The 69,406-nt window shown below is 51.6% G+C and overlaps 3 protein-coding genes across 4 annotated transcripts; 1 reads left to right on the top strand and 2 right to left on the bottom strand.

Annotated features, from left to right (window-relative positions):
• Positions 1-6,275: 6,275 nt before the first annotated feature.
• On the bottom strand, positions 6,276-16,221 carry Ube2q1 (ubiquitin conjugating enzyme E2 Q1). The gene is made up of 13 exons (XM_051157557.1): positions 15,877-16,221; positions 13,749-13,853; positions 13,313-13,417; positions 12,119-12,169; positions 9,672-9,812; positions 9,402-9,486; positions 8,805-8,865; positions 8,484-8,574; positions 8,330-8,388; positions 8,181-8,229; positions 7,813-7,908; positions 7,438-7,504; positions 6,276-7,004 (listed from the first exon to the last, which is right to left on the bottom strand). Exons 1-13 carry the CDS (start codon positions 16,204-16,206, stop codon positions 6,973-6,975), a joined length of 1,272 nt encoding a protein of 423 aa, XP_051013514.1. The 5' UTR covers positions 16,207-16,221; the 3' UTR covers positions 6,276-6,972.
• A 9,715-nt stretch (positions 16,222-25,936) lies between these two features.
• Chrnb2 (cholinergic receptor nicotinic beta 2 subunit) lies at positions 25,937-34,585 on the top strand. Its single transcript, XM_051157556.1, has 6 exons — positions 25,937-26,325; positions 27,279-27,424; positions 27,611-27,655; positions 28,328-28,437; positions 29,308-30,280; positions 34,207-34,585. Exons 1-6 carry the CDS (start codon positions 26,262-26,264, stop codon positions 34,375-34,377), a joined length of 1,509 nt encoding a protein of 502 aa, XP_051013513.1. The 5' UTR covers positions 25,937-26,261; the 3' UTR covers positions 34,378-34,585.
• Positions 34,586-40,158: 5,573 nt separating this feature from the next.
• Adar (adenosine deaminase RNA specific) lies at positions 40,159-61,754 on the bottom strand. Of its 2 annotated transcripts, none has more exons than XM_051157553.1 (15): positions 61,716-61,754; positions 56,424-57,852; positions 54,407-54,590; positions 53,298-53,446; positions 52,620-52,758; positions 52,145-52,329; positions 46,850-47,075; positions 46,458-46,629; positions 45,772-45,865; positions 45,008-45,130; positions 44,672-44,805; positions 42,014-42,196; positions 41,279-41,391; positions 40,860-40,987; positions 40,159-40,703 (listed from the first exon to the last, which is right to left on the bottom strand). In XM_051157553.1, the coding sequence occupies exons 1-15, from the start codon at positions 61,741-61,743 to the stop codon at positions 40,457-40,459; spliced, it is 3,534 nt and encodes a 1,177-aa protein (XP_051013510.1). In that variant the 5' UTR covers positions 61,744-61,754; the 3' UTR covers positions 40,159-40,456. The 2 variants fall into 2 exon arrangements, with proteins under 2 accessions (XP_051013510.1, XP_051013511.1); XM_051157554.1 differs by having other exon boundaries at positions 46,928-47,075.
• Between the last annotated feature and the right edge of the window lie 7,652 nt (positions 61,755-69,406).

The following is a 69,406-nucleotide window of genomic DNA, read 5'->3' as shown; positions in this document are numbered from 1 at the left end:
TGAAAGGCCTCAGGCTGTTCTCCCAGAGTTATTCCCACCCATCTGTTTCTCTTTTTCTGAGTTGCGCCAGCGGGGAGCCTCCAGGCCAGACAGCCCTGGCTAACCTTTGCTTTGCCTGTGGAGGGCTTGTGAGGACTCACACGTGAGTCAGCCTTCCTGGCTCTCCTTCTTCTCTCTTTCTGTGCATCATTTTGGCCTGTTCTGGGATCCTGAGAGGAAGGAGAGGTTGCGCTGCCTCTAAGCCACACAAGCCAGTAGCACAGACACTGCTGCCGCTAGATGGCGCTGCTTCCCCTGCCCCGCCCCCACCTCCAGGCTTTGTAGATTACCCAGACCACAAATGAGATCCTGAGCATGCCCACACAGCTTCCCACTTCTCTCAGCCCACTCGGGCCACGATCTCCTCAGCAGCCTCTTTTTTTAGCTTTGTTTCCTGTTCAAGGGTATAGAGATGTCCCTGTCCCCATTTCCTTCCCCTGGGGCATCTTCCTAATCCACATGAGGATGTGGGGGGGGGGGCAGGAAGAGGAAGGTTGTGTCTTCTCAGGCCATCCAAGGTGCCTTGGAGGGCAGGCTGAGGCCATGTGAGGGCGACTGCACAGTTCTAGAATGCACTGGCCCCCACACCCCTCAAGTAAAGAAGCAGGCGGCCTTGGAGGTTCCCATGGAATGAGAGCACAGGCAGAAGGGTTGCCAAGGCAAATGGTGAGGGCAAGCTTCATTCTACCCAGAGGGTAGGGCAGGGTAGTGTTGGGCAGGACAAAGTTTTCAGCAACTCCTGCAGCCCGCCTGTTTCCCACCTGTGTACTGTGAGAGCCCCAACAGCAGCCCCAAGTCTGGATTCCTGATCACCACGCCCAGCTGTAAAGATCACACACACACACACACACACACACACCACACACACATAGCACACACACACACACACACCACACACACACACACACACACACCACACACACACACACACACACCACACCACACACCACACACCACACACACACACACACCACACACACACACACACACACACACACACACACCACACACACACACACACACCACACACCACACACACACCACACACCACACACACACACACACACACACCACACATATAACACACACACCACACCACACACACACACACAACACACACATATAACACACACATATAACACACACCACACACACACACCACACACACACACCACACACACACACCACACACACACACACACACCACACACACACACACACACCACACACACACACACACACCACACATATAACACACACACCACACCACACACACACACCACACACCACACACACACATATAACACACACACACATACACCACACATATAACACACACACCACACCACACACACACACACAACACACACATGTAACACACACATATAACATACACACACATAGCACACACACACACACACACCACACATATAACACACACACACACAACACACACACCACACACACATATAACACACACACAACACACACACAACACACACACACACACACATATAATTTTTTAAACTATTGACACCATTCCTAGCCTCAGGGAAGGCAGAAGAGTGTCTGGCAGGCGTCTTAGGACCAGTGCTTTGTCTTTGTTTTTGAAGAAGCAGGTTTGTCTCACTAACCGTGTGCGACCTAGGCAGGCCCTGGGAACTCGAGTGGCAGAGGGCTGGAGAACCCAGGACCAGGAGTTGAGGGAGGAGTTGTTGTGAGGCCTTAAGCGTAAGCATCCCGTGTTTCTGGCAACTCGCATGTGAGTCAGTCAGAAAGTCCAGTCATCGCAGCAGGGTCAAAACTCACCTTAAGGAAGAACTTCTTCCTTAAAGAGGCATCATGACGTACCTGTTTGCTCGGTTCTTCCCCTTTCAGGGTTTCTCCTGGGCCCAGGGCCTCCTTTCCTCTATCATGTATGGTGGTTTTTTTTTTTTTTTTTTTTTTTTTTTGGGTCTTTGTCTTGGTCCAAAACCTGGAGAGGTTCGTACAGGCCAATGCCTGGGGCAGCTGCCCCCGTAGCCAACTCTCCTGGCTCCTGGCTCCATCTTGAGACTACTTCTAAGGGACCTGAAGTGGCTAGCTCAAAGCTGCGGTCTCTGTGGGATCCAAGGAAGCAAGGAAGAAAAGGATGACTCTGCTACCAGCCCCCCCGGCCCCCCCCCACACCCATATTGCCCTCGTGTTTGGGGACACACCTGTTCCAAGTGACACTGCCGTGGCCTAAGTAGAAGCCCAAGGTGTGGGGCTGAGCCACCCAGAAAGGGTTGCGGGTCCTCTGCTTCAGCCAGGGTGCTGCCTAGAACCTGGCAGAGCATCTGTAGGTAGCGGGAATGCAACGGGCCAGACCTGCACGGCACATCGTCTGTCTCTGCAGGTGCCCTGTTATAGGAGTTCTATTCAGCTTCCACAAGTGAACCCCAAGCTTCCGTGGAGAAAACAAGGCTCAAAGCAAGGACCACACGATGGTAGTTCTGGATCTCCATCATTGACTGGGCCCCATCACTATGTTCACTCCAGGAAAAAGGTACCAGAGCCCAGGAAGGCCACTAACCCCACTTGTACCTCAGTGATGTGCGTGGCTGAGGGATGATGTGTTGTGTTCCTTAGGGTTCCATCTCTTCACTGAGAGCTGTGGTGTGTAGGTGCCTCTCTCCTGCCTTCCTGTTGGCCAAGGGCTGGGTACTGCATAAAGCGGACTGCTGGGCTGTGGTCTTGTCTGCTGGGCAGTTGACGACTACCATCCCTGCACAGCCGAGACAATGGTGACTGACTTCTAGACCACCCTACCTCTGTCTCAGCCATTTATGTTGGGAGAAAGGTCAGTTCCTCCACTCTCTCCTGAGGATCAGGGACAGGAGGTGCCACCATCTGGAGCCTCCTGGCCTGGACTGGCCGGTTCCCTTCCGCCTCTGTCTCTGCCCACCCGTCACCTTAGCAGCAGCCGGGCAGGTAGAACGCTCTCTTAAACAACGCTGCTGCTGGGTTCTTGGTAGTGTAATGGGGACCTCCCATCTCTGCATCCACCCCCAAGACGACAGCTATTTCAGTTTGGTTTACAATTTCTTTGGCATCAGATTCTGCTGTAGAAGAAAATGAAAGTTTTGGAATCAATGTGGAGGGTGGGGCCCTGGATTTGGGGGATAGGGGTAGGGTTGTCAAGCTGTTCCTTTAGATCCAGATGCTGAGACATCAGTTTCCACATTCTGGAAATGCAGAACTCCCCCCGCGCCCCCCCCCACACCCCAACCTCCCACACACACCCTGCTCCTTGCCCTGTCCCTCCTCAATTGGGGGGCAGTTGAAGTAAACATAGCCCTCTCCCTGGGTGGAAAAGTGCTTCCCAAGATACCGGCCTCAGCCTACGGGGAGGCTGGCAACCTTGTGCCCAGTGGTCAGGGAGCTCCACCCAGAGGGCACCATGGGACATTACATGAGAAGAGCCCTGCTGCCTTGCCTGGGGAGGAACAGCCCAGGTCTCTTGACCTGGGTCCTTTGGATCTGGGTATTGGAAGCTGGCCCAGAAGGGAGTTTCCTGCTCCAGAGAGCGGCTGCCAGGACAGCCCGGCTGTGTGCTTGCTTCTTCAATAGACTCTGAGAACTCTACCCCAGGGGACAGCTTTCCTTCTTTTGTGGGTAAAAGTGAAAAGACCTTCCTGGTATTTCACAGCATGCAAAAAACAGCATCATGGGGGAGGGTGCCCTAATCAGAACTACTCTCACTCTTACTAATAGCCCCAGAGTTTAGAGGCCATGCTAGGAGGGCAGAGCTGAGTTCTGGAGAAAGGTGAATTTCTGTCTGGTTCCCCCCTTGTCTTTCAGCATATAAGTGCTTGCTTACCATGGTTTTAAAAAAAAAAAAAAGTCATTTTATCCCTGGCAGAATTTCTTCTCATTAGAGAACACACCCCAGGCCCCTGTAATTGTTTGAACAGTAACAACAGGGCTGCCTCTTTTCATAACACGCTCCTACCTTCCCTGCCACACCGTTTCCGACTGCTCCAGCTCTCAGCATCTTCATCCCAGAGCTGGGAGTTAGCAGGAGCTAGCAGAGACTTGTTGGGGAGCTGGTCTGCCGCCAGAGCGGGCTCCCTGTGGCATCCGCCTTCTGCTACCCTCCTCTGCCACCACCTGCCCTAAGTCTTGTGGTGTTCTGTTTTGCAGAGATTTTTGAATTCACACCAGGTGTCCATTAAATCCCCAGGGGAAATCACTCGTTCTTCTGAGCTGCCTGTCCAAATCTTCCCAGCCCCTGCCAGGATTTTGTGGGTCTCCCTGGAATCCTCTTAGATAAACCAAGCTGCACATAGCCAGGGCTGGGGTCGGGGCACCCTGCCATCTCACTGGCTTTCCTTTTCTTCTAGCTCTACATCCTCAAGTGTGAAGAGTTCGAAGGGACGCACCCAGCACATCGTGTGCCTGCCTGTGCTGTCCTGAGTGTCACTCATTCTTGGAGCCTCAGCGTTGAGTTGCTTTTCACTTTGCCTTTATTTCAGCTCATCTTTCCGAATGGCGAAGTCTTGTTTGTCAGGTGTCTTTAGTCTCCTAAACTGGTATAGACATTTGAACCCAAAATAGTAAGCTTCCATTAGGTTAGAAGCCAAGCAGTTTCCCCTCTTTTGTGTGTGCTAGCGTGGACTCACGGAGGTTGGAAGAGGCTTTTGCCTCAGGTCTTGGTTGGTATTGCATGTAGAATGAGCCATCACCCTAGCAAATCAACTTTGTCACGTCTCACACGTTTGGGGCCACTGGTACTCCCCCCCCCCCCCCCCCCCCGGCCACTGCCTACTGCCCTATGTTGCCTTCTGAACTGTGGCACAAGGCAGCTGTGAGCCTTCCCAGACGCAGCCAGCTTCTAGGCTGTGGCCTTAAGCCAGGCAGCCTGACCTGGGCCGTGGTTACACAATCCTTGCTCCCCCTACTGCAAAGAAATCTGCACTTTGTGATATGGCCTCTCCTCCCTACCCCCCCACCCCCTCGCCTTTCAAGACAGGGTTTCTCTGTGTAGCCTTGGCTGTCCTGGACTCGCTTTGTAGACCAGACTGGCCTCAAACTCACAGAGATCTGCCTGCCTCTGCCTCCCCAAGTGCTAGGATTACAGGCGTGCAGTGCTGCACCTGCCTATGGCCTCAAGTTTTAAATGCAAAGTACCTCTATGAGAAGCCTAAACTGAAAAACTTTGTCATAAAAGGTTTGAGATGAGAAATGGAGGATTGTCAAGAGTTGGGTGTTACAGGTCACAGAGCCTGGCACTTTCCTTCATGTCAAGTAGACGTGAACCCCTTATTTCTTCAAATAAGTTTATTAGAGCCAAACTATTTAAATAACTTTATTTGATTCATCCTTTGGTAGATGAGAAAAATACATTACAAAATACATTATACAGAGGACAGCTCACGGTACACATTACTAAAAACACAATCTACATGCCAGCCAGGGCTGGTGTTAAGTTCAGAAGGAAGCCACACAGGCTAGGAGACAGATTTCAGTCCTATGGGATGACACGTCCCCTTGTGTCCCCTGTCTCACCGTGTATCAGCACCCCTAGTCTGGTGGGTGGAGGCAGAATTAGAGCAGCATCAAGGACTGGTGAACTCTCCACCCACCTAAAGCAGCAAGACATTCAAGTCCCTAAAGGAAATGAGACGCAGGGAGGATGGTCAAATTAAGATGCCCATCTCAGAAGCATCACGGAGCATCGCCGGCAGCTGTCCCAGGGCTGGTCTTTCTGAGCCCCGGAACCTTGCTTAGCTGTCCTTTGCCTTGTCGCTTCGGTCTTCCTCCAGTCTGCAGGCAGGTGGCCCCACAGCGAGCTCAGACAGGGAGATGCAGGCTCCGCGTGCTGTGTGCAGGGCCACCACTGGCTCTGGCCCCTGCCGTGCAGTTCCTGGGGCTGAGCTGAGGACCCACTACACAGCACAACCACAGTGAGCTACTGTTGTTCCCAGTAGGCCCGCACCTTGGGAATGGCTAGAAAGAATCCAGAGTTCAGGTCTTTCCTTAGGTAACCCAATGAGGCAGAGGAGAGGTGACAGCAGACAGCGAGGCAGGGAGCAGAGAGTTACAGCCGCTCAGCACGCTGCTGGGACTAGAGAACCTCATGCAGGCAGGGCCAGGGCCCCCGACTCGGCTTAAAAGGAGGTTACGAGGCAGCTACTCGAGTCTCATCTTTTTCTTGGAAATTTCAAAATGGAGGTCAGTACCAACTAGCAGTAGTGATCAGGATGGCTTGGGCCTCTGCACAGTAGCTCAGCAGGCCGGCCTGTCCAAGGAGCAGGTGCCGGCCACTCTAGAGGCCTTCAGTGTGATCTAGGGTCAGATGAGGCAAGAGCTTCAGCTAGGCATTTGTCTGTGCTAGCAGCCAAGCACGGCCTCCCTGCAGCTTCTCCTCACCACCAAAGCGCGGTGGGCCTGGCACCCCTCCCCCACCGCCCAGCAGTCAGGGGATGTGGGAATAAAAATAAAGATGAGTCAAGACCAGCATCTTCAAATTAACAAACTGTAATTGTTTTCCCAAAGATACATTTTTTCCATACACATCCATCATACACTGTAACCAAAAAAAGCAGTGTACATGAAATAAGAGAGAATAAATTAAAAACCCATAGCATAGGTAAGGAGGCTCTAGTCTGGAGCAGAGCTGCGTTTCCAGCAATATAAGGAGGCTTGAGTTTCTTTGTAAGAATGCCTGCTAGCAAGGGTTCCAGCAAGGTGGTTGGTCTGTAGTCAGTCTTGAGTACTGGAGACAGTTCAGTGTGTGGTGTTTGTTGTTTTCCCTTAGCGTTTAGAATAGCCATCATTGTCCTGCAATAGGCAGAGCTATCACGTCCAGGAAAAATGAGGGAGGGAACCAGAGGCAGCGTGAGACCCAAATACAGCATTCAAAGGTAATTGGTCCAGTGGTGCCTGGGGAGGAGGGGGGACACTCCAGGGTTAGCCATCTTCCTTCGGGGGTGTGTACCAGCCTGGATGAAAACAAGAAACACAAACCAGCAGAGTGAGGGGCAGGCCCAGGCCAACTCTGCCCACACCAATCCCTGGGGACACCTGCATTGTTCCACCAGGAGAGCAGATGCCAGGAATGGCGACGAGGGCACAGGCACAGAGAGCTGAGGCTGCTTACCTGGAGTGATTCTGAGGCAGGGAGAAGGGTGAGCCCACTCACAAGTGACAGGAATTAGATGAGCTTCAAAGGGTGACAGAAAAGGACAATACCCAGCCCACCTTCAACCCCACCACTAGTTGCTTCTTGGGACGAAAGGTGACATTAGCCACTTCCATATTGTGGAGACCTGGGTGGAGGCTGATCATGGACAGTAAGGCTCAGAAACCAAAAAGGTCTCCTGTACTTGGCTGGAGTGGGGCCCGGGCCCTGAGCAGGCCGTGCTACAGTCTCACCGTTTTTTTCATGGATCTGCACCAAAGACTTGTAGGACTGCTGTGCTCTTGTCAGACTGTACTGGGACTGGGGAGAGAAAGCCAGATCAGGCCATGGCTAGATATAGCCTACTGCCCCTCACTTGCAGGCTGTCATCCAGGGACGCCAGAGTCCCAGCTTCCAGCACCAAGCACCTCTCCCTGGGAAGGCCTTGGGGACAAAACCACACATAGCTTCCCTTTCCAGACTTGTGCCATGTGAACACCAGAGGATGTCCCTGAGGCTAATGCCCTCCCTCCACTGCAAGGCCCTTAACCCTTCTGTCCCTAAAAAGCAGCTTTAGTCAGCTGGTGGCCCAAACTGTACTTGGCTTCCCATAGCCCCAGGGCCCTTACTTTGTTGGCTCCAAACTGCACCCGTGCCTTCCCCTTCACCAGCGTGGCGCTGATCTGCATGATCACGGACTCTATGGAGTAGGCACTGCTCCAGCCCTGGGGCACGGCAGGGACAAAGCAGGAAGTCAGGACACAGCTTCCTGAGACACCTTCAGCACCTTTCCGGGCAAGAGGCTGCCTTTACAGAAGGGTCCCTTTGCTCCCAGCACAGTCATCCCCTGCCCACTTAGGTCGCTGGGTACAGGCTAGGCCTAGTGCAGTGAAAGGGCCACATTATGGCTATGGTTTGTCCCCCACCTCATTAACCAACAGAGCTAACGCTCAGCCAGCCCTACCTAGGCCAATGGGCAAGAGGGAAACAGGCTCACCTGCTTGGTGAGTAGTTCCATGCAGATGGCACCTCCGCCCAGAACATACCTGCAGAAGAAGGGTTAGTCAGCTGTGCCCGGCCAGAGGTCCAGTCCCTTCCTCACATGCTGCATCAGAAATGGCCTATTCCCTTTGCCCGGCCACTCACCCTCCAGAGAGGACTGGAGACACAACCCTGACGAACGGTGGGTCAAAGGGGAAGTTATCCTGAGAGAGAGGCAGAGAACAGTCAGGGAAGCGAGGCCTTCATCCTCACAAGACTCAAGGTATTGGGAGTGCTGAGAAGAGCTGCGCCATCTTACTTTAAAGGAGAAGTTGAGTAGGATGAAGTCTGCCCCTTCCTTCTCCTTTAGGATCTGAAGATCATTGTGCAGAGCGCTGTCCTGGTCAACTCTACAGAGCAATGAATCTGGGCTCAGACTGCTGGGTCCCGACTGAGCAGCCTCCTAAGGGACCCCCTGCCCACACCTGCTCCTGGGACCCAGAACCAACACCCTGAACAGGACAGGGCTGCCCCTGAGTGCCACCCCTAAGTGCCACCCCTGAGTGCCACCCCTGAGTGCCACCAGTCACTCCACTCATTTGGCTTCCTCACCCTTTCTCCTCCCACAGTTGCCACTCACTTGAGGAGTTTGACGTTCCAGTCATAGAGACTGTCATTCACGAGTTCGACTGCATAGTTTCCTGGAAGGAGAAGATTCATCAGCACCAGGAAGATTTGTCTGGACCGAGGGGTGGTTCCCTTCCTCTCCCTAGGAAAAAAAGCTCATGCCGGGTGGTGGTGAACACCTTTAATCTCAAAGCTCAGGAGGCAGAGGCAGGTAGATTTTGGAGTTCAAGGTCAACAAAGTCAGTTCCACGCAGCCAGGGCTACCTATCTTGAAAACCAAAACCCAAAACCAAAGCAAAACAAAAAAAGCTCCAAGGGTCCAGAGGTGTGTCCCTGGCTATGCACCAGCCCATGCCTGGTAGAGTTCCAATCAAATCTGAAGAGTTTACAGGCATTTGTGTGATCTAAGAATTCTCAGGGCTCCTTGCCAGCATCATACTGTAACAGTTAAAAAAATAATTACATTAATTTGCTTACTGCATGTGCTACTCATGCAAGTAGAGGTTCTGCCATGGAGCCTGGACTCAGGTCCCGAAACTTGGCGGCAAGTGCTTTTACCCACACCATGTCCCTTTTGAGGACCTCCTGTGCAGCCTCTGTGCAAACTCACCGCCTTTGAAACTCTGTGATCGGTATATATCCCTGAGCTCCTTCATCAGCCGGTCAGTGGCCTGCACCGAGCCAGACACCGCACCCTGTAAAGGAGGGGATACAACCAATCACTCCTTGGTCTGGTGGGGGACTTTAAGGCACTCTGGACTAGGGGAGGATCAGGCAGACCCAACAAAAGGGACGGCTCTGCACACTTGACGGGCAGTGGCCTGCCACTCCCCAGCCATACCCACCAACCCTTTGCCTTGCCTCTCTATAAGGCACGTACATTTAAGTAATCTTGCCTCTGGTTCTTTTTAATTTTCTCTAGGATGGCCAGGTTTTCTTTTCCGATGCCATCATCTTCAGATTTCTTGCCCTCTGCTGGCTCCTCCTCTTTCATTTCATAGTGATCTAGGTCTTCTGTATCCTGAGGTAGGTGTGGGGGTGCAAAAGGAACAACACCACAAAGGTGGATACACTATCCCTATCTCAGTCTCATGCGTCCCGGATCCCTACCATGCCCCGCTGCCCCCTATCCCCCACCCCATGGCGTTCTGAACAATGTATTTCCCAGTTCTAGAAGATGGTTCAGCCTCATTCCCTCTGTAGTCTAAAGGCCAAGGCAAGGTTGGCTTTAGTTTTTTGAGAGTCTCATATAGCCCAGACTGTCCTTCCACTCCTTATATAGAGAGGATACCCCGACCCTCCTGCTTCTGCCTGTCAAGTGTTGGAAAGACAGGTGTGCACCTGGTTTTTATTTTGAGACAGCGTCCTGCTATGTAGCCCTTGCTGCCGTGAAACTCACTAGCTTCAAACTTGCAGGATGACCCTGCTTCAGCCTCCTGAGTACCGGCTACAGGGGTGTGTCAACAAATCTGGCCTCCCAAGGCAATTTTCTTCTTTCTCAAGTCTCAAACCGCAGCAGCAGAGCTGCAAAGAGGACTGAGAAACGGACTCTCTTCTTATCCCCAGGGAAACCTGCTCCCACTGTCTGTAAAGTTCCTTTAGCAGCAGAAAACTTCCCTATTCCTAGATGAATGGCTTTGGCCTGCAGTGGTGACTAAAAGCTTGTTTTACTGGGCTAGCCTCTCACCCAGGAGTCCTGAGGACCCTAGACCTAAAGACAAACAGGAGGCAGCGAGGTGGCTCAGAGGCACAAAGGGGCTTGTTGCAAAGCCTGGTAACTTGTGTTCAATCCCTGGAACATGGTAGGTAGAACTGACTCCTCCAAGTTGTCCTGACTTACAACACACAGCACTTTTGAAAAATGTAAAAAAAAGAGAAAGAAAGAAAAAGAAAACTAGAACATAATCTCTTATTCTCTCCCTAGAAGAGCAGGACCTGAATTAGGTCCCCCAAAATACTCATTGCCAAGATGGAAATGAGCTGTCCCAACTCAGGAGATGGTAGAACCTGACAACACAATTAGCTCCTTATTCACGCTGCTAGCAGCTCACCAAGTAGAGGCCACACTGAGGCAGTGTCAGCTCTACAGTCAGGTGCCGTGGGTGTGGCAGAGGGCTGAACACTGCCAAGAAGCACTAGGTTCCATGGACCATCCACCCACTGTGGGTCTGAAGATCAGTACAAAGTTACAGAATCTGGGTCCAATGCTAGAGACGCATGACCAGAGACACCTTACCATAAGATATCCTGTCAAGTTTTATACTAGGGGCAACACACACCAGCTTACTTTATTCCTTTATTACGTAGTCACTTATCAGAAAAGCTGAGGTCTAGTGAACTGATTTTCATGCCCAGTCAAAGGAGATCTCACAGAAATAAGATAAGTTCTACTTGGCTCTGAAGCTCAGTGTAAATATTTACATTCTACCTTAGCTAGACAAGGTGGCACCTGTCTGTAGTTCTAGCACTTTGGAGGTAGCGGCAAGAGGATCAATTTAAGCTCCCCTCGACTACACAACTGAGTGTGAGGGCAGCCTGGCTTACACAAGACTGTCTCAAAAAATATACAGGAGCTAGAGAGATGGCTCAGAGGTTAAGAACACTGGCTGCTCTTCCAGAAAACTAGTTCTCAGCACCCACATGGTGGTTTAATGAGCATCCAGTCTCAGGGGATCTGGTGCCGTGTTCCAGTCTCCACAGGCACTGCACACATACAGTGCATAGATATTCATGCAGGGAAAACGTCCACACATATCAAAATGAGAAAAATACAGCATCTATATTTTGAAAGATTCTATCAGATAATACACTTAATATTTATTATCTGAAATAACCATGTAATATGTATCATGGTATTATTTTAGAGATGAGAAAACTGTAGCTTAATGAGATTAAGTAAAATTCCCCCAATAACATAATAACCAGGGTGCAAATGAGGGTATGTTGTGGGTTTTTTTTTGTTGTTGTTGTTGTTGTTGTTTGTTTTTTTTCGAGACAGGATTTCTCTGTGTAGCCTTGGCTGTCCTGGACTCACTTTGTAGACCAGGCTGCCCTCGAACTCACAGAGATCCGCCTGCCTCTGCCTCCCGAGTGCTGGGATTAAAGGCGTGTGCCACCACTGCCCGGCACAAGGGTATGTTAAAGCCATCTGGGATTAAGTTTGTCCAGTGTTTACTTGCTTTTTAAACAGATTTGCACCTGCATGTTTTCAAGGAATGGATATCGATGGTGACCTCAGTCTTTACTCTATGAAGCTGGAGCTGTTCATCCAATGACCAAAGTGATGACAAGCACCTCCCACCATGCCATCTCAAGTAGTAAGCCTACCTCAGCCATCTCCTCATCTTCATCTTCTGAAGACACTTCCTCCTGCGTGCACTGCAATGGAGGAGGAGGCAAAGATGAAGACCAGAGCCCACTGGGCTGCTAAACACAATATCTGACCTACCCCCCGGCTCTGAAGGTCTGGAACCTGGCAGTGCCCATAAAGATGCCAGTTTCTTCACCAGCCAGATCTGAGTGAAAGCAAGAGCCCACAGGATGGGTGACTTTGCCAGCAGCCAAGCATTCTCTTCCTACCACCGATGGGGGTGGGAGACTCACTGTTCTTGTCATCTATTCCACAGATCCCAGCCTAGCTTTCCTTAGAGCCCTCTTCCATCTGACCTTCTCTAGAGCGTCAGTGCATCTCTGATCTTCTCTAGAGCATCAGTGCATCTCTGATCTTCTCTAGAGTGTCAGTGCATCTCTGACCTTCTCTAGCGCGTCAGTGCATCTCTGACCTTCTCTAGCGCGTCAGTGCATCTCTGACCTTCTCTAGAGTGTCAGTGCATCTCTGACCTTCTCTAGCGCGTCAGTGCATCTCTGACCTTCTCTAGAGTGTCAGTGCATCTCTGACCTTCTCTAGCGCGTCAGTGCATCTCTGATCTTCTCTAGAGCGTCAGTGCATCTCTGATCTTCTCTAGAGCGTCAGTGCATCTCTGATCTTCTCTAGAGTGTCAGTGCATCTCTGGCTCTAAACAAAGGAAGGGCCCAACAGCCATCAACTGCTATTGCTGAGATGATGTTAAGAATTCCACCTGCTGGGCAGTGGTGACGCACGCCCTTAATCCCAGCACTTTGGACAGCAGAGGCAGGAAGATCTCTGTGAGATTGAGGCCAGCCTGGTCTACAGAACAAGTTCTAGGACAGCTAGAGCTATTACATAGAGAAACCTTGTCTTGAAAAACCAGAACCAAAACAAGACAGAAAAACAAAAAACAAAACAAACAACCCCAAAGAAAAGGAATTCTCTCCTCCACTCAGCATGAAGGATGCTGCCCCTGAGAATGAGCAGGGAATGGTGCCCCATTTAGCTAAATTTCCATCAGGAGGCGCAAGAGGCTGAGAATCACATGTGTGTTTGAGAGCAGTGGGGGTGGGGGGAGCCACTGCAGTTCCATCTCAATTATCAAATATTTACCAAGCACTCTTTGGGATGACTGTACAACAGGACCCAAAGCCCTCCCCTCAACTGCATACCTGCTCTGCTGGCAAAGGCTGGTCCAGCATTTCCACATCGGGATGCTGCGGAAGGTTGTAGAGTCTACACAGGTCGGAGATGATCCTCTTCAGATGCTGTAAGAGCTGGGCGGGGCACAGAGACATCAGACACACCTTCCTTACTGGGATCTGGACAGCTGCACGAATGAGCTGTCAGCTTACATCTCAAAATGGTGGCTGGCTCTGTAAACTGGACGACCCTTAGTTATAGGAAGGACTTTCTCTAGTGGACGTACCCTGGAGCTGCTACAGGGACCTGCCTCTTCTGGCTTCAATAAGCAACTCTATTAAAAGTCCGCCCCAAGCAGGTCCACCTAGAGCACCACCCACTTTTCAAATCTAGCTGCCTCTCCTAGGGTACTTTAGTGGCCGAAGCCCCGCCCCCAATGCACGGCTCCTCCTTCTTCCCCCTCACCAAAGTGTTCCCTTTCTTTATGTCCACCAGCCTCTCCAAGACGGCAGCCAAGTTAGGGTCATCGGACTCCACCGACCAGATGGGGGGCACAGCAGGGTATGACTCCTGAGGGGAAAGGAGGGAGACTGGTCACAACCAGAAACTTTGACAGAAGCCAGTTTTTGCTTAGCCTTCCTTTCCTTCCAACCACCAAGCCCTACACTCACTCATGAACACCAGCTCAGCTTCCCTAGAAGCAGCCTGGAGAACCATGCCTAAAAAGCCACCTGCACTCTCTCGCCCAGAGGAAGCAGCAGGGAAAGCTAGCGATGGTGGCGGAAGCTGGCTCTACTGTCCTGATACCACTGAGTTCTCCCCACACCCAGGCCAGAGTCCTTCATGCTTCCAAACTGCAGAATCAGGAGGGAGATCACCTCCTAACACTGGGGAGAAAAACGCAGGCTTGTAGCCACCAGGGGAGTTCGAACCAAAAGAAAACCGTGTCTCCAAAGCTAACACTAAAAGGGCACTTGCAAGATCTCTGCCCCCCTCACCCCCCAAACAGAGCCTCTGGGCCACTCTCCCTCACAGCGCAGGCACGGGCTGGCAGACAGGAGCCCACGCCACTTACATTCCCACCATTCCTGAGCCACCATGCCAACAGAGCCTGGACAGACGCCCCCTCTGCCCTAGGCATGGCTGCCAGCCTAGGCCAAGTGTCCTTTAGAGGGGCCATGGGCACTGCAGCTGAGAACCCCCAAAGACACAGAGAGTAGATGGCCTCTGGCAACGAAAAGGAAGCAGCTGGAGGAAGCAAACCTACCCGTGAGTGAATCCACTTAGCAAAATCCAATCTTTGATGTCTCAACACATGCCAAGGGAGCCTTACCCACTTCTACTGGGGATCTTAGCGATGCCACATTCTAACCAGTGCTGCAGGAAAAACAGTACCAAAGATGCTAAAAGCTTTACTTGACTGAGCCACGCCTGGTGGTCATAGCTTGGTGAGGTAAGTCTCAGCTTGGACAGATGCATCCCCACCAAAACTCAAGCGTCTCCTTCCTACTCCGCTCCCAAAGTTACTTCACTAAACCATGGGTGGCAGAAAGGGGTAGAAAGCACCATGAAAAAAGAGCCACAGAATCCACAAGTCTGTCTTTCCCCAGGCTACTCCCATTTCCAGAGAGGATAAAGGTTCTGCCCAGCAGTTCTCTAGCTAGCTCCAGGAGGGACAAGACCATTACAATGGGTGTTACCAACCAATGCTTGCAATATATCTCTTGGTACCAGCTGTTACAAAATTACACCCAACAACTTCCTCAAGAGACACTAGGGGATAGATAACCTAAGTCAGGTGTCTCCTACTCTAGTCTAGGTAGGATGGAATGATGCCTACTAGGGAGCGATGGCACTGGTACTGCTACACACACACACACACACACACACACACAAACGCACATAGCTATCACCACCACAAAAGGCAACAGCCACCTAGGACAAGTGGACAGGTATGGGGTGGGAGCGGCAAAGTGGCTACCAGCTCAGGCAAAAAAGTGGGGTTAAAGGTTAGTCACACCGGAATAAGAGGAAATCCAAAGTGTTGTTAAGGAACGGCAAACCCCACTCGGTGAAATTCAGAGAGCAGAGAGGGGTTGCACCAAGGATGCCTGGGCAGGGGAACCTACAGGTGGTAACATCTAAGTGGAAAGCATCGCCCGCCGAGAAGGGTCACTGCTGAACTGGGCTGAATTCCAAGCTAGGTGCTTCCAGCAGAGGCCTGGAATCTTATTAGAGTTGGGGGTGGGGAGAAGAAATGGGCATTTCTGGGTGACACGGTAAAGTTGTGGAGGAGTAAGCCAAAGGAACCAAAATTATAATACCCGAGGTGTGGGTGGGTTCCTAGGAGGGGATAGGTCGAGGGGCCACATGTCCCGGTGTCCCTCGCTCTCAGGGGTCAACAGCAGAAGCTGTGACTGCACCACAGAACCTAAAGCTGGAGAAACAAGTGTAGCCTGGGAGAGAAGGAGCCGAGCACCAAGAGGGAGCTCCGGCCTCCGAGTCAGTCCTTCGAGAGCAGGAGGCTGTGTGGTGTGACTCCAGGCACCAGACAAGGGGCCCCCAGCGTTGGCGCAAGCGAGAAGGTCCTCACCGTGATGTTGCAGTGGATGCGGACGGGGTCCCCGGGCACCGACCCCCGTGACGGGAGATGGGGTCCGGGCGCAGCCCCGGCCCCGGCCCCTCCTGCTCCAGCCAGCAGGAACTCGCAGCTCAGCTCGTCCAGGCAGGCGCTGGCAATGCGGAAGCGCTCGTGGCCGCGGTGGAAGATGGACTCGAGCAGCTTCAGCTCCCGCCTCAGGCAGGGCCCCGGCCCCGGGCCCCCTCCCGGGCCGCCCCCGGCCCCCGGCGCCGCCCCCTGGACCCCCAGCTGCTGCCCCGGCCCCGGCTGCTGCTGCTGCCCCTGCGGCTGCGGCTGCTGCATCCTCCGCTCCGCTCCGCTCCGGGGCCGGCGGGCCGGGAGCCTCCGGCCTCCGCTCCGGGCTCCGCCGCCGCCGCCGCCGCCGCCGCGGTCCGCACTTCCTGATCCCCCCTTCGCCAAGATGGCGCCGCCGCCACCTCCGGGACAGGCCCCCTCCGCTCGCCGGCCCACCCCCCCCCCCCCACGGCCGCCGGAAGCCGCGCGCCCCTCCCCCTTCGCGGCGGCCCCGCCTCCGGCCTCACGTGACCTCCGAGCCCCGGCCCCCCGCACGTGATCCGCGCGTCCTTCCCGCCCCCCGGCCCGCGCCTGTCACCCTCCACATGTGACCCGCGGCCCTGGGGCACGCCGCTAAGAAGCGCTTCCGTGCGTGTCGACGCGCGTCGTGCGTGACTGCGCACGACGGCGCTTCCCCGTCACGTGGCCAGCGTCGCCGGTCACGTGGTCGGCGCCCCGGTTTCCCAGGGCCTCCCGGCGCTGGACTCTTGCTTCCTGCTCTGGTCCCGCGGCTCTCCCCTCACCCCCAGCCCCTTCCCTCGCCCGAGCTCCGGCCCGTGGGGCGCTGGGTGGGCGGCGGCTGGCCGAGTCTGTCCGGTGTCCCCGTTCGAGCCGTCGAGGTGCGTCGCCCGCCTCTGTTGTCTGTCCTGTATCCCCCACAGGAGCTGCGTCGCCCACTTCTGCGTCTGTCGGGAAGGCGCCCGTCACCACGGTGGGAGAAGCTGGTTTGGATCTCCCTGCGGGTCTCTACGGTTGTGTGACCTTGGGTTATCTACGCTGCTACCGAGCTTTGTTTCCTCCATCCGTACAAGACGGCGATGCCTCTCTGGCCTGGTCCAAAGGACTCGGTCCGAGGATGCCAAAGTTGATTATGGTCGCTGGACAGTTACTTCCGAGGGGAACTATGGTGCGCGGCTTCCTCCGCAGAGTTTGTCACTAGCAGCTGGGTAGGAGAAGACTCACAGGCCCACCTACTGCCTACCCTCCCCACCTTGTCACCCTGAACCTGAGCGCGGCCGGAAGTTTCCGGTAGTACCTCCAGGGTACCACTAGGTGGCACTATGACAAAGGACAACGCTGCTTGAGGGTCCTGAAACCCAGAGCTGCAAAGGGCAGATGCCAGCTTCATGGGAAGCCTCATGGCTTCCGGGCCAGTTCAGCTTGTGAGCCATTGGCCCTTCAGCCGACGCCACCTTCACCTTTGTTGGAAGCTGACTGTACCGTGGTGCTGGGCTACTCCTTCACTCAGTCATGATAGCAAGAAGGCTTTCCAAGTTCGACTCTGGATGTTTAAAGAAATTCCATGTTCCTTGACCTGCGGTGTGTGGGGGGGTGGGGGCCCGGCAGGGGCGGGCAGGGGCCTTTAGCCCTTACCCAAAAAGCTGGAACTTGAGAACTTCTCTATTGAGCACCTGGTGGGCGGGCCTGAGTTCCACAGCCCGAGGGTTGGTCCAGGCACTGCTCGCCTCCAGACAAGAACAGCCCAGACCTTGGGATTAAAGGTCCCAAGGGCCCATTTCTCGCTCAGGAGCAGCTGGAGTGCTTTAGGGTGAAGCAGGTCTCCTGGGTGCTAGGCCTCAATCCCAGCTCACAGCAGACGAAGCCCGTGGATGTCTTAAAATTGCTGGCAGGCAGGTCCCGTGAGATGCAGGGCGGCCAGTGCTTCACTGGAGGTCAGCACTGCGCCAGTGGTAGTGATGGAGCAGGCCCCAGTGGGCGCAAAAGCAGTTGTGCCATTGCTGCCTGACCACCTGTCGCCCATCAGCAGTTCCCACCCCCACCCCCTGAATAAATGGGAGGCTCAGAAAATCACAGTGGAGGAATGTCGAGAGAGCTAGCAAGAGAGCATGCACCCCCAGCAAACCAGCCAGCTTTTATTTATAAACCTTGGAGGATGAGGAGGGGTTTTGAGGGTAAATGTGCGTGATTTGTTAGGGCTAAGGGTAACAGGACACTTAATCTACATGCAGTGGTACAGTGCCTCATTTACACGCAGTAACACTGGGCTCTGTCACAAGAAGGAAAAGGGCGAACTTAATTATCCTGTGTAAGGGGATGACTTCTAGGTACAACTAAAGGTTGTTTGCTGGAGGCTAGGATCTCCTCAGCGTGGGTGAGGTACATCCGGGAATTCCCCATGCTCGTGGAAGTTCCCTATCAGGAAAGGGTTAGGCCTGTAATTTTCTTTAGGGCTATGTGACATTCCTTACAAAATCTGGGGTTACCAGATCAGGTGGCGTGAGAACCCCTGCTAAGAGAAGGAAGTCTGCCTTCATAGGTGGAGCGTGAAATGGCTATCCAGAGAAGCCAGACTTCAGCCTTACCCAGCAGGGTCCCAAACTTCTCTCAGCCTTCAGGTCCTGGGACGACGTGTGCACTCACCAGGCCTGACTCGAGCTTTATAGAAAAGCTTTATGTATGTATATTTTGCATATGTACATGTACCACATGTGTGCCTGGTGCTCACAGACCCAGAAAAGGGCATTGGGTTTCCCGGAACTGGAGTTAAAAATGATTGCTAGCTACTCTGGGTGCTTGGAACTGAAACCTGGTCCTCTTCAAGAGCAAGTGTGCTTATCCATCGAGCCAACTCCCCAACCCCATATAGTTTTTAAGTTATACATTTATTTATTGTCCTGTAGATTGAGCCCAGAGTGTCACCCATGCTGGGCTTTGCCGTTGGACTACATCCCATATGGGCTTCGTTTGGAAGAAAACCCGCTGAGACTCTTAGGTCCTGCTGCAGGGCGTGGCTGCCCTGCCCCGCCCTCTACCTAGAGGTGGGCCTTCCCCTCTGCCAGAGACTCACTGTATAAACCAGTTTTCCTTTCACAGCCTCCCTTTTGCCCTTACCCCCCCCCCGCCCCTGCCCTTTTCCTTCCTCCCTGCCCCCCCGCTGCCCCCCATCCCCAGCGCAAGCTCTCCCTTCCCCTGCCCTTCCTGTGCCGCTTCCAATTAGCTCATACTGATTAATCAATCAGAGATTGTCCCACAATATTGCATACTGGTAAGCCACACCCCGACTTCCCAGAGGAACCCGGAAGTCCTGGTCAGTGGGGCATAATGCCTTCTATTGCAAATTTGTTCAGCATCTCAGTTCTGCCTGGGAGAGTCTTTTGTTGCTGATAAGCCTCATATGAAGTCACACCTAAAATAATGGGGCATGACTGTAGTGTCCATCTGAACTGGAAACGAAGTAGATATATTTGTTTAGTGAATGCTGGGGCAAGAATAGAGTAGTTAAAAACTCCCTTCCCTAGCTGGGCATGGTGGCGCACGCTTTTAATCCCAGCACTCGGGAGGCAGAGGCAGGCAGATCTCTGTGAATTCGAGGCCAGCCTGGTCTACAAAGCGACTCTAGGGCAGCCAATGCTAACAGACCCAGTCTGGAAAAACAAAAAACAAACAAAAAAGCTCCCTTCCCTTGTGGAAATTATATTAAGGAAAATAGAAATTATAAAGCCAGAATCTACAAAGCCAACTGACTTACTAAATGTGAGTAATGAACAAATATCTACTAAGCACCTACTTACTGTGTGTGTGTGTGGAGGGCACTGAAGAGACAGCATTCAGTCCTTATATTCTCACATTTATGTTCAGCCTGGCAGGAGGTCCAACATTTGGGCCAGCCAGGTGCTGTACAAGCTTAGTGCCTTGAGTTTAATCCCAGGTACCATCTACAAAGGTAGAAGAGTATAGACTCCATAAAGCTGTCCTTTGATCATCACATACAATGAATCCTTGGCCTTTGCCCTGCCCCCAACAGTAAATACAAACTTAGAAAGCCAGACAGTTAATGTGTAGACAGACATTCAAGCACCGAATTGCAGTTGTAGTAAGTGCTTCAAAGAAGACTGTGAATCTGGAAAGGTTCTCAAGAGGTGACACTAACTTCTGAAGAGGGAGGGGAATGGGCAGAGTAAGAGCTGACGAGTCCCAAGCAGAAGAAACGATGTTACTGGGTTTGAGACCACTAGGAAAAGGACATAAACTCAATTCAAACTGCAATTAGCCAAGTTTACTAAAACTGCAAGTAGGGAAGGCCCGGCCTGCGGGGTTCGACTAAAACTCGGAAGGTCACCTGTTGAGAATGCAAGACAGAAGGAGAACAAGTCTGATTGATCAAACTCTCAAATTTTATTAGTCAGGCAGCAGCTTTTATAAGTCAGAAGGCAGGGAAGCATGTTCCTATAGCAACGCAGCTGCAGGCTTTTCTCAAAACACAAGGAATCCCAGGCAGGGTCATAATGTCCTGCCACACAGGGTGTCTTGCTTTGTCCTCATCTAGCTTTAGTCTAACTGCTGACTCACAACAGGGTCGCTTCATCCCTATCTGTCCTTAGCTGCTGACTCACAACAGGGTCACTCCCTCTCTGTCTTTAGTCTAACTCTTGACTCATAACAGGGTCAGCTAGTTTCTGGTGAAAGGCAAACTTTGGGAAAGACAGAGACTTAAAGGTGCAGACTTGGACAAGATGACTGAACATTGGCCATATGGCCTATCGTCCCCAGCAGGGGGACAGCCAAATCAAAGGCATGCTACCCAGAAGGGGCCAAGGGAAGGATTTTTAAAGGTAGAGATGACGATTACCTCGTTTCTGTGGAATCTGCAGCTGTACGAAACTGCTTCACTGCCCTCAGCTGTGTGAGGAGCTGACTCTTTCCGCCTGTTCACAGCTATAAGGGAAGGACCCTGTACACAGTGATCAGAGGGTTTTTACAGAAGCCAGAGCAAGCTGTTAACCATCTCGCAGCAGGCAGGCTGCAGGTTGCTCAGGAGCTCATCTCAGAAATCGAGGGCAGAGGCCAATGGCTGCTAAGGAGGTGCCCACACAGAACGGAATTTCCTCAGCCGTCATAACGGCACACAAAGGCCTTAAGGAAGGTTGTGGCAAACTGAAGGAACAGAATAGTAGGTCTAGAATAGAGGAGAGTAATGGAGGTAGGGCAGGCAAAGACTGGTTCCTGGAGCTGTTTAGGGGTGTGAGCTTATTGTAAGAGCTGGGGAGACCAAAAGGTCAACAGGGCTTTAGGAAGCTGTGGAAGCAAACATCGGTAGCAGCACTAACAGAGCCCAGCTTTGTGGGGAGCCAGGATCTGCTTCTGAAGTGGAAGGCGGTTGAGAAGGAAGGGGCAATTTGATGCCTAGGCTGCAACAGACCTTGTCTTAAAACTGGTGGTGGTGGGGTGGGGAGAGCTGGAGAGGTGGCTCAGCAGTTAAGAGCACTGACTGTACTTCTAGAGGACCCAGATCCAATTCCCAGCTCCCACATGGCAGTCCACACTGTCTAAAACTCCAAATTCTGACACCCTACACAGACATGCATGCAGGCAAAATACCAATGCACATAAGATAAAAATAATTATTTTTTTAAAAATAAAAAAAGAACTAGGGATTGGAGGGGTATCTCAGTGGCAAAGGGCTTGCTTAGCATGTACAATTTGTAATGTATACCATCAATAAGTAACAGAATCAAAGAACACCTACCCATATGGAGAGAGGCTTGTGAAATAGTGAATAAGGATGATGACAAAGGAACAGCACACTTTGCTCCTCTTTGCAAAATGACCAAAATGTATGTTTTACGTATATATTTGTATGTCCAATATATGACATGAGCTGAGCAGTGGTGGTGCACACCTTTAATGCCAGCATTCAGCAGGCAGAAGCAGGCAGATCTCTGAGTTGGATGTCAGCTTGATCTACAGAGTGTGTTACAGGACAGCCAGGGCTACACAGAGAAACCCTGTCTTGAAAAACAAAATAAAAAAGACATGAATGTTATTTTTAAAATAAGTGTCTTTATTATTTATTTAAAATTATAAAAAGTATTCTAAAAAGCAGTGTTGTTTTAATAGTCCAAAATAGGAAACAACTCAAATGTCTATGAAGAGTGGAATGGATAAGTGGTAATATAGTCACACAATGAATACTCCAGCTATGAAGAGTGAAAACCAAAACAATGTCCATGATTCTCACTAACATAATGTCAATAATGCAGACACAAATAATTATGATTTCATTTATATAAAGTTCAGCAGCCAAGGCTGACCAGACAAGTCAGAATGGTGGCTCTTTTTTTTTTTTTTTTTAAGTCATCTAAAAAGATTGTGGCTGGGTGTGGTGCTGCTTGCCTGGAATCCCAATATTTGGTAGATAGGATCAGCAAGATCAAGGGTTCGAGGCCAGCCTTAGCTATACTGTTTTTTTTTTTTTTTTTAAGATTAATTTATTTATTATGTGTACATCTGCCTGCATGTACATCTGCAGGGCAGAAGAGGGCATTAGATCACATTATAGATGGCTGTGATCCACCATGTGGTTGCTGGGAATTGAACTCATGAACTCTGGAAGAGCAGTCAGTGTACTTAACTGCTGAGTCATCTCTCCAGCCCTATATTGTGAGTTTGAGATTAGCCTGGGCCTCAAGAAACCCTGACTCAAAAAGGGCAAAAACAAAGTAAGATAAAATACACATACTCTAAAATTCACCATTTGCATCCGCACTATTATATAATCATTCCCAATAATTAGTTTCAGAATTTTATTATTATTTTTTCTTTATGTGTTATGAGTGGTTACTTGCATGTACACACACAGGCATGTATGTGTATGTATGTATACCAATGGGTGCAATGCAATGCCCATGGAGGCCAGAAGAAGGCATTACATCCTCTGAAATTGGAGTTACAGGTGGCTGTGAGCAGTCACGTGGGTGCTAGGAACCAAACGGAAGACCTCTGGAAAAGCAGACAGTACTCTCAACCACTCAGACACTGCTCCAGCCCCAGTTCCAGAACTTGAAGAGGTGTCAACTGGGGTCTCTTGTCCTTGAAGAGGGATAGTGTTTGGGAGAAGCACCTGGTTATTAGTAATTGTTCCTTTAAACAAAACATGGGTGTTTCTGTCGTGGTAATAGGTCCAGATACACCAACTATACTCTGTGTGGATGTTATGCCTAAATTTTTGTAGATACAGAGTTTCATACCCCTTTACAGGTGTGATTTTGAATCCCCTCTGCTAATTTGTGTGGGTTTTTTTTTTTTTTCAAGACAGGGTTTCTCTGTGTAGCCTTGGCCATCCTGGACTCACTTTGTAGACCAGGCTGGCCTCGAACTCACAGTGATACTCCTGCCTCTGCCTCCCGAGTGCTGGGATTAAAGGCGTGCGCCACCACGCCCGGCTCTAATTTGTGTTTTTAAGGTGGTCTTCATGAACACAAGTATTACTGTGGTAACAAAAAAATTTAAACGTAAAACACTTTAAAGGAATATGTATTAATTTTAATATCTTCAAGAGAAAACATTCCAGCCAGGTGGTGGCACACACCTTTAATCCCAGCACTCGGGAGGCAGAGGCAGGCGGATCACTGTGAGTTCAAGGCCAGCCTGGTCTACAAAGCGAGTCCAGGACAGTCAAGGCTACACAAAGAAACCCTGTCTCAAAAAACCGAGAGAGAGAGAGAGAGAGAGAGAGAGAGAGAGAGAGAGAGAGAGAGAGAGAACATTCCTTGTACTCAGGGGCACTAGAACCCTGCTGACTTGCCCTTTTGTGTCAGGACTGGAACTTCTGTTTTGCCCCAATAGTGTATGGTTCTGCATATCTTCTGCTACCTCTCTTCCTGGGGAACATAGAAACATAGAAGGCAGGGCGAGGGTGTCCCACTCTCCTGGCCACTAGTTGGTTATCTCGGTGGACTCATTCCTTGCCAAGCTAGAAGTAAACTTGAAGTAAACATCGAAGCCTTGAGAAGACAACATAAAGACCAAGGTGTACAGGCTACCTGGACAAGCAGGAACAGCCACGGGCTTTAGACAACTGAATGCCCCCCAACACCCATCATTGGGATGGTCAGCGTCCCACCCCCAGTTAACCATCCATAAGGCAAGTGAATGCCCCACCACACCCCCCCAAGCCTGCCATGTAGAAGGCAACGGATGGTTCCCTGAGTTTGTTATCTAAAAGGTGAATGGCCTTCAGTCACCATCAGAGAAAGTAAGCACTCCAAGAAGTTTAGCAGCAGAAGGCAATGCCAGCCTTCCTCAGCCATGCTGCATCCATGGGAGAAGCTGTCCTGGGAGTGTGGAACACCTGCAAGCTAGCCTTTCCCTGTGATTCACCTCCGCTTTCATCTGTGCCCCTCCCAGTCCCTGTCGCTGCCTTCCCTGCTCCCAGCATCCTCAGTCTCCACCGGTGTCCTTCCTAGAGTCGGCACAGCCTCTAGTACTCTGTGTCAGTGTTGTCACCTTAAAAACCAGAGCTAAGCCTTTCTAACCATTGCCTCGTCTGCTCCAAGCAATTCTGAACTCAAGGAACATCTTCCTCATGTGCCATCTAAATTGCTCAAGACAGATCTAACCCTTGAGCCTTTCCCCAAGCGGTGTGGCTGCACACACACACCTCGCCATCTTTCTGGCCTTCACTTGCGGTGTTCAGATCTCTCTCTCTGAAGAAATTATTACACATCCATAGAACCTGGACATGCCCTGCCCTGCCCCCATGGACAGACTTAAATCCACTTCCACATTCCCTGTGGTTGTCCCCTCCCTGTCACCTAGGTCCCTCTCCTGTGCTTTGCTGCCTGCCCTCAGCCTCACCCCCGTGCCCCTTTCCTCCCATGCTTTGCTGTCGTCAAGCTGCGTTGCTATCCCCTGGGTGCCCCAAATCTGGGCATTTGTTAAATAAGTTGCCTCTGCCTAAGATGTGTCTTGTCATGTGCATTGCCATTTCTCTGCCAAGCCTTCATCTGAAGCCAGGCCCTCTGCTAGTTTGTACTCCAGTTGGAAAGGCTGGATGGCTGCCATAGAAGGATTTCATTCTGGAAGAGTCTGACAAGGTACCTAACTCAACCTTTGGTCAGTCACAGCTTCCCTGAGGAAGCGAAATTCCTGAAAACACTCAAGTGTAAGTGGAAGGTAGTTAGGGATGACGGGGTGATAAAAGAGCTGGCCCGAGAACTACATGTTTAAAAGGCTGAGGGCTGGGAGGGGTTAAATGTTCAAGGATCTTAAAGGCCTTGCTGATAGCTGGAGTGTGGAGCTGGGAAGCAGGCCTTGATGAAATGAAACGAAGCTTTGCCATCTGCTAAGTCGGCTTCAGACAGGAATCGTTTTGGTTGAAAGTGACCACTGATCCACTAAGAAAAAAAGAGGCCCTTTATGGGCTTGGTAGCTTAAAGTTCAGGCTTTCAAGATCAAAAGCGTCATTGAATTTTGACACCCCTCTCATCTTTGCTCTCCTCTGTGTTAGCTTCCTTCTTTGTGAAATGGTCCCCTGATCTCCCCAGAACACAGAAGAGGACCGGGTGGAAGGGACCGCTGATATCCGTTGCTTATGCGCATGTCAGAACCTTCAAGGCTACCTTCTTTTCAGGAGGTCTAGACCTTTTTAGTTTAGATTTCCCCCTCAGAGGATGGGAAGATCTTGGCCTTGTCAGAGCTTATGGAAGCCGTGAAAAGGGCTGCTGAAGGGACTCTATTATAAAACACCAAAGCAATTTGCTTTTTAAAACCAGCCAGCTCCCTGCTTCTTTGTCCAAGGTCCTAACATATTCTCTGCCGCAGAATCATTAGTTTGGGTAAGAACTTAGACAGGGGTCCCAGAAACGCCCCACCCCACCCCACACCCAAAGAGAGCCCTGACCTTCTTGGCTCCCTCTGGCTCTCGCTCCCTTCCAGTCCTGCGCAAACCTCTTTTAGGTAATGCCCCAACTTCGGGGCTTTAGAACTCTCAGCTTTCTCGCCTCACTCACACTCCACCTAGGCAGGCCCAGTCAAAGAGCACCCTACCAAGGGACCACCTTTTTTTCCCTGGGATTCCGCGCTTCCGCCTCCGGAGCGGAGACTCCTCCCCTCGCAGTCCCAGTTGTGTTCCCTGGAAGAGCAGCCGGTACTGGCGAGAAGTCGGGTCCTTCTCGCGTTCCAGGAACTGCCGCTCAGTGAGCGCTGTAGCCCTGGAGGCCGCGATCCCAAGCCGGGCGCAGGCGGCTGCGCGGCTTCAGCACCACGGACAGCGCTCGGCCCGCAGCCTCGGTGTCCGCGAGGCCACGCGCTATGCTGGCGGCATGGCCCGGCGCTCCAGCTCTATGGCGTTGCTGCTCAGCTTCGGGCTCCTTTGCCTGTGCCCAGGTAAGAACTGGCCGGCTTGGCTCCACTGCCTCAGCTAGTAGCTCAAGATGCCAAACTCTGTCACCCGTGCCAGGACAAAGGAGAAACGAGCGATTCTCAAGAGGCCGAGGAGCCTGCTGGGGGGGATGGGGAGACTCCAGGGTCTGTAGGGAGCCTCTGGAAAACTGATCTGGAAGGGAGCCCCGGGCGCAGGCGCAGGCCAGAGGCCCAGGAGAGGTGGAAACCTGACCATTGACTGTAGGGAAGAAGCAAACGAACACAAGGAGGAAGGAAGGAGAGGACAGTGAGATGACTAGAGAGGATTGAGGTAGCCTCTGCCTTTTAATGACCCGGGTTAACACCTTTCTCTAAATCCGAGCCCTCCATTTCCCACTCCCTTCATTAGGGTTCTGATTTGGGGGACGAGGCAGGAAGGGGAGAGCAGTGACTTCCCACCTCTCTTAGGATAGGTTAGGAAACTTGCAAGAACAGAGCACCCCAGACTGAGGGTAAGGGAGGCACTCCAGTGAGGGTGCCCAAAGAGGGGGCTTGTACAGAGTCACAGAAGGGGAGGGACAAGGAGAGGAGCCGGTACAAGGCAATAGTACAATGGGATGATCTTTCCACGCCTGAATGACAGCACGAGAGGGTGCCCGCCCCGCTATTGAGTTCCAACCCGTGGGGCAGAGACCTTAAGCTTTGTCCCTCGGAGACCTTTTGAGGGGAAACAACTCCTCATCAAACCTCCTCATTAGTCCTGTTTGGACTCTGTGGTGTTGTCTCAAAGAGGGACTTATCTATGAAAGACAGCCGGGGCTCCTGTGGTTCTGTGGCATAATTGAATATTTGGCAATACCCTTAAGCACAGGGCTGTAAGAGGCTGAGCTGATTGATCAGTGGCCCCACACCCCGAGTAGGTGGGTCTTTCTGAGCCCTTCTGTTTACTTACTCACTTCCTGCCTTTCCTTACCCAGGGGTTTTGGGTACCGACACTGAGGAGCGGCTAGTGGAGCATCTCCTGGACCCTTCCCGCTACAACAAGCTGATCCGTCCAGCGACTAATGGCTCTGAACTGGTGACTGTACAGCTCATGGTGTCCCTGGCCCAGCTCATCAGTGTGGTGAGTGTGCGTCTTGAGCTCTTTGTTTAGCTGCGAAAGTCAGCCCAGCCAGAAAGGTTTAATACCCGAGTTTATTCCTTAGGTGCCTCCAGGGTGGGAGGGACTTTAATAGGGTGGTGGCGGATCTGAGGACTTGGTGGTGGTGGCGGTGGGGGCCTTTTCAGCAGCTGCTCTATTTCCCCGCAGCATGAACGGGAGCAGATCATGACCACCAACGTCTGGCTGACCCAGGTCAGTGCTCTCTCCTACCCACAACCCCTCCCCCGCCCGGCTTATCATCTCCTTCAGAGAGGAGTCCTGAATTAGTTGGGTTTAATCCTTGTTTGGGCCAAGGATTTTTAAAAATTTATTTTATTTTATTTTATTTTAGGTAAGGTTTCTCTGTGTAGCCTTGGCTGTCCTAGAGTCCCTTTGTAGACCAGGCTGGCCTCGAACTCACAGCAAGCAGCCTGCCTCTGCCCCCCGAGTCCTGTGATTAAAGGCATGTGCCACCACACCTGGCTGTAATTAATTTTAATTAGACTCTGGTCTCACTGTGCGGTCCTGCCGACCTAGATCTCACGGTGTCGAGCAGGGTGATCGTGAGCTCGCAGCGAGCTGCCTGTCTCTGCCTCATTAGCGATGGGGACTAAAGGCGTTTACTTCACCTGCTCAACTCTGTGACTTTAAACGTGTTAAACACTCTCAAGATTCATTTCCACGCCGGTAGCATGTAAAATCTAACAACCTGGCTTAGCTTTGCAAGCTAAGTGAAGAAACATCATCATCGTATGGCCTATGTCTGGGCAGAGAAGCCACTGTGTAGAGACGGCTGACTATCCAGAAGAGTTTTCCTTTGTCCCTTGACTTTGGGCCACTCTGGGGGCTAGAGGTTAGTACTGCCTTGCTCTCTCCCTTCCTCAGGAATGGGAAGATTACCGCCTCACGTGGAGACCTGAGGACTTCGACAATATGAAGAAAGTCCGGCTCCCTTCTAAGCACATCTGGCTCCCAGATGTGGTCCTGTACAACAAGTAGGTGGCCCTGGCGCCGTAGGAAGGCTAGGGAAGGCCAGAGGTGTGCTGGGAAAGGGCCTGCACGCCGTAGGAAGGCTAGGGAAGGCCAGAGGTGTGCTGGGAAAGGGACCGTAGGAAGGCTAGGGAAGGCCAGAGGTGTGCTGGGAAAGGGCCTGCACGCCGTAGGAAGGCTAGGGAAGGCCAGAGGTGTGCTGGGAAAGGGCCTGCACGCCGTAGGAAGGCTAGGGAAGGCCAGGGGTGTGCTGGGAAAGGGACTGCATGACGGGGCGAGGTGGGGATAGGGGGGCGCTTCCCCTAGCAGGTTGTAGTCAGGCATTATCCGCACAGACAGACCTAACTGACCGGGCCTGGACTAGCCCTTCCCAGCGACTTAGATTGACAGTGTTTGGAGCTGGCGGGTGGGGGAGGGATATTAAAGACCAATAGTTCTCAATTCCTAACTTGGTTAAGAACAGGCTCTTCTGGAAGCAAGTTTCACCTAGATGGTTCTGTTCTGCTCCCTTCAGTGAGCCTCCTTACCTTTCAGGCACAAAACTCTTAACTGATGGGATTGTGTCACTGCCCGGGGCTCCTTGCTTTGGCCTCTTCCCGCTCCCTCATGAAGACCAGTCAGCTTGTGTGGGTCAAGGGGCAGATGTGTCCCCTTATCACCCCGCCCCAATCTTTCTCTTCTACCTCTGAAGGGATATGCATAGCTCCCGAACAGAGCATCCTTCTTTACTACCAAACCACGCATATCCCCACCCCCAGCTTGATTTCTGGCCAGTCTCAGTCGTGCATTAGATGGTCACTCCCAGGCCAGGTTCTCCTTCCTGGGTTGAGTAGAGACCCTCAAGTCAGGGCTGACCGCCCCATGTTCCTTGGCAGTGCTGACGGCATGTACGAAGTCTCCTTCTATTCCAACGCTGTGGTCTCCTATGACGGCAGCATCTTCTGGTTACCACCCGCCATCTACAAGAGTGCATGCAAGATTGAGGTGAAGCACTTCCCGTTTGACCAGCAGAATTGCACCATGAAGTTCCGCTCATGGACCTACGACCGCACCGAGATCGACCTGGTGCTCAAAAGTGATGTGGCCAGCCTGGACGATTTCACACCCAGTGGGGAGTGGGACATCGTCGCACTGCCAGGCCGGCGCAACGAGAACCCGGACGACTCCACCTACGTGGACATCACCTATGACTTCATCATTCGTCGCAAACCGCTTTTCTATACCATCAACCTCATTATCCCCTGCGTCCTCATCACCTCGCTGGCGATCCTGGTCTTCTACCTGCCCTCAGACTGCGGCGAGAAGATGACGCTCTGCATCTCTGTGCTGCTGGCGCTCACGGTGTTCCTGTTGCTCATCTCCAAGATTGTGCCTCCCACATCCCTCGACGTACCACTGGTGGGAAAGTACCTCATGTTCACCATGGTGCTTGTCACTTTCTCCATCGTCACCAGCGTGTGTGTGCTCAATGTGCACCACCGCTCGCCCACCACCCACACTATGGCACCCTGGGTTAAGGTGATCTTCCTGGAGAAGCTGCCCACTCTGCTCTTCCTGCAACAGCCACGTCATCGCTGTGCACGTCAGCGCCTGCGCTTGCGGAGGCAACAGAGAGAGCGCGAGGGCGCAGGCACGCTTTTCTTCCGTGAGGGCCCTGCGGCCGACCCATGCACCTGCTTTGTCAACCCCGCCTCAATGCAGGGCTTGGCTGGGGCTTTCCGGGCTGAGGCCACTCCTGCAGCTGGCCCGGGGCACTCGGTGGGGCCATGCAGCTGTGGTCTCCGGGAGGCAGTGGATGGCGTACGCTTCATTGCAGACCATATGCGAAGTGAGGATGACGACCAGAGTGTGAGTATCAGGTGTGAGACAGGCATGCCAAAGGAGCAGGGGCCCCTGTGTGTGGGGAGTAGGTGTCATTTAGGGTCACAAAGCAAGGGTGTACAGGAGAGAGGTAACATGGGTGGGCGGACTCTGCAGGGCAGGCTTCCAGATTGACTTGCCTGCATTGGAGTCTGTACCAAATGACCTTGTAGTTCCCTGAGGAATAGTATTCAGGGTGAGATGCGTCTGCTGAGGCATCATCAGTGTGAGGAAGGTGACCGGGAACCTTCGGGGGGGCAGGGAGAGGTACTTTTGGGCTTGAGGGTGTCACCGAGCTTTTCTCTGTAGCTCACATGAACACATCTGAGTTGTTAATGTGCAGCTCTTTGTGCAAATGGAGATGAGACCTTGTGGGCCACAGAGCAGGCAAAATTGAGGACAGTGACGATGGCAGGGAAAGGGAAGTGTAGAGGTTCCATGGGCTGATCCCAGCCAAGAGAGCAGAATTTAAAATCAGCATTCCATTTCTACTGTCCTGGGTCGTGAGAAGAGTCTAATGGAATATTTATAAAGATGGGGTGGGTAGAGGCCAGGCCTCCCTAGATTCATCTTTCCCTCTTTCTGCACACCTGGCTTCTGGCCTTTTCTGCAGTCTTCGCAGAGAGTCCTTGAGACTAAGCCAGAAGTTGGGGGGAAGGAGAGGTGGGTTAACATTCTGCCCCCTCATTTTAGGGACCATCTGGCCTGAGCCCCCACCCCCACCCCCAGATCAATGTTCAGGTACCTGGGCTGGTTCTAAGCCAAGGCTCAGCTGTTGCCATAGTGACCAGCTGGGTTTCCTCTGGGACTCTGCCCTTCCTGCTGGGGAAGGATAAAGGGCAGGCGCTGTGGTTTGGGTTGGGAGCTGATTTCAGACATCTTTTCCCCTGGACAGCAGACAAGCATGAGGCAGGGGGCATCTTCTAGTTCAGAGGAAGCAGGGGAGACTGGGACTGCAGCTGAGGCAGCTGAGGCAGCTAACGGGGAGACACAAGGGTGCAGGCTGCCGCGGCTGCCGGATCACTGGCCTCCACTCCTGCTGCCGTCCATCATGTGGCCTACATTTCAAGCCAGGTGCTGAAGGTGCAGTGACCTACTTGGATGCCTCAGAGGCATCTAGAACTCAACACATGCAAAAAACTGCATCTGCACCCCCAACCTGGCCCTACCTTGCCGCTAGTTTGTCTATTTAGTATATAAGTGGCATCACCAGGGGCCCTAGTGGTTCAGGCTGAAGGCCTAGGGTGATGCTTTCTGCTCTCCCCCTTACTGGAGTTATCTTCCCATCACTGAACTTGTCAAAAGCCCTGCCCTGAGCCAGGCGCGGTGGTGCATGCCTGTAGTCCCAGCACTTGGGAGGCAGAGGCAAGTGGATCTATGTGAGTTCAAAGCCAGCCTGGTCTACAAAGTGAATTCTGGGACAGAGAAACCTTGTCTCAAGAAACCTAAACCAACCAAACAAACAACCCCCCCCAAACCAACAACAACCACCACCCCCCCCAAAAAAAGAAAAAGCTCTGCCCTTTACCTCCAAAATGATTTCTCTGCTTTGTCCTTTTCTTATCACTTTTACAATGACACTCTGGTCCTTGGGCTCCTGTTAGCTCCTGTGTGGGCCAGGAGAGAATCTCCCAACTGCCTCCCTGTCTGGCTTCCTCTGTTGCCCTTAAATAACCATGCCCCTGGGCTCCTGCACTGCCCCCTTGCTTGGGTCACTGGCTTATCACTCAGCTGTGTCAAAGCAAGAAAAGCTCCTTCCTGCCCTCAGAGCCTCTGCATCTGGGTTCCTCAGCTTGGAACAACCTTTGTATTAGTTACTTCTCTCACTGTAACAAAATTGTTGTGACAAGATTCCTGACAGGAGCAGATTCGGGGAAGCAGGGGTTGTTTTTGCTGCATAATCTGAGGTTACAGCACAAGGTGGGAGAGGAAGCAGGAGGAGCTCGGGGCAGCTGGTCCTGTTGCTCCCACAGTCAGGAATCGGGGAGAGGCGCATGCTGGTGTTCAACTAACCGTTTCCTTCCTTCCTTCCTTCCTTCCTTCCTTCTTTTTCCTGTCTGGGACCCTGACCCCTGGAAGAGTGCTTACTGCCTGCTTCAAATGATCTAATCTAGAAAATTCCCCCATAGGCCTCCCCAGTTTTGTTTCCACAGTGGCTCTAAATCTCATCAAGATGACAATATTACACTTCCTTTTTTTTTTTTCTAAAAACAAAACGAAAAACTTATTACTGTTATTATTATTTTTTCTGTTATTTAAGAATTAAACATGTAACCTTTTCAGCCCAAACACTTCAGTGTGTCTCTCCTTAAGAACAGCGATACTCTCTAGCTTGGGGCAGGGGGAATGTGGCTCAGTGATAGAGCTCATGGTTAGCATGTGAAAGGCCCCAAGTTCCACCTGCAGCCAACAACCAATCAAGATAATAACTAAGCGCCTGGGTTCAAAGGCCAAATTCTGGAAATGGCAGTAACACCTTTACCACTGTACGGTCCACATTAAAGCTTTTCAGTTGTCCTAGGAACACCCTTTTTAGGATCATGATCCTTAGACCCAAGACCCCGAGTTACGCTCAGTGGCCAAGCCTCCCTAGCGACCCCCCTCAGTGCTGCCTTTCTTGGGTTTGAAGGGGACAGGCCCAGCAAGGGCTGTTCTGCCGGCTTTGCCTGACCATGTTTTCAGTGTGGACCTGAAACACAGCTTCCTTCCTGCCCGTCAGATCTTGCTCTAAGCCTCCTCTTCTGAAATAGGCATTTCCAGGCTCCTCGGCTTCTGCCTTCCTTCTGTTTCTCTGCTAGTCTTCCATTCCCTCGTAGTGTATAATCTTTGGTTTATTGCCTCTGTCTCCCTGAAGAGACTAAAAACCACAGGGTGCTTCAGTTGCCTGTGTCCCTGCACCTTGCAGGACGCTAGGTCTGACGTAGACCCGACTTCAGTGAGTGACTGGCTGGCAGCTACGTGAATTGCACAATCACTTCCTCCCCGTCCTGCGAGCTGGCTGGGCCCCAGAGAATCATACACAAAGACCAGACTCAGTTTGGAAGAGAGGCTGGCTCTCCCTATGACCCTGTAGATGGTTCTCAAACCCCGTGGGCCATTATGAGCTTTCTGACTAATGTTTCAACACCTAGACTCCGTTTATACCCTCTGGGCCTCTGTGCAGGGCTGAGGATGCTGTTGGAACCGTGTCCCCACCTACCATGAAAGCAGAGCCTCAGAGGCAGCAGCTCTCAGTTACTGAGCATTGCCCCAGATGCTAGCAGGGTTCCGTTCAGGCAGGAGTTTGCAGTTTGGTGGTGGTGGGGGCAAATATACAGATTGAAATAATGTGGCATAGTAGAAGTACTGAGATGACCAGTGCTGAGGGGACAAAAGGAGCAGGGACACCTTCAGTTGTTTAGTGAATAAACAACGAGGCAATCAGGGCTTTCAAATATATGGAGGAGTTTACCAGGTTTTTGGTAGTGTTCTGCCCCCATGTACACCTGCAGGCCAGAAGAGGGCGCTAGATCTCATTGTGGATGGTCGTGAGCCACACGTGGCTGCTGGGAACTGAACTCAGGACCTCTGGAAGAACAGTCACTGCTCTTAACCTCTGAGCCATCTGTTCAGCCCTGCTTTTTTTTTTTTTTTTTCTAAAGGAAGTGAGAGAACTAAGAAGACATGTTGGAATTTTAACTAACTCTGAATTTTGAGGTGTAGGAAGCAATAGGAAATAGGTTCCTATTTGTTACGGGTAGGTTTGGGTGGACTCCGGGGGCAGTGGGGACACTAGGCAGGACTGGAGCTGTGACAGGTTGTTCTGGGTTTGGTGAGGGAGAGGAGTGGGGATGCGCAAACATGGTAGGAACTTTGCTACCCCATCCCACATCATGAGACTGATATCTGGGCCGCCTTCATTTTCTACCATCCAGGTGAGGGAGGACTGGAAATATGTTGCCATGGTGATCGACCGCCTGTTCCTCTGGATCTTTGTCTTTGTCTGTGTCTTTGGCACCATCGGCATGTTTCTGCAGCCACTCTTCCAGAACTACACCGCCACGACCTTCCTCCACCCCGACCACTCAGCTCCCAGCTCCAAGTGAGGCTTCACTCGTCGGCAACGCCTCACCCCGTGACCCCTGGGGTTCAGTAGTATTGGGCAGAAGATGGATCGATCCCCACTCCACTGAAGCCCTGCTTCACACCTCCATCCACACACAGCCTGGAGGCTGGACCAGCTGCCTCGTGTTCAAGCATTCTCCTCCTTCCCCTCCTGAGCTAATTCAGGCCGTAGTGTTAATGGTGGTGGTGGTGGGGGAGTGTCAAGGCTGGCAAGTAGAGGCCAGAGGTCTCAGAGCCATCCATCCTGAGGAGGATGCTGGAGAAGGGACCAAGAAAAGGACAGGATTATCTATGATCTCCAAGTCACGGGAGAAGAGGCAAGGAGAAGAGCTCCAGCCGGGCTGACAGTGGTGTCCTCTGAGATAGGAGGTGCAGGCTATGGCCAGTAATTGGCACCCACCAGTAATTGGCAGCAGCTGGTCTGGGAGGACTTGCCGTTTTAGGGGTTCCTCCTGAGAGCTCCTAGTGTCCTGGGGAGTTTCAGTTCAATCTTATAGCCTGTGCCTCCAGAGCCCAGCTCCGGGCTCCTTTCTGCCAGTGCGGAATTCTCTGCACCTCTAGATTGTCCTTTCCTTCCTCTCTCACGTGGAAAAGGTGAGGTGTTAGGAGAACCTTCGAAGGTCATGAACTAGGCGACAAGGCTAGGCTCATAGTCTCAGAACTTTCCCAGTGGGAATCCTGCTACAGATTCAGAGCAGGCCTGGAAGGTGAGCCCTTTCCTCCTTGCTCCAAGGCCACGGACTGCTTGAAGGACATACGTGACAGACATCCGAACTGTGCCTCAGTGGGTTCCCCAGTTGTCAGGTGAGCTCACGGGCATCTCTGCTTGGTGGCAGGAGAGACTTCCTTCTACTAGAATAGGAAACTAAAGGTTGCCTGTAATGCCTCCCCGCTCCCCCCATAAACTTCGAGCCCCTGAGAAAGGACCCAGGAGTCATAAGCAGACATTGCACTCTGAAGGGTAGCACCTGGGAAGGCTGCCCAGCCTCTGTGAGACCCACCAGCTGCTGCCGAGACCACCCTTGACTTTACTACCTCCTGTGACTGGCTGTTGTTCAAATTAGTCACCAGCCAGGGCTGGAAAGGTCAGTGAGCATTTTGTCCAACTCCTTTCCACGTCCCGTTGAACATATCAGGCAAATCGTGCCCACCTTAGAGCCCGCTTTCATCATTTGCCCAGTGAGAACAGAGGTAGGCAGGGCTGGGCTGGGGGTGAAGGGTCACGGGGCAGTGCTGTTCCCACCTTTTTTTTTTTTTTTTGGGTGCAGCCTTTTTGGAGGAAGACTGCAAAGGGGGAGGGGTGCTACGAGGCCATAGTGTGTCAGGACAGTGTAACCCTAAAGGATACTGGGAAACTCAGCTCCTGCCACTTGGGGGCCTTCTGTCTCTACCCTTGTTGAGGCTCTTTGTCTCCTGTGTGGAGCTGACTCTGGAGGGAGTCAGGGATCTGGTTCAGTGAGTCTGGGTAGGAACCTGGGACAGGGTGGTTTGGGAGTGGCAATGAGGAAAGGATTTGGGGATTTCTGGCAGTGACTAAGCTGCAGTAACCTGGCAACCACCTTTGCCTGAAGAGATGGCAACCACAAGCCCCCTGCCTCTGTGGAGAACTGAAGGTCTGGAGCAGCCGGTGCAAAGAATACAGAAAGCTGAAAGCAAGCAGGACCCTCCAGATGGTTCTTTTGGGGGAAGCCCGAAGGGGAAGGGAAGGACATCCTTGTAAGGACAGGGACAGTGAGGGACCGGCCATTGGGCCTATGCTCTGAGACGTCATCTCTCACAGCCCTGCAGGGAAGCAGCAGAGCAGGCCTTCAGAGCCCCTGGTGCCTGCACCCTGCCTGTCACCAGGGTCTTCAGGCAGGTGAGAGACCTCCCAGGGAGAAAAGCAAAGGCCTTTAGAACCTTCTTTGTTCTCTCAAGGAGAGTGAAATAGTTCCTGTTGCACCCTCTGCTTCCAGGCAGACATGGGATGTTGAGCAGCAGGTAGCTTCCCACTCACCTAATGTAACTGGTCAGCGGCACTTTGTAATAATTACCCCATTGCGTCTGAGAAGTCTGTCAGTGTGCCGGCCATGTGCTTCCTATAGGACTAAAACTTTGGGAGCTAGTAGGACACCTCACCCACCCACCTCCAGTGCAGTCACCCCTAAACCGTCCTAGGCGCGTCCTTGTCCCCACTCCCGGAATATTTGCAATGGTCCACATCCCCTCCCTAAACCTACTCCCCCACAGCTGGACTCATTTCTCTTAAAATTGTTTCCAAGTATGTCTTGTTACTCTGCTCTGTTTTTTTTTTTTTTTTTTTTTGGGGGGGGGTAGGGTGGACTAACCCTTCCAGGCCAGATTGGCAGATACAGAAGGGGAGAATGCCGCAGAATCCCCACTCATGGAAGGGCAAGGCATTGCACAAGCCACAAAAGGTGAGTGGCAGCGAGTGATGCCCAGGCAGGGTTATCTGCTCCAGTTATCAGATGGAAAGGAAATGGTCAGGTGGCTGGGCCCAGAAGGAGCCTCTGGGGAAGACCCTCTGTATGGAAGCAGCAGGGCCAGGGTGGGCTGGGGCCTCCTCTCCAGCCCAGGCTCTGACATTTCCAGGCGTCAGTCAGCTGGCAGACTCCCACAGCACAGGCTTGATCTATGTTCAAACCTTGGGGTCCGAGGGAAATCGTGGCGAGCCTCTTTGGGTCTTCAGCTAGGCTTGGAGGAAACTGGCTGCTCTCTTTACATTTGGGGGCCAGGGATCGACCAAATCCACTTGTTCATGCTCCTCTGATCTGAGCAACACTCCTAGCCCACGAAGTTCGCTGCATCCTCAGAGACTGGAAAATTCCACTTCCTTGCATGTGGACCCAGTGGCTGCCTGAGGACAGAGGCACTTGAAGACCCCAGGACAGCAGGAGCTGTCACTGTGAGCTGCCTTAAAAACTGCTCAGCTCCCCAATCACTGCATTTAAATAGACAGTGAATTATATTGCATTGTGCCCCAAAATATGTCACTGGGTCTTCTGACCACAGTCGTCCCATCCGTCTAAAGGATGATGAAGGAACTATCCTTGGGTTCAAAGGCCAAAGACAGGTCACCCAGGAGATCCTGGAGTAAGTTTCTATGTAGGAAGAGATGAGTTTCCTTGAAACTGAAGGGGAAGACTCTGGATGTCATGTACAAAGTTAGAAGGTGCACCTGAACGTGTCACGGTCCCCGCTGCGACTCCCTTCCAAAAGGCACATCCAGGCATAGCAGAGGCTGAAGGCTTGTGGGAAGGGAAATGCTGGTGAAGTTGGCAGGAGCAGTGAGTTTTGAGTCTCAAATGCTGTCTCATTTGGGGGTTTGAAATCCTATATAAGCCCCTCCCCCATGAACAAGGAATGATAGTGGGCTCAGACAGGAAAAGGTTTTGAACAGGGGAAGTGCTGAGGACGTGGCCAGAGTGCCCAACCCACTGGCACACCACACTACCCACTGGGTCAGGCTGTCAGAGCAGCGGGGCCCTTGGACCAGCTGCGGCTGTGGCTTGAGATCTCCAGTGTCACAGGTTGCTGTTTCCAACCTCATCTCCCCGGAGCAACCAAGACAGGAGAAGACAGGAGACCTTCTAACAGTCCTGATGCTTCATTGTTTTTATTTCTGAGGAATGTATACTGTCACTTGTTAAGGGACACAAGAAGGGACCTTATCCATCACAGCACCAAGGCTACGCCTGGGCTCTTCCCCGCCTCTGCTTCTGGAGTCACTGCCAAAACCCCAAGGCCAACCAAGTCCCTTCAACTTGAGTACAGGAAATAGTTTCAAGCATTGACAATTCTTACACATGATTATTCAAAGAATGCAAGACAGCCACAGTTCAGACAAATCAACTACAGAAATTATTAAACGGTGTAGAGGGAGGCCCAGCTTCTTAAAGAACACACACACACACACACACACACACACACTGAAGAAAACACAGTGGAAGCTCTGCCCTCTGTCCAGTGGGGACCAGAGGTGGGGTGTGTGTGTGTGCCAGTGGCTCACTTCAGCAAGCCCACAGAATGGAGGGACGCCTTGCTCTGTCCTCTGCCACCAGCACAAACCCTGAACCATACGGTTTGCTATGCAGGATCTCGGGAGGGGATGGGGGCGGGGTGCTCTGACCTGGAGAGAGCCCAGTGTGCCTGGCTGAGGAAAGGGTTGCTAAGTTAGCTCTGCCAAATGAACGCCCAGGAAGGACCAGAGGGGCCAAAGGAATCAATGGAGAAAAGTCTCTGGCTTTTAGACCTCAGGGGAAGAACTTCCTGCCCACACCCGGAAGCCATCACGGCTCTGCTTTAGATGCAGGTGCCAGGACGTACTGTGCCTCCCAGCTGGCATAAGCATGGCGTTACTGTTGAAGTCTGGAGGTAGACCCTCACTTCTGTAGACACTGGTAGTTCCACAGGATGATTTGGTGTTGTGCAGACACCCCCAGTTTATTAACACATTGGCTCTTGTGTTGACCAGGTTTGATCATAGGTTGAGGAGATAGCAGCCATAGAATCAAAGTGCAAATGTGACGTTTGTTGTTGGCACTGGGCCAGAGGGTGGGGGAAGCCAGGCAGCACTGAGGGGTAAGCAAGGAAGTGCAGGAAACTACTGAACACACTGGCATAGCTATTCCCAGATGGAGCCACACCATTCAGAGGAAGGAGGTGGGCTTGGTCCCACCGGGGCAGAATGGAACAGGGTCTGGCTATCTGGTTGACTTGGTGCTAGAACCAGACTCTACAGATGCTAAGTCTCCCACATGTCCACAAGTCAATGTCAGGGGGAGTAGTAGTCAAAGGAGCCCACCCCAGAGTCGGAAGCTAGCCTGCCCTGTCACCTACAACACTGCTGTACATATATTAGGATTCCCAGTGGGCCAGAGCAGGAAATCCCAGTGCCTTGTGCCCTGCCTATGAACCAGCTTCTGAAGCCATCTGGTAAAATCAAAGTACATTCACTCATGGAAAAATATATTTGCATCTCAAGTCTGCAATGCAGTTCAGTGTCAACACTCCAGTCTTTCAGAAGCATTAACTTTATACAAGGCTTTGCCAACTTCTGGTGGTATCAGTGCCATGAGAAGATTCCCAAGTGGATCGAAGCATCGCCAACATGACACTTGCATTTACTCTTGCTCAGTCTAGACAGATGATCTGCCCTCCAGGACTTGTCCTCGGCTTTTCACAAATAGCTGGGGTCTGTGCCATGTGGCCAGAGCCAGCTGCTGGGAATGCTTTATGGAAGGGCAGATGGGAGTGTGGCTACATTCCGAAGGAATGTTGGTGCACCCTGGTTAGTGCTCTGTGGGTCCCTACTGGGAGACCTACTCGCCGTGGACACCTTCCCCAGCACCACTGGCTGGTTCTCAACCTCCTTGCTGCCCAGGAAGGGAAGTTCCTCAGCTGGCCAGCACAGTCTGTTCCTGGGTAGGGCTTACCTGTCCCAAATGCATTTTACCACATTCCAGTTGCCCTACAATCCCTGACCAGTTTTCAGTTCCTGCCCTTGTAAACATTTCATCAATCCTCTATGTTCACCTCTACCCTCTGGGGTGGGAAGAAGCCTCATCACAGGAAGGGATCTTAGGTGGGAAGGAGGGCAGAGTGGGGGGGGGCTGCAAGATCTACAGGTGACATCATTAGGCCCTGACGTGATTTACAGAGAAACGATGGGAATGTAATTAAATCCACAGGAAGTCAGCATAGCAAAGGAAGAGGAGATGAAAACAACTGCCACAGAACTAAACCCTTGGGGACCGGGCTCAGGGTGACCAGGGACTGTCTATATGCTACATGTGGAATGGTAGCGCTTCCTCTTCCTTTAATCTCTGCCTCTTCCCTTGGGAAAAGACGGATGGGGGGAAGGCTTGGCCAGACCCCACCTCAAAACCCCAAAGCAAGCAGGATAAACGGGAACCAAAGTTCTTGGTACCATCTATTATGGTTTTGCCATTTAAAAAAAGGAGAGGTGGGTGGGTTAAAAACAAAAGCCCCTAAACTCTGGCCCAATGTGATGAGGAATGCCATGACCTCCCTCTGACCCCACAGGAAACACGCCCACTATCAGTCGTTGGGTACTGGACAGAGATAGAAGTTCTTCTCCTCCTGGGGTTTGCTGATCCAGTTCCCATAGCCCATGTCCCTCAGGCTTTTCTTGAAGTAGTTTTTGGCTAAATCGTAGTCTCGGGCAGCTTTCTTGGCCTCACCATAGGAGAGCTGCAGCAAATCTCTGCGGGCACGGAATGAGCAGAGCTTCTTAAACTGAAGGAAAATGTTCTTCTTGGACACGCGAGACAACTCCTTGCCTGGCCTGCACAAACAAAGGCGCCTGTTACTCATCCGGGAGCGGCGAGGTGGGAGCTAAGGTGTGAATTTTGCACCAGGTTGTTCACTCTGGAGACTAGCAGGCAGGAGCCTGTCCTCGGGAGTCTGCAGCAAGCCCAGCTGGGCCCTCCCGCCTCCTTACCCATCCACGGTGCCTCGGGTGCCATCCAGGATCTCCAGGTCATAGCCATCGGCCAGGCACCAGTTGACGCTGGTCTCCTTGGTCTTCCCGGATTGCCTTTTGGAATCATATACACTGACTCGGCCAACCTAGGAAGCACGGAGTAATGGGAGGGAGGGAAGCCTTTCAGAGCAAGGGTTTGGGAGAAGAGGCGCAAGCCTTCTGGGTAAGGAGGATGTGGCCCCGAACTTTCTCCTTGTGAGCTGCACTGACTTAACCACGAATCAGATTCACTTCAGACTCAGAGTTTAAGCCCAGATACCGGAAGGTAGGAACAGCTTGCGCTTGGGACCCCAGCAAAAGCTTCCCTCCCCCCAGTACATAGCTTTGCATAAGAAGGAGGAATGGGGTCAAGAACAAACAGAACAGGGTTATAGCACCTTGGGGTGGTTGACAATAAAGGGATAGCGCAGTCCGTCCTCAAATGCATTCCCGTCTCTGGTCACGCGGCAGCAAATAGCGCGGGTCAGATGGCCTTGGCTGAAAAGGTAACCTGGGGGAAAACAAAAGCAAGTTTACACCTGGGTCTGCAGCAAGTGCTACCAAGAGGCAGAGCCACACAGAGAGCTAGACGGTGAGAAAAACAGTTCCCTTGATATGAAGCGCCTGTGGCCACAGGGCTCATCAAATGCCTATGCACAAAACACAGAGTTTTAGGTAGGGCAGAGGGCGGGGGAGAAGACGGATGTCCAACAATGCAGCTTTAAGAGGTTTCACTGCAGCTCAAAGTGGTGGCGGACACCTTTGATCCCAGCACTCGGGAGGCAGAGGCAGGGGGATCTCTGTGAGTGTGAGGACAGCCTGGTCTACAAAGTGAGTTCAGGACAGCTAAGGCTACACAGAAAAACACTATCTTTAAAAAAAGAGAGGGGCACGGGCAGGGTGGGGAGATCTCACTGCACCCTGAGATCCAGTCTGGCATGTCTTTCCTTGACTTGCTACCTCTGCCCATTTTCCCTGTCAGGGCAGACTGGGCATTTAGACCCTGCTCCTAAGGTAAAAATCAAGCTCACTTTGGAAGGGAGAGATATTAACACAGTACCGCATGGCCTAGAGTTTGCTGGGATGTGAGCCAATGGCAGGTGGGTTCCAGCTCTCAGAGTAAGGTCCCTTACCTAGTGTTACAGATTTCAGGTACACAGGCTGCAGGAAGTGAGTCAACAGCGCCCCTTGCAGGCCCAGCACATTCCAGCGTAGAATTTTGTCACTACAGGACATAGTACGGAGTCTTTCCCCAAGCCGGATGCCATCCCACGTGGGTACAATGTCACTGGACTCCACAGGAATTGTGCCTTCCCCTGCACAAGAGGCTTGAGTTGGACTGGTGAAGGCTTCTGGACCAAGCCACATCCGGGGCACACTATGTGTGCTCCTGAGATATGGGCCGTTGGCTGCTCAGATTTTATGGCACCTACTATGTGTCCAGTACGGTGCTTGGTTTTGAGAATGATGAGCAGAACTCAAGACTTTGCTTCTTGCTACACTTAAGGGATGAAAGGAAAGGGGGGAGGGGGAAGACACGAAACCAACACACGTGCAGAAACTCTGGATGCACGCCGTGCTCTGCCAACGTTAGGGGAGCGATAATGGGGACGGCACAGACACTGAGGGCGGAGGAGTCAAGGGACCTTAGGCACGAGGGAGAAAGAGCAGCTGCAGCGAGTGTTGCAGACCCAGAACAACAAAGCAAAGGTGCCAAGGCAGCAAGGGGAGGAGAGAGTAGGTGCAACCACAGCAGCCAGCTGAGGGAGGAGTGGGCAGTGAGGCCAACACCTCCGCCTTTGTAGAGTGCAGTGGGGAACCACATCCACTCAGCTACACTTTCTAGCCTCTGTTTTATTATTATTATCATTTCATGTGTGTGCGTGTGCGTGTGAAAGTGTGTGTGTAGCAGCGGTGTGCAGGTACTTGTAAGTATGATTTATTTTTGTGTGCATGCAAGCAGATGTGCGTGTGTGTGTGTGTGTGTGTGTGTGTGTGTATGTGTGTGTGTGTGTGTAGGCCAGAGGCTGATGTTGGCTGTCTTTCTTGGATCTCCACCTTATTTTTTGAGGCATGGTCTCTGAACATGAAGCGCTAGGCCGATTCCTCCCGTTTCCAGGCCCCTAGCACTAGGGCAATGGACATTACTGCCACAGTTGTGTTCTGGAGATCAGAATTCAAGTCCAGCTGGGTATAGTGGCCTCTAATCCCAGCACTTGATGAGGCAGAGGCAGGTGGATCTCTGTGAATTCGAGGCCAGCCTGGTCTACAAATTTAAGTCTAGGACAGTGCTACACAGACAAACCCTGTCTCAAAAAAAAAAAAAAAAAAAAAAAAGAGAGAGAGAGAGAGAGAGAGAGAGAGAAAATTCAAGTCCCTGTGCTATTGCACAGCAGACACTTTACCAGCTCACCTGGGCCATCTCCCTGCTCACCTGGGCCATCTCCCCGCTCACCTGGGCCATCTCCCCGCTCACCTGGGCCATCTCCCCGCTCACCTGGGCCATCTCCCCGCTCACCTGGGCCATCTCCACGCTCACCTGGGCCATCTCCCCGCTCACCTGGGCCATCTCCCCGCTCACCTGGGCCATCTCCCCGCTCACCTGGGCCATCTCCCCGCTCTTGTTGTTTTGCTTTGTTTTTGAGACAGTTTTGCTATATAAGCCAAGTACAAATGTTTGCTCCTCCAGTCTTGACCTTCCAAGTCTGGGAGTGTGCCACACCATACAATCCACCCACTTAAACATACAACACACATGTGTTCTTGTGCTTGAACCAGCTGTGGAGCACTGTCAACTCACAGAGAAGCCCTCTGCACTAGGACCTCCCTTGGGAGGACATAGCTAACTCCCAGGTCACGTTCTGTCTGGGGATCTGTCTACTCTGCCCCTGTCAGCCATGGAATCACATGATGTGTGTTCTTTTGCGACTTGTTTTTCGGCTAGCATGCTTTCCAGGTCCATGCTGTGGCAGTCGCGGACTTTCTCCCTCTCCATGACAGATACTAGCTCATCGTTTGGAATAACACTTTACTCATCTCTTCCCCATGTATGGGCACCTGTGCTCCTTGCATGCCAGCTGCTGTGACTGTTGTTACCACAAGCGCTCTTGCCACGTGTGTCTGTGGACACACACCGTCAATCAGTAGGTGAACGCCTACAAGTGGAGCAGGGTTGTATGGCAACTCTGATCACACTTTAGAGTGTGTCGGAAAGAACCGGACTAACGTCTGAGGACCAGCTGGATGACACTGGAGTATGAAGGGAGGAGTGATGTGAGGAGGCACTGGACCACAAAAGAGAGGAGAGGATGCAGGAGGGCAGGGCAGGGCCGGGCCGCAGCAGGAGCTCTGTCAGCTCAGTGGGCCCCACCTCCCATCAGGGTTTTTCCTTTCTGCATATCCACCCCCCCACCCCCGTTACATGAGCATGACCCAGAACGTGGCTTTCGTTTTATTTTTAGCTAGACTCTCCCTAGAGCTCCAGGCATGGCTGCCCCCAAGCAGCCTGGAGGGCGGTCAGCGGTCCCAGGCTACAGACCACACAGAACCCCCCCTCCCCCCCCCCCCCCCCCTCACAGCGCAGACCACACCCTACCCCTCCCAGCTCACCGGGAGGCAGCGCAGACCACGCCCCCGCCCCGCCCAGCTCACTGAGGAGAAACCTACCAGAGGAGAGCTGGCTGGGAGGCAGCGAAGACCACGCACCCACGCACCCCACCCCCCACGCCTCGCTGCCCACTAGCGGTCTTGCAGAACCTCTGTAAGTAGAGGGAGGCCCACCCATCACTCACCATTCTCCACCTTGGTACGAAGCTTGCCTTGCTTGGGATTTTCAAAGACTGGGTAATGGCGGGAGTCTGTGCTTTCCACGGCGCGGTCACTGCAGGATTTGTCAAAGAGGGCACCATCTCCACATGGGGCCGTGCTGCCAAATAATGGCATTAGTTAGGACTTCACCTCCAACCTCACGGGCCTTGAAACCATTTGTTATCAAAGCCAGGGACATGTTCTTTAGCCTATATGGGTACTGGGTGGCAGGAACGCCTTTGTTAATGTGGAGGCTTACAGTACAGGGTCGGGGTTTGGAGCCAGAGGAACGCATGGATAGCCAAGCCACGGGTACAGACCTGATGTAGAGGTGAAAAGAAACCGTCTTTTTTATCTGGAGCTTCTCTCCTCCCCTGGCAAGCTCAAATATGCTGTTCTTGGCGGTGTGCTGGTTGTACTTCATCAGCTCACTGTAGAGAAACCTACCAGAGGAGAGCTGGCTAGGACGCAGCGCAGGCCACGCCCCCGCCCCCTCCCAGCTCACTGGGAGGCAGCGCAGACCACGCCTCCTGCCCCGCCCAGCTCACCGTAGAGAAACCTACTAGAGGAGAGCTGGCTGGGAGGCAGCGAAGACCACGCCCCCGCCCCCTCCCAGCTCACTGGGAGGCAGCGCAGACCACGCCTCCCGCCCTGCCCAGCTCACCGTAGAGAAACCTACTAGAGGAGAGCTGGCTGGGAGGCAGCGAAGACCACGCACCCACGCACCCCACCCCCCACGCTCTGCCCTGAGTTTGAGCACAGGTAAGGAAAGGACCCCACGGCGTACGGCCTTCAGCTTCTCAGGTGGAAGAGGGACTGGGGTATCCCGAGCAGGAGACCTCTGCATCTCATGAGAGGTTGCTAGCCTTTGGGGCAGCCACACCCCACGGAGGGAAAGTTGCTTCATGCCCAAGGCGTCAGAGGTCACTTTGTTCTGAAAAGACGCAGCTAGGCCACAAAAGGAACTGACTGCCCATGGCAGGCCCGACAGATGCTGCCAGTTTGCTGGAGTTCAGACAGGTGAGTGGACCGGGGCTGGAAGGGCCCCAGAAGGGCCAGATGGCCGCCGCACCCGTATGCTCACCTGATGAAGCCCCTCCGGGAGATGATTTCTGCGTGGCAGTCGTTGACTGTCTCTCCCTTCAGGCTGAGAGAGTCCCCTTTCACACAGCGATTCCCTGGGAAGGTCATCAAAACAAAACAGGGTAATCAAAGCGCTGGTGAAACAGCTGAAGAATTCCTGCAGGAATGGCCTCTGGGGACAGACTCTGGGCCGCTTCCTTTAGATTGCGGGGACGACCGTATCCCTGCCAGCACATGCTGCATGCAAAAACCTCAGCACCCGAAAGGCTGAAGGATGGCTGTTTGTGGCTAGCCTGGGCCACACGGTGAGACCCTGCCTCAGTACAAAACAAAATCCCGGAACCAAAGCAAATCCCAGTCAGACCCAAAACTCATTCAAGTCTGAGCTGACCATAGCTAAAATGAACAGAAACCAGTCCTCCTCAACTGAACTGAGGGGGCTAGACTGGCAGACTTCAAAGACTGGACTATTTGTGTCGTATTTACCTATTACGCAGTTAATTAAACAACCGTAACAGCTCCAATTCCAAAACGTTCTGAGTGTCATATCAGCATCTTGGACGACACTCATTGTATGTGGAGTTTTCTGTCCACATCTGTGGACTTGCTCAGAGTGACTCCGGAGAGGACAAGAAGGACCTGCTTCTAGTTATCAAGAGGCCAGCGTCTGAGGGAGCACTCACTCACCTGTCCCCAGACTGACGACAATACCCATGTCCTCAGCATCTCTCTTCATAACAATGGCGGCCAGGATCTTGCGGCCCAGCAGGGAGGGCTGGAAGCTGTTGGTGAGGGCGTTGAAGCACCTGTGGCTCAGCATGGCTATCTGGTCATGGACGGTGCTGCCGGTGAGAGGAAGCTGTGGGACAGAAGCATGTCAGGACCCCAGAGGCCTGCCGGTGTCCACTGTGTCGGCTGCCAGGAGAGGCGTCTTTCCCACCACACATCAGCACCCCTGACATGCACTCTAGTGAGACCAAGACAGAAGCCTCAGGGTGAAGAGCCAAATCCTCCCGGGGGCGGGGGAGCAAGCAGACCCCCCCCCCCCAAAAGAGAGCAGCAAAAGCAGATGTCTTAACTGTCTTTGGATGTGCGTCTGGGGACCTGGAAAGGAGGAGCATAGTTCTTCTGAGACTGGCCCCTGTGACGGGGGTTACCTCTGCGAAACCCAACTGCTCCGCCTTCTCGCTCTCCCCGATCAGGACACGGAGGGCTGCGTCCGCTGCGTCTTGCTTGCCTTGCTTCTTGCTGTGTGCACACACGGCTGGAAACCAGCGGCCCCCGACTTTTGCTTGGTAAACAAACCTTTGGGATGAGACTGAGAATGAAGAGGAACAGCCTGGCCCCTGAGAGCTGTGGGGGAGCAGTGCGAACCCTGAGGCTGTATGGGAGGACTACTTTTGCTTAGTATGAGGCTGCTCTTGGAAACCCAAGGACCTGCTGGTCTCATTGAGAGGCACTTCTCAGATTTTGGTGATTCATGAATTATATGATTTTCTTTTTTTGCTTTCCATATGTCAGTTCCACTATTTCTTAGTATTTCCCTTTAAACATACCCATCAGAACTATAAACGTATTTTAAAAGTAAATTTCATTTCATTACCATAAATGGGAAAACAGTGCCACTTCACATAAATTTTAAGTGATATAAAACTCATAAGATCTTATTAAGTTCTGTCTAGATGCTGTTACCTGCAAAGTCTCTGAGCTGTTCCTTATTAAAAGGGAAGGTGAGAGAGTATTGGAAAAGGTTTCCTTACGGGCTGAGAAGACGGCTCAGTTGGTGAAGTACTTGCCTTGCAAGCATAAGGACCTGAGTTCTATTCCCGCCCCCCCCCAAAAGTCTGGCATGGTGCTGCTGCAGCATACTTGTAACTTTAGCAGTTGGATCCCTGGGGCTTGCTGACTAGCTAACATAGCCTTCTCAAACAAACAACAAATAAAAAGGAAAAAAGAAAAAAAAACCCAAACAAACATGGTCACTGAGGAATGACATTGGTACCCCGCCCCCACGACCATGTACACACAAATGAAAAGGGTTCTTCTCAAGTAGAAATGGAGGAGAGACTGTCTTCCCACACGCCAGGTGCTCAGCACTCTCTGATCCCTCAACTCCAAGACTCATGGAGGCCAGGCAAGTGTCTTACCACTGCGCTATATTCCTAATACTGTCTGAATTTTATAGTACCCAATTTTGTCTCTTTGTGTGCCTCCTGATGACCTTGGGAAGGTGACTGCAACAAGGTCTGCCTTAGGCCATGGAGCCAAGCTTTCCTGAGGAATTATTTGTCCCTTTGCAGCAGGCTTGAGTTGGGGAGAGGGGGAGGAGGAAATGGACCTCGGGCTCCCAGTGTTCCTGGGGCAGGTTCCCTCTTCCAGATGGAAGCTGGAGCACAGCAACTTGGAAACCTGCCAGCTTCCCGCCAGCTCCTACTGCAAACTCAGCCAGCCCAGCCCAGCCTCTGCCATCACAATGGGCTCTCACTGTCCACAGTGCGCAGCCGACACAGCCCAGCCTCTGCCATCGCACAGGGTTCCCACTGTCCACAGTTACTGAGTAGCTGAGCACCTCTGTTCCTCTCTTGGCCCAAGCTGGCAGGTCCATCCAGCCAATGGGCAAAACTCGTTACAGTGAGAGCAGCAGGAAAAGGCCTGAGCTGGAGGGCAGCTGGTGTAGGGCCTCTGCCTCTGGAGAGCAGGCTGTGTGGCCATTCTGTCTTTGGAAAGGATGACCCCTTGTACAAATATGTTCATGTATGTATGATATGTGATTAAGCTAGTTAATTATGAGGCTAGAATTCTTTAGAGCTGTAAGGCACGCGAGGCTACTACATGTTAAGAACTAAAAGGTTAGGTGTATGACTTACTCAGACCCGGTCATCCAGGCCACATCTCCAGTGCCCAATAACTACACTCTGCCAGTGGACAGGCTTTTCAGCACAAGTTACGGTTTTATTTCTATTTTAAATTGTGTATAGGCAGCTGTGCATGGCCTCGGAAGGCCAGATCAGGTGTTGGGTCCCTGGAAGCTGGAGTCACAGGTGGTTCTGAGCTGCCTAGAGGACGCTGGGAACTGAGCTGGGAACTAGGGTTCTAAGTGGGAGCGGCCTGCACTCTCAACTGCTGAGCCATCTCTCCAGCCCTCAGGGGGCATAAACAGAGCACAAGAGGAACTACAAACTGTCCTTGGGAGAGGTCTGGTGTCTAGAGCAGCAGAGAAACGCGGTGTATCCTGGAGGGAAGCAAGGTCCTCGGACGATGGAGTGAGGGTTTGTGTACAGGCTGAGGTCAACAGCCATGACAGGATGCAAGGGAGAGACAGGGAGGAGAAAGCAGATGAGGAGACAACCATTCCTCAAGAGCAAAAGCAGAGGGGACCGGGACCTGAGCCAGTCAGGAGGAAGGACGCCTCCTTCATACTTCCTGACAGATGCAAGGTAGGCAGGTGGCCTGGGCTGGGAGGATCAAGTCTTTCTTGTTTTCTGAAGTGGGAAACAAGGTTCACCAGCTGAGAGCATCAACAGGGACTCAGTGGAAATCTGAGGCAAAGTCTGGAAGAGTTCTCTCAAGGCAGAAAACAAGCTTTAGCAGAAAAGTGCTAATAAAGGGGCGAGAATGTGGTGAGAGGACAACTGCGGCTGCTGCTTTTATGGTAAGCACTAACACTGCAGGCAGGCCTGGGGCAGCCAAATGCCCCGAGCCCCTGCACCACACCATCCCTCATCCCAGCCCCTTCACTAGCTCTGTCCTTCCCAGGAGATCCACAGTCCAGGACTGCCCGAGGACACCAGACCTGCAGAGCATGGTGCTTGCAGAGGAGCCATGCCGTTCTGTGTGCCTGGATCACCTCAGCTGCTTGCCATACACAGTGAGGTGCAAGTTCTGTATAAGACATTGTTGCCCATCTGACTCGGGGACAATGAGCATTTGTTCAGTGTAGACACACTGTGTGAGGGTGTAGACACATTGTGTGAGGGTGAAGCTGAGGAGCAAAGCCGGAGGCAATGAAAAGGAAATCCAGTCTCCACTTGGCTAAGTCCATGCAGTTCCAATGGACACAGGCTGCCTGTCCCCTGTCCTGAATCCTTTGTTTTCTCTCAGGCATCACTTCCTGGGAGAAGCCTTCCCCCAAGGGAGCCAAGCTGTGCCAGGACAGATTCTTCTCAGGGCAGTCCAGCCCTTCCAGAAGACTTAGCAGGTGTGACCTCATGTTTGTTCGGTGACTGTAAGCTAGCACACTGACATGGAGGCTCTGCAGTGTTGAGTACCTTTTCACTCACTGTTAATCTATTGTTTTCCTGTCTGTGAACATATATGTGCCATACTTTGTCTGCTTATTGCTTACTTTGTAAGAGCTCCTCGGAACCTATATATGTTAAATAACTTAGACCTGAGGTGGTTTTGCGTTTTTTTCCTTAGGTGATCTTTTTACTATGCACCAATTTTTCTTCTTGTCAAATTTCCAAGACTTTTCCTTTACGACTTTGTTTTGTGGAAGATTCTAGAAACATCCCTGGCATTCTATCTTGTGATTATTGTGATTTCACTTATTTCCCACCTAAATCTTGGATTGTTTGGAATTGTGGTGCAGGAAAAGGGGTAGGCAGAAGCCACACCCACACCTGTCTCTTCAGGCACTCCCACTTGCTCACAGGTATGCCTGCCTATCCACCAACCAGCTCCCACTGTTCTCACATCTTCTGGGTCACTACACTCACTACTTCTCTTTTTCCTAGCAATTCTTTCTTTCCTGAGAAAGAGTCTCTACATAGCTTTGGCTGTCCTAGGAACTCACAGACCCATCGCCTCACCCTCCTGAGAGCTGGGTTTAAAGGTGTGGGCCACCACACCTGCTCCTTCCTGGCTGTCCTTAAATATTTATTTCTGATAAGACTCAGAATCAAGTTTTCTAGTTCCAAAATATATTTTATTGGTGAGCGTTTGAAATTTGAAGCATGAAGCTTAATTTAGGGAGATATTTTTGAAATAGGTTTTCATGAAATGGGGGTGCAACTCAATGGAATATTTGCTTAGCTGGCGCAGGATCTGGGTTTGGCTTCTACCCACCCACACATACGTAACTGCTTCTCTCATCCAGTCGCACGTCTGCCTCGTCCATCTGTGACTGGTGTTAACTTGTCACATACTCACATGCTTCCTATTTCTCCCTAGCAGGCCTGTGCTTCTGTATCAGTCTGATTGTCCTGCAGGACAGGCATTTCTTCCACTACCCTTCCCAGTGGCTACGGCTGACTGGGTAAGTCTGAGGGACTGGTGTGACGGTGTTTATGGAGAAGCCCAACACTGGGGAGGCCGAGGAAGGAGGACAGCAAATTCAAGGCTAGCCTAGGTTACATAGTAAGACTAAGAAAATGAAAATAAAAACAGAATATGGGGTGATATAGAGGCTCTCTAAGGGGAGCTGGAGAGATAGCTCAGTGGTTAAGAGCACTGGTCATTTTTCCAAAGGACCTAGGTTCAATTCCCAGTATCCACATGTTGGTTCACAACCATCTTGTCTGTAACTCCAGTTCTAAGGGGTTCGACACCCTCTTCTAACCTCCTCAGGCACATTCATGCGAACACACATGAAATAAAAGTAAATAAAAAGGAAGGAAGGAAGGAAGCAAGCTCCAAGATCCTACTTCTGGGTGAATGCCAGCTGCAGCTCAGTGCGTGTATGTGCGTCCATGATGAAGCAGCAGCTGCCCTTGGTCTGAGCTTACAGAAGAGATTTGAGAAGGGACAGAAATTAAACGTTTCATTGTATACTTTTTCAACCATCTGAATGAATTTTTTGTTGTTGTTGTTTTTGTTTTGTTTTTTCGAGACAGGGTTTCTCTGTGTAGCCTTGGCTGTCCTGGACTCATTTTGTAGACCAGGCTGGCCTCGAACTCATAGCCATCCGCCTGTGCTGGGATTAAAGGCGTGCGCCACCACGCTCGGCTCCTGAATGAATTTTTTAAAAATATATTTACTTATTTATTTTACTTGTTATTTTATATATATGAGTGTTCTGTATCTGCATGTACACCTGCTTGCCAGAAGGCATCAGGTCCCAGGATAGATGTGGTTGCTGGGAATTGAACTCAGAACCTCTGGAAGAGCAGACAGTGCTCTTAATTGCTGAGCCATCTTTCCAGCCCCTGAATGATTTTTGTAGGAACTAAAACTAGCTCATAAAACTAAAAGGCTCACACTCAGTGAGTGTGGAACAGTGACTAGACTCTCAAGATGGCTGACCTAATGTCTTCATTAGGCTGTTCAGACAGCTTGCCTTCCTTTTATTCACAGTGTGCATCATTTCTTTCCCCAAGGTTACAGGCCACCCTCACCCAGTGACACATGGTTGTGGCCAGGACTAAGACACTCACTTGGGTTCGTGCGGAGGTCCAGACTGGTCGATCAGCTTGAATTCAGCAGCAAAGCCATGGGAACGGGCGTACTCTAACAAGCCGCCCACAGGGTTGGTGTTCAGGTACCTGACGAGCTCACCAATCCTCCTGATCTTATTGGGGACAGCAGAGTCGTCAAGCGATTCTGAGTTTGCACCTCCGGACTGAGGGGGAATTAGCAGAAGAGAAACTCAGAAAACTCAGAGGGACTCAAAGACAACCCTACCCATCCACGTTGTAAAAGATGGCCTGTAAGCTGGGCATGGTGGTGCACACCCATCATCCCAGCACTCGGGAGGCAGAGGCAGGCGAATCTCTGTGAGTTTGAGGCCAGCCTGGTCTCCAAAGCGAGTCCAGGACAGCCAAGGCTACACAGAGAAACCCTGTCTCAGAAAAGAAAAAGGAAAAGAGCACACAGAAGATGAGCTATAAGCTGAGCTGGACAGTACTGCACCTGGTCATCAGCTGAACTGGCCGCCTCCTCCTGCAGAGCCTTCATGGCTTCCTCTGCCGCCATCTGCTTTGCAACTTTCTTGCTGGGGGCACTCACTGTGGGGAAAGTCTGCGCTCCTACCGCTACACAGTATTGGAACCTTAGAGGAAGCAATGGGCAAAGGTCATGATGGCCAGGCTGGGAGCATCTGCCTCGTCTTTGCCAGGCTTCAATTCTCCACCACTTGTAGCTCTGACACATACTCTGGGCAGTTACTTTGGCCTTGGATGGCCAGTGCCCCACCCATCTCCTGCCCCCAGTGTCACAGGACCTGGCTAACCACTCAACATGCCAGGGACATTTGAGTCTCACCCCCTTCAGGAAGCCTTGTGAAGAAGTCTATGCACAGAACCCACAAGGAGGGAGCTGCTAGGGCTGGCCCAGGTCCTCATCCTTTCTGCCCCTACAGTGACTGCCACACTGTCCACGCTGTGACCCTACCTAGTGTCCCTGGTCCCTTTGAAAGCCTAATCCCAGATTCTCTGCTTCATAGCAGCAGCCAGGCCCTGAGGGGCCCTTTCCAGATTGCAACAGGAGAGACCATGCAGAGAACGGACTTCTCATCTCTGAGGCCTCAAGAGAAAATGTCTTTTCTACTTTGAGGGGGACCCCCACAGGAGACACCACAGTAAGACGTACTTGGGGTCATGGGCAGGGCCTTCTTTGGACAGGAGACGGAATTCACATGAGTTCCCTAGTTTGTGCATGCACTCGAGCAGTGTGGTAACTGGGCTCTTCCCAGAGAGTAAGGATGTTGCCGAGGAGCTGGGGGGCTGGGACTCTGCTGACTGCAGAAAAGAGAAGAAACCATGAGATAAAACACAGACAACGCACACTCTCCTCAGCTCATCCTAGCAGGGGGAGGTGGGGAGGCCGAGGCTTTATTTCTCACTCCTGGCTTGTTGAAACAGTGTCTCCTCTTATAGTCCCCAGGCTGGCCTTGACCCCAAGGCAATCCTCCTGCCTTAGCCTGCCAAGTGCTGCAATTAATTACAGGTAGGGTTACCATGCCCAGCTAAGAATTTCTTTTAGACAACTAAATGTGAGGCGTGGCTTCCAAAGGAGAAGCTGGGGGGACAGGAAGGAGTGCGGTGCCAGCCACAACAGGAGAGTGGACTCGAGGTTTGTGATGGGTAGTTTAACTGTCAATCAGACACAGGTCAAAACCATAGGAAAGGGGCCTCGGTGAGGTGCTGTCAGCATCAGACTGGCCTGTGGGCATGTGTGGGAGCTTGTCCTGATTGCTTCCCTGATGTAGGAGAGCCACCCTAAGTGCCGGCAGCCCAGATAAAGGGCAGTGGAGGCTTTGCTTCTTTTGCTCGCCCAGCCTGTACTCTGACTGAGCCGCTCATCTGCAGTGCTGCGGCTGACTCCCTCGCATCAGAGCCAGCTTGTCTGCGCATTAGAGCAGGTCTCTGGAAGAACAGCTCGGGCCTCAGAGGTAGGTTGGGACAGTTGAGGCACCGAGCCTCAAAGACTCCTGAAATGGGCCCCATGACGCCAACTGACCACACTGTGTGCCAACCTAAGAAATCCTTTTTTAATTATCTGTTCTGTAGGTTCTGTTCTTCCAGAGAACCCTGACTAATTTATGGTCCTGCAAATACAATCACACCAGGACAAGGTGTGTGTGTGTGTGTGTGTGTGTGTGTGTGTGTGTGTATGTGTGCATGCGTGCACAGCTTCTAGTGCCCGTCAAATGCTGACACATAACAGCCAAGGGCTGCCTTCTCAGGGAGGACACGCACCTTCTCTGAGTCCTCTTCCATGGGACACTGAGACAACTCTTCTGGTTGTCCACTGGCTTTGGCTTTGGCTTCCCGAAGCAGAATCGCCATGGCCTTCATTGCTGCATCCTGCTTGGCCACTTTCTTGCTGCCGGCTTCAGCTGGGGGAAACTCTCGACCATTGATGACAACCTGGAATTTAAATCTTGCCAGAGAGCGGTTAGATGTGTGAGCACCAGGCTGGGTCATCCTTCTGCCCATTCTAAAACGATCTCTACTCCAGAATGTTCTGCTACTCCAAGTGCCTTTCAGGGTCTCTCTACACAGCCCTGGCTGTCCTGACGCTCAACATGTAGAGCAGACCGGCCTCAAACTCAGAGATTCCCCTGTATCTGGCTCTTGAGTGTTGGGATTAGAGGTGTGCACCACCACACCCAGTGGTATCTTTTTGTTTTGTTTTAAATCTACTGCGCTCCTGCAAACGTGTGGATGGAGGTCAGAGACAGCTTGTAGGAGCCAGCTCTCTCCTTTCACTACACGGGTTCAGAGGACCAAGCTCAAGTTGTCAAGCTTGGTGGCATGTGTTTTTACTTCTTAAGGCATCTCGCTGGCCCATCTGTTTTTGAGACAGGGTTCTGCTCTGCAGCCCAGGTTGGCCTTGAAATAGACATCCTCCTGCCTCTGCCTCCCTATCATTTCTTAAAGAAAATAATCAAGTACACAAAAGAGATGGCTGGACAGACCTTTATCCTAGCACAACTGTGTGGATGGGCCTCCTCCATGGAGGTCCTGAAAAACAGCAAAGGTATCGGAGTATTCCTTTCACATTCTCCAGGGACCCACAGCAGGTCTGTGTTATATCACCGTATGTTGGTCAGTGACGTCTGAGCCAACCATGAGCTCTACAGAAAACAGCCGTCTCCTGAGGTTACATGCCATGGGCTATCCCCATGGCTCAGTGGATGAAGCACCTCGCTGCTCAGGCCTGACAACCTGAGCTCAAGCTCTAGAAGCCGCGGCAGAGGGAGAGAAACAGACTTGGGAACACTGTTCTCTGACCTCCTCCACATGAGCGCATGGCACACGAGGCCTGGTCTTAGCTGCTGAGTATACTCAATGTTCACGCGGTGCTGAAATCATGCCCAGGATCATTACTCTGACAGTGTCCTTGACTGGGCAATGTGGGCTGTATAGAAGTTGGCGGCAGCTAGCCTACGCTTGCAGCTACTTAGCCCCAGGGACTTCAATCACAGTGACTCCTTCTCAGGTGCACCTAGCTTGTGCAGTCTGCCTTCTGGTGTCCACAATCCATAGTGCAGTAGTTCCCAACGTATGGGTCCCTTTTGGGGGGAGTCAAACAACCCAACCTTTCACAGGGCTGGCAAGTAAGATACCCCACATATCAGATATTTACGTTAAGGTTCAGAGCAGCAACAAAGTTACAGTTATGAAGTGGCAGCGAAATACTTTGGCGTTGGGGGTCACTGCGACATTGAACTGTGTTAAAGGTTCGCAGCTACTGCCACAGTGGAAAGCCTGGCCGGCCATCTGAGCGAGGGAAGAACTTCTCTGACTTGCAGCAGCAGCAGCAGGTGCACCTCACCTACCTGTGATTGACCCACCCTTTCCTCCCCTCTCGGCTGCGGTGGGAAGTGCGCCCCCTGCCTTCTAGGAAGTGGCTGTTACTCTGCCTGTTCCTATGCTCCTCTCAGGATCTTCAGTTTGGTGCCAACAGGGACAGAAGTAAACGCTGTGCTACCTCTGGCCTCAGAAGGCAGATATGGATGCACAAGAGCTGGTCATCTCTGAGGAAGAGAACTAGTCTCCCCTTGCTCAGCCAGGATTCTGGCTACCCTGAGGTCTATCATCCCTGACTAGCATTTAGAGAAAGGACCAGTGGAGGATGATTTAGCCAAAGATGGAAAAGAAAGCAGGCAAGGCCTGGAGCCACCAAGAACAGCTCTCGCAGGTGCGCTGAGGTGGTGCGAATCAGCATGCCTGACTCAGCGCTGGGCTCGATTCCTAGGTGGTCGCTTACCGAGGTTCATGGGATGGTCCACTCTGCTCTATCAGGTTGAAATCACAGGTCTGACTAGTGAACTGAGCGTACTCTAACAGGCCGCTGACAGGGTTCTTCAGCTGGCATTCAGTCAGCTTCTTGTAGGGTGAACACCGTGGCAAGACAGGGCTGTAGAAGGAGGGCATCTCCATGATGGCTCGGAACTCACCTGGTGCCGTACGGATACTATTCAAGTTATCTGGGATGTCATCTGTGGCCCACTGGCCATTTTCAGAGTCCACATACCCTGCTCTAGAGGGGCCATTGTGGTAAGTGTGTGGCCGGAGTCGCACTGGCCCTGGTCTGGCCTCATGCCTACTCTCATACTTTATCACAGATTCCTGCCCATTCTCCACTCTTTTGGGGGTTGCCATGCTGCTTGAGGCACCTGAGGGGGGTGAGTGACACGTGGGAAATGAGGAGCTTCTAGTGGCCTCTGGGACAGCAGCTGGGGCAGCTGCAGGGACACTGTGTGCGCTCCTCTTCATCTGCAGCCTCTCACGCTTTTTGTCCGTCAAGTGCCAGACGGGAGGCGTGGCCCCGTGCCTGTAGACATCGCCTTGCCGTTCCAGGTCAATTAGCACTGCATTCACATCTCGGGCCTTGGCGAGGCCTACGTTCTTAGCCAGGTTTAGGGCAGAGGAGTTTGCAACATTGAACAGGTAGTCACAGATTTTCTCCTTGATCTCAGCCATGTCAAGAGTCTCCGAGGGCCCTTCAAGGTCAGTGGCAGGGTCTCCGTCCTCACTGACCAAACCAGGATCTTCTTGAGGGACTTCTTGGCTACAACTGTGTGGATTCTTAGCTCCGGGCTGAGTCCACGCCTGATGAGAGGGTACAAGGCTCCACAGAGGGGGTTTTCCCACTCCTCTGTGTAGCTTCCCCCTTTTCTCCAGAGAGTACAAGATTCTGTTGATGTCCTTCTTCGGGGCCCTGAGCTCCCTGGCTAGTACCTGGGCAGTGGTGGCCTTCCCCTCACCAAGCTGCCCCAGGTGGCTGAGGACCTTCTGCTCTGGGTTCTGACTGATGCTCAGCTCCTGGAAGTGTGAGCAAAGGCGGTCAGCACCTCTCCATGGCAGCCTCTTGCTCTGTGGGGGAGGAAGTGGGGATCCTATGTGGAGCCCCTGACTTCTGAGTGTCACACTCCTGGGGAAACCCCAGATTTCCAGTTGCCTGCCTTCGGCAGGTGGCCCTGGGAACCTCGGCCAGTGTCCTGGAAGGAATGGAGGCAGTGACAGGGTCTGCTTTCCAATCAGGGGCGCTTCCGGGAGCTGCCCTTTGAGGAACTCTATCTGCTGGAGCTGGAAACTCCTAGGGTGAAACTCGGGACCATGTGGCTGCGGACATATCCACTTGCTATGCTCATAGCTGGGGTCCAGGTAGGATCGTGTCTGGTGAGGGAACACTCCTGCAGAAGACAACATGGAGGTTGACAGAGCTTGAGTTAGAGCCGTACACGAATCTATTAGCCCTCCAGTTTCCACCTGGGGAAGCTGTTCCTGATCCTTTCAGGAGGAATGGCTGGCTGAGCTATGGCCTGTGTTCTCACTGGCTGACTTTAGTCCACTACTGGCTACTGCTTGCAAGCTCATCAGGGGACACAGAGAGGGAGCAGGTAGCAAGACACAATTCTAGATGCCTTGGCGAGACCCCCAGCAACTTAATTCTTGCCTTTGCAACAGGATTTTAGGGATTTGGGGGGGGGGTACTTTCTCCTTACCCCCAAATCACAGCTAAAAAGTGGCTCAGTGGGTAGGGGCACTTGCCCCAAGACCTGGTGACCTGAGTCTAATCCTGGATATACAAGCAGATACAGCATGCCATATGTACCATCACCCCCATAAATAAATAAATAAATAAAATTAAAAGTAAAAAATAAGCAAATGGTAGCTTAGAAACAAACAAATGTAACCCTAAAAGTGGAGAGAGCAGCAGGCCTTGGAGTGAGCAAGATCGCGATCAGCCCCTCCAGGACACTCCACAGCCCTTTAGTCTCTAGACCTGTCGTGTGCACGATCTTGACAAGTGGTATTTAAGACAGAAGGAAACGGAAGTGTGCCTGCCTCCCTCCTGCAGCTGAAGGAGGAATGTAACAGCAGGAGCTGCCTCCATGTGGTGAAGGGCCTCAGAGAATTACCTGCCAGGCACCACTGAGGCAGGAGGACAGAATTTGGTTACAGGGAGGCTAGAGAGTTGTGGTCGCCCAGAAGCGGCATGTGGGCCTCCTCCTGCTGGCACCCAGGCACCTGGGTCTACTCAGCACCTCCAGGGGTCCTCCTGTCTTCCCCAGCTACCCCAGGGGAGGCCACCCTGCTGGAGCAGTGCTAATGGTTGTCAGGAGCAGCCCTTTGCGAGCAAAACATGAGCTACACTGGCAGCCTTCCTGGGGAGCCTGGCCCCAGCCTTCTGCTCCCCACCCTGTCATGGTTGGGGATCATACCGCCCTACTCACTGTTGTGGTGCCTGATCACGGGTCCCTTAGCTCCTGTGTCACTGACCTCCATCTTCACCTTTCAGCCACATGGTGTCTGTCTAGTGACCCTTACAGTGTCATGATGCTGTAACTTGGGTCACTGCTAAGTCATCAACCCTGAGACTCTTTTCTGGTCCCTGGTAAACATTTTCTAGAAGAGGCTAGATAGAGCCGAGCAGTGTTTGCTGAAGTAAAGTCTATGCAAACAAGGCCATCCTTAGCTCTTCTCTATGCACTGCCCCCCCACTCTCTGTAGGGCTGGGACAGAGGTGTGAGGAACAGAGTGAGGGGCCCAGTCACACAGCTCAGTAATGGGGACTCTAAGAGATTTCTGATTGCCTCTTTGAGAGAAACTGGAAAAAAGACATTTTCGTTTCAAAGAGGTTAAAGTTAGTTTCTAGATAAATACCTCTTTTTAGACTTTTTTTTCCCTTCTTTATTTTATTTTATGTGTATAGGTGTTTTGCCTGCATGCATGTCTGTGCACCACATGTGTGCCTGGTGCACACAGAGGCTAAAGACCCCCCAGAACTGGACATTGTGACCCAAGAGCAGCTACTGTTCTTAACTGCTGAGCCATCTCTAGCCCAAAAAAGATTTTTTTATTTACATGGCTATTTTCAGTCAAAATTTGGCAATATGAATGCCTCGCTACAAAAGAGTTGAAGAAATTGCCATAGACGTATACTATAGAACATTTGTCACAGTTTTTAAACATGTGTTGAATACATTTGCATTTTTACTACAAAAAATTGGGTATATGTTAAAAGTGTAAATGGCAGAAAAGTGTAAATGCATGTTATGTGCTCTTCTGTTAAGAAAAAGGGAAAAACAGAGAGAGAGAGAGAGAGAGAGAGAGAGAGAGGGAACACGCTAGACTGAGCACAGAAGAACGGAAGCAGCTATGAGTGCACTGAGCTATTCTGAGGAGCTAGGACTAAGACCAGCTGCAGTCAGTCACTTAGTGGGACTGAGTATTCCTGACCCCCCAGTCCCTGCCTGTTCCTTCCCTTCGGGCCTATTTACCATGCAAACTACAGAACAAGCCATCTCCCCCAAAGGTGGCCCTCCTAACGTCACGCGGCTCCCGGCTCCCACCTACAGGACCAAGCGTAAGGACAACCATGGAGTGCCTGAACCATACACGCTCCACACGCTAATACTATAGAGTGTGTAAAAGCACATTTCCTTCAAGTCGCATGTTTTTAGGCAACATGGAACAAGCCCTCAAGGCTCTTAGAGGAGGGCTTTTCATAACACACAAGAGCAAGGGCGATGACTCAGTGCGTAGAGCGCTCATTGTACAATCTTAAGGACCTGAGTGTGAATCTCCAGAACTCATTAAAAAAAAAAAAAAGCCTGATGTGTGGTATAAACATCAGTAATTGCAGGACTCTCAAAAGTACAGGGGACTAAGATTCCTGGAAGCCTGAGGGCCAGCGACCGTGCAGAAGAAGGTGGAGGCGAGGGCCCTGTCCTTTGACCTCCAGACAGGAGCACATGTATGCACGCACAGCCACAAAATTACAAATGAGCTTTTAGGATTTTTTGGTTTTTTTGGAGACAGGGTCTGTGTAGCTTTGGCTAGCCTGGAACTCACAGAGATCCACCTGCCTCTGCTTCCTGAGTGTTGGGATTGAAAGCGTGAGCCACCATGGAGCCCAAAATCAAAAGCTTTAAAAGTGTGCTCATGTGCCAGGCGTGGTGACACACTCCTTTAATCCCAGCACTTGGGAGGCAGAGGCAGGAGGATCGCTGTGATTTTGAGGCCAGCCTGGTCTACAAAGCGAGTCCAAGACAGCCAAGGCTACACAGAGAAACCCTGTCTTGAAAAACCAAAATTAAATAGATAAATATATAAGTGCTCATGAGTGTGAGAACAAACACACATGCGTGTGCACGCACGCACACACACACAGAGATTTAGAATAATAGCACAGCAGTAGCGTATGTGCCTATCAAGCGTGAGGCCATGGGTTCATCCCAAATAGCTTTTTAAATTTTGAGGTATAAACCTGCGTGGGGCTTGCCTGCAAGGCCAGCACTAGCAGGGAAAGACAAGTGGCTCCAGCCTAGGCAACAGATAGAAACTGTCTCAAAAAACAAACCAGCATCATCCAGTCAAGATAAAGAACATTCCTACTTAACCAAAAAGTTTTCTCCTTCCCCTCTGTCTCCAACCTTTGCCCCACTTCATGCCCTCAGCACTCAAGTATCAGTTTTCCATCCCCACTGCTTTCCAGAATCAGTGCTCTGCACAGCGAGAACATCCTCTGAAGCTGCGGTTCTTCTGGCCAGACCCTGCAGTTGGGACTCACGTATGGCAGCACAAGAACAGCACATCTCACTTTAGTGCTAAGCTGAATCCTACTGCAGCTTACTCAATAAGCTGTGGACCGACCTTCTCCTCAGCCACAGTGAACAGGGCAGGACGCTTGCCCCCACCGCTCAGGCACTAGCTATTTGAAGGTAATTAAAAATTCCCAGAAAGTTCAAAGAGAGAAAAGAGGAAGGGCCCTGAGGTAAGGAAAATTGCTCATGTGGGGCTACAGCGGCTCAGCGAGGTATCAGGGACTTTAGCACAAAGGGAAAGATGTCAGCCTGGTCCTGGGTCCTCATCCACCCAGAATCAAGTCCATCTTCTCCCATGCCTCCTTCCTGAGAATCCTCAAAGCTGCAAGAACTCTCTCAACACAAATCCCCAGAAGGGCAGGCAGTTCGGTTTCAGAGGGAGCACACAACCCACGTAACTCATACTCCAGGAGCCGGAGGTGAGGGTGCAGACCCTGCGGACTTACCTGCGGGTCCCCTGCCCCCCTGAGACATAGTGCCGGCTAGGCCAGCACCTGGGCCGTAAGATGGCTCCCCAGAGTTCACTTTCGTTTCCTGGAAAGGCTTCCCCCGCCCAACAGTTGGGCCGGAGGAGGGGCTTGCTTTCAGTCGCACAGTAACATCCCGCCCACTCCAAGGGCTGGGCCGCCGCAGTCCACACCCACGGCCGTCCTCGCCACTCCTCCCTCGCTAGCTTGGCTCTATTCATTCGTAGTCTGAGAGCTGCGGTGCAATTTATTTCAACGACAAGCTTAGTTTTGTTCACGGTATTTTGGAAAGCTTCACTCGGGCACTCAACAGCACCCTCTCGGCCCTGGGAGGAAGTTCCTTTTCCGTGTTCAATCCCCACTAACAGGATTTACAAGTCTATCCCTTCCTGGAGTGACCATTGGCCAATATCCTGGCCCCACTAGCCTGTCCCTCATCCACTCTATTGGCTGTCCTAAACTTCATACCATCTTGTGGATAAATTTCCTTCCTTCCTGACTTGTGCATATTCTGTTCTTTGGCCTAGAATGTTCCTCCTTTTCGTTGTTTTTGCTTTTTGAGACTTCGGAGGAATTCCACTTCCACATTCTTGGGCATCTAGTGTGTTTGTACATGGTGCAAGTAGGAACCCCAGCCTGCAGCAGCCTGGGCAAGACGGATGGCTCAAAAGTCACATGCAGCCACGTCCTTCTGTTGGTCCAGCTGCCTTCGGTGCTCCCCGCAGCTCCCCAGTGGACAGGCCTGTTCTAGCTATATCCCCTGCACAGAGAGCTCCAGTTTAGGTGAGAGGGTAACAGGGCACCCAGGTTAGTAAAATAGTGTGAGAAACAGAAACTTCACAGGAGGAAATAAAAAATAACAACCAACACATGAAAAGAGCTTGATCTGGTGCCATGAGGGGAGCTCAGTAAAGAAGGCGCCGTGAGTTCCTGTGTTCCTGTCCACTCGCCAGTCAGGCACATCCGGCTGGGTAGGAGCAGCCCAAGTCACTGGAGGAAGTCATTATGTAGGAAAACACACCCCATAACTTAACCATTTCATGCATCCAGCAGGATAACCTCTGAAACACTGGAAACAATCAAATAAAAACAAACAAGCATACCACTGTTACAATATTGTACAGCAACTCAAACAAAACCCACAACCACACGCACCGAAAGGGAATGGTGCAATGACACTGAAACAAGATGTCCCAAACCAGGCAACCAAGCCGAATCGCGCACTGTCAGACTGCTCACCTCCAAGGGAGAAGGTGTCTGGATGGAAAGAATGTTCTGGAAGCTTCTGATGGTCCAGTTTTTTCACCTGGGTAGTGGCTATGTATGTTTGCTTAACTGACTGTTATGCACTGCGATGTATTCATGTTTACATATATGTATGTGTGTGTGTATGCATGCATGCTATATTCCACAATTTTAAAAGGCAACGAATCAGAACCAACTCTCCCTGTAGTAATTCTAGCCCACCTCACCATGTTCTCTGCTCCGTTCACATGATCTGCATGGGGCCTTACCTCTTGCTTTCTTGCTTTCCTGGTAAATAATCAGGAAGAATTGGAAGAGCTTTCCTGGCAACTGGTGGAGGCAGCTGCCCTCCCAGCCCTCCTGTCCTCTAAACCAAATGAAGGAAGGGCTCGCAAAGGAGAGAAGTGTCTTTCTCAGCAACTGGCACCCGAAGCCGCCTCATCCAGACCCTGTCTCCTCTCCCTGTATTGTTTATTATGGTTTCTTAGGCAAATGTTCAGAAAACTTGAACAGGCACACACAACAAAAGCCAGCTTTCTGCTTCTCCTGTCAGTTTGTGGGTGCTTACCTTCTCTGGGTGTTTCCCTCGGCTTGAGGGCTCCAGGAACAAAAATGTGACTGTCCTGTCATGAACAGCTCATTCTCCTAGGAGCCTGGCTACCTCCTGCTGAGATAACCTCAGTTCAGCCTGCAATGTACTTAGCTCTGAGGGCTACTCACTAATGCCACCCAATAGTTCAGTTATATCTAAAATAAGGTATCACAAGTCCTCAGCACTGGCAGAAGCCTGGCATCACTGTGGCTGGGCTCCAGCTCCATGCCTGTCTTCAGGAGCGGCCCCTGGGTTTAGCTTCCAGCCCCCGCTAGCCTTGCTTTAACTCTCTGCTTTGTGACTGTCGTCTGGATTGTTGTAGATTGTGTTTGGCCCCACTTGGTGGAAAGATGCATGTTTTGTAACAGTTTCTGACTTTACCTTCCCAACACTAGACTCCAGTACACAGACGGTCCCTACAGTACAGTAGCGCTTGCTTGCCTTCAGTGCCGGCTCCCACAGGGGCACCGAGGAAGAAATGGGCTGCCCAGGACCGCATGCTATGTTGAAAGCTAGAAATGTGCTATCAGAGAAAGTAGTGAGGTAATAAGCTACTAAGTACAAGTGACATTAGTATTATTTTAATTATTTTAAACTATGTGTGTTTGTCTTAGCATTTGTCCCGATCCCCCGCTGGATGAAGTCTTCGGAGGACATTATGTTGGGTTAATATCCACTTACAGGTGAGTATATACCACATACGTTTTTCTGGGTCTGGGTTACCTCGCTCAGGATGATCTTTTCTACTTCCATCCATTTGCCTGCAAATTTCAAGATTTCTTTGTTTTAATAGCTGAGTAGTGTAGATGTACCATAGTTTCCTTCATCCATTCTTTGGTTGAGGGACATCTAGGTTGTTTCTGGATTCTGGTTATTATGAATAAAGTTGCTATGAACATAGTTGAGCAATGTCTTTGTTGTGTGTTGGAGCATCTTTCGGGTGTACCTAAGAGTGGTAGCGCTGAGTCTTAAGGTAAGGCTACTCCCAGTTTTCTGAGAAAGTGCCAGATTGATTTCCAAAGTGGTTGTATAATTTGCACTCCTCTGGCAGAGGCACCAAGAGTAGGGGGACAGAAGGACTCAGAGGGGACAGGAGCTCCATAAGGATGCCATCAAAACCAACAAACCTGGGCCCAGGGGAGCCTGCACAAACTCATGCACCAACCAAGGACAATGCATGCAGAGAACAGAGACCCCTGTTCAGATGTCACCCGTGGACAGCTCACTCTCCACATGGATCTCCTCGTGAGGGGAGCAGGAGCTACCTCTGACACGGACTCTGGTGCCTGAGATTTGATCACTTCCCTTTGGCAGGGCAGCCTTACAGGGCCACAGAGGAAGAGGATGCAGGATATCCTAATGAGACTTGATGGGCTGGGGTCGGATGGTAGGGGAGGAGGGCCCCTTGTCAGAGGACTAGAGGAGGGAAGTAGAGGTAAAGAAGAAGGAAGGGTGGGAATGGGAGGGTACGAGCGAGGGGGGTAACAATCAGGATGTAATATAAATCAATTATATTTTAAAAATTATGTGTGTTTGTGCACGAGGAGGGTAAATACACATGAGGGCAGGTACTTTTGGAAGCCAGTGGTCTCAGACCCTCATGAAGCCAGAGTTACAGGACACTTTGTGACAGGCTCATAAGTTGTGAGCCACTTGATGTGGGTGCTTGGGAACGGAAGCCAGGTCCTCTGGGAGTGCAGCTTGTATGATTAACAGTTGAGCATCTCTTGAGCCCCAAGGGCATTGCTTTTTATGGAGACACATATATAAATGAACTCAAGTTCTTATCCTTGCTGTTTTTCCCCTTCAATGCTGGAGACTGAACCCAGGGGCCTTGCCGACGCTAAGGCAAGTGCTCTACCACTGAGCCATAGCCCCACCCTACAACCCAGCTCTTAAGAAACAGAATCTGTGGAGCTGCTAGGCATAGATTTATTAGTCTCTGTTCGCTCTGTCCTTTTTCTCATCTTCTCCCTTCTGTCCCCAGGTCTTACTGCATATCCCTGGCTGTGCAGGAACTTGCTGTGTAGCCCAGGCTAGCCCTGAATTCCTGCCTCGGCTTCTGAGTGCTGGGGTGTAGCTATGTGCCACCATGCCAGCTTCTTCCACATCTACCATTGCGCTGTCTCTGCACCAAGCAGCTACTACGCCTGAAACACTCACATTTTCTAACTCACTGGCTTCTAGCAATCCGGCTTGCTCAGCTAACCTGCGAGGCTTCAGGAGACAGACGAGTGAAGGGTGAGCCAGCCACATTGACCCTGAGGTTCTAGGGGTGTCAGTAGCCAGAACCAGCCTTTGGTGTTTTTGTTGGTGTTTGTGTTGTTATCATCCAGGGTCTCCTTCCACTCCATATACAGCTGAAGCCGACTCTGAGCTCTTACTATCCTGCCTCTGCCTTCCAAGGGCTGGGAGCGCAGGTGTGTGCCACCAAGCCAAACTTCCAATTTTTGAAATTACTAGCAAACAAGAATAGTTTTGGGTGCCTCCACCTCTCCCCACAAAAAACCCCCAGAGATATCCTGAAGAAGGGACATATTTCTGTTACTGAGTCAGAGCTCTCCAGTAAATGAAAAGATGTCTGTGCCAGGCAATGTGAGCAGCTACACAATAAAGTTACAGTGTTAACAACAATGGTAAAACAATCGTGTGAAAACAACGGCTAACAGTCTTCTGTAGAACCTTCTGTGTGCACATCATGAGCAGCCCACACAGTGACCACAAACCCAGTGGCTCTACATATGAAATCCCATCTGGCACCCGAGCTGCCTGCCCTGTGTAAGCTAAGTCCTGTGGGCAGCACCCGATCAGCTGCTGGGGTGACTCTGGAGAGTAGAGAGACTCAGCTACCAGCCCACATCTGGCTTCCACTAAGTTAGGACTCAAGGTAAAGGGTTCTCCCCCTTCCCTTTGGTTTTTTGAGGCGGGGTTTCTCTGTGTAGCCTTGGCTGTCCTGGACTCACTTTGTAGACCAGGCTGATCTTGAACTCACAGCAATCCGCCTGCCTCTGCCTCCCAAGTGCTGGGATTAAAGGAGTGAACCGCCAGCACCGGCAAGGTAAGGGATTCTTATCCACTGCTTTTTCCTCCCTCTCCTCAGTCCCAGCCTGTGAGCCCTGCTCAGTCCTAGTTCCGGCAGGACATGGCCCCCCCTTCAGCTGTGGGAAGCAGAGGAGCTAAGTGCTGTATCAGGACAGTGACAACTCACTGGGCCCTGCATGCCGCAGTGCTTCTTGGGAAGCAGGTGGATTTCACTAACAGCCAATTCACAGGAAGCCAGTTTGGACAAATTATTGGCCATGACAAAAAATTGGACATGGACAAATTATTGGATCACCAATTTATGAAACAACCAATACGTGGAATTTACTTGCCCCCCCCGCACCCCTATTCCCATTCCCACTCCCCAACAGGGTTTCTCTGTGTAGCCTTCCTTGGCTGTCCTGAAACTTGCTCTGTAGACCAGGCTAGCCTTGAACTTAGAGATCCATCTGCCTCTGCCTCCTGTTTCTCCCTGTTAATTGAGCAGTTTTTTTTTTATATATATATTTTTAAATTTTATTATGTATACAGTGCTCTGCCTGCATGCATGCTTGCAGGCCAGAAGAGGACATTAGATCACATTATAGATGGTTGTGAGCTACCATGTGGTTGCTGGGAATTGAACTCAGGACCTTTGGAAGAACAGCAGAACAGTCAGTGCCCTTAACCTTTGAGCCATCTCTCCAGCCCAATTGAGCAGTTTTTATTCCATCTTCCTAACAGAATTTAAAGGTAATGTACAGTGTCTCCTGCTGTCCTGGAGCAGAGACCGAGGGGTACACTTCAAGGGTGACGGGCCAGCTACTTGCTACTATGGCGCTTTCAGAGCCACTGCTGCTGCTCACGGTCTTCCACGGCCTTCCCTGTGGAGGGAAGTATACAGCTTTGCCACCTCTAACTCTTTTCCACCGTGTCGCTCACTGTTCTGCCTCAGCATCCTAAGCGCTGGCATTACAGGTGTGCGTCACCACGCCCACGCCATGCCTTCCAACCCGTCTTCAAATGTCATTCATTTATTCTTGACAAGTTCACACAAGTCTCCAGCTGTCTGCAGAGGAAAGGTTCTGTGATGTCAGCGTGGACGGATTCCAGCCCCAAGCTGAGCCATGCCAGTGGTCACCAGGAGCAAGTAAGGCCAGGCACGCCCTCCTACAGAGGCAGCTCCCCCCAGCCCACACTTCCACTTCAGCGCAATGGCGCCCAGCACCCACCAGAGCTGTGAGAAGCATCTGTAGTGCCGAGCCACCTGTCTGTAGGTTTTGTTATGGCGGTCTGGGGCACCGTAGGCCTGGCTGGGCAAGCACACATGCTCAGCTTTCCAATAAACACGTGGAGCAACTGCCACGCCCTGTGTAAAGTGTCATCAACACCTGTGATGCCAGCACTCGGGACGCAGACACAGGAGGCTCTCTAAACTGATAGAGCCAAATGTTTAAAGCCAGCCTAGGCTAAGTAGTAAGGTTTGTTTAAAAAAAAAAAAAAAATCAAACACGCAAAACTGAGAATAGTTACTGCTGGCTCTGGAACTCCATGGGAGCCTTCATGATCTAATATTTGATTCTAGGAACCTACCTGGCCTTCTCCAAAGTGTTCTCAAATCTGACTCAGTTACTGCTACTCATGCGGCCACCCATTAGTCAAGGTTACCCACCAGACAAAGGCTCAGTTCCAACACAACGTCTGCCTCACTATCTGCTGTTGGCTTGGCCCACCCTCCATCTTGTTTGCACAACAGTCAAATCACACTCTTGCAGTCCGATTTCTGTTTCCTTCCAACACCAGAGGACAGAGGTCCACAACCCTAGGGCCTTCTTTTCCGCTTACTAGCTGTATTTACACATTTACACAGTCGTTTTGTTAATCAAGTCTACTTGCTTGTGCAGTATCAGCTTTCACTCTCCTGATACGGCAGGGTCCCGCAGACAAAGCACTCACTGATACTCATCTGGTGACTGTTCTACACTGACCTAGTCAAGAGAAGCAGCCAGCATGGTGGCACAGGCCTCTAATCCCAACAACCTGGAGGCTTTGAAGGCTAACCTGGGCTAGAAGTGAGGCCCTGTTTCAAAAAACAAAGAAAAAAATAGCCAGGCATGATGACTCTGGCCTTCAGGCCCAGCACTCAGGAGGAAGAGGCAGCAGATCCCTGGATTCGAGGCCACCCTGGTCTACACCGCCTCGGCCACACAATGAGACCCTATCCCGAGAGATGAGAGGGAGAGGGGGTGGAGAGGAGGAAGAAGGACTGAAGAGATGGTGCAGCAGCTAAAAGAACACTTGTTGCTCTTGCAGAGGACCTGAGTTCAGATCCTAGGCCTCTTCATCCTCCATGGGTGCCAGGCACCTGACATGGCACACAGATACACACGTAGACAAAACACTTATACACACAGAATAAAACTAAAAGGAAGAAAGAAAGAAAAAAGAACAAGAACAATCTAGGACCTATCTTTTAAAGTTAAACTGACAACCCAAAGGTTTTGAGAAGCAACTGGGCATTGTACTAAAAGTCTTACCTAGGTCTAATTTCAGTTAACAAAGACTATAAAAAAACTGTATCACTGCATTGCTGAACTAACTAAACAACGTAATCAGTGACATGGCTAACAATCAACCTGGAAAGCTGCTCACGCGTGTCTACATACCTTTGAACTGTGTCCTTAAAACTTGCTTAAGAACCACAATAGAAAATGGGGGGGGGTGTTTACAGACGTTTACATGCTTATCCTTTTTTAGGGTGCGCATGTATATGAGTTTTCCTGTTTGAGGGGGGGTGCACGTGCCTACGTGT

The sequence above is a fragment of the Acomys russatus genome, chromosome 15 (genome assembly GCF_903995435.1).
Source record: "Acomys russatus chromosome 15, mAcoRus1.1, whole genome shotgun sequence".
Lineage (NCBI taxonomy): Eukaryota > Metazoa > Chordata > Mammalia > Rodentia > Muridae > Acomys > Acomys russatus.
Note: the sequence above shows the minus strand (reverse complement) of the source record. Positions and strands in the feature narration are given on the sequence as shown.

Bases quoted from the DNA above. Each gene is read 5' to 3' on its own strand.
- Ube2q1 (XM_051157557.1), bottom strand. From the start codon at position 16,206: ATGCAGCAGCCGCAGCCGCAGGGGCAGCAGCAGCAGCCGGGGCCGGGG. The intron at 8,389-8,483 runs GTAAGATGGCGC...CCTCTCTCTCAG, and splicing joins TACTCAACTTCTCCTTTAAA to GATAACTTCCCCTTTGACCC. The intron at 8,230-8,329 runs GTGAGTGGCCGG...CTTCTTCTGCAG, and splicing joins TCTCCAGTCCTCTCTGGAGG to GTATGTTCTGGGCGGAGGTG.
- Chrnb2 (XM_051157556.1), top strand. From the start codon at position 26,262: ATGGCCCGGCGCTCCAGCTCTATGGCGTTGCTGCTCAGCTTCGGGCTC. The intron at 26,326-27,278 runs GTAAGAACTGGC...TTCCTTACCCAG, and splicing joins GCTCCTTTGCCTGTGCCCAG to GGGTTTTGGGTACCGACACT. The intron at 27,425-27,610 runs GTGAGTGTGCGT...ATTTCCCCGCAG, and splicing joins TGGCCCAGCTCATCAGTGTG to CATGAACGGGAGCAGATCAT.
- Adar (XM_051157553.1), bottom strand. From the start codon at position 61,743: ATGTCTCAGGGGGGCAGGGGACCCGCAG. The intron at 54,591-56,423 runs GTAAGCGACCAC...CTCTCTGGCAAG, and splicing joins GGACCATCCCATGAACCTCG to ATTTAAATTCCAGGTTGTCA. The intron at 53,447-54,406 runs GTGCGTGTCCTC...TCTTTTCTGCAG, and splicing joins TGGAAGAGGACTCAGAGAAG to TCAGCAGAGTCCCAGCCCCC.